This window comes from Pagrus pagrus (assembly GCF_965226575.1).
Source record: "Pagrus pagrus genome assembly, chromosome: 1".
Lineage (NCBI taxonomy): Eukaryota > Metazoa > Chordata > Actinopteri > Spariformes > Sparidae > Pagrus > Pagrus pagrus.
In genome coordinates this window covers 22,277,347-22,349,435 of record NC_140185.1, presented here as the reverse complement: position 1 = coordinate 22,349,435, position 72,089 = coordinate 22,277,347, and the positions used below count along the sequence as shown (strand labels likewise).

Sequence of the window (72,089 nt, the reverse complement as noted above, 5' to 3'; positions counted from 1 at the left end):
AGATTGTTACGTGCCAGACAGGGGCAAAATGCCTGTTGTGTATGTGTTTTTCTTCCCCTTTGCTTTTCTTTCTACTCCTGTTTTTTTCTTCAGGTGCCAACAACACTATTGGTTTCCACCCGTGCAGTCTAGTCCTGCTGCTCATTTGTTCCATTGGATGTCAAGCTGTCCTATCATCAATCGGGAACCCTCGATAAAAGGAGCACGTCTTAAGAGTTCATGCTCTCATTTTCCCTGCTCTTAGCCTGCCTGAGCTGTTGTATTGTTTGAGTAAAACTTGTTAGGACTAATAGAAAAATGTATGTGGTGGGTGGTCGAGGATGATAGGTGAGTTTTACACTCGCAATTAACTTTTGCCTGGAGACACTGGGATTATTGGTCAGTGCCACATCTGTATTCGTTTTGGTAAACGTCCTTTTTAGATGAGCGTGTTTGGTCTTTTGTTTTTGTTTTTGTTTTCAGTGGGAGGGATTAGTCAGGCCTAGTTTTGTTATATTGATTTCTAGTTGTTTGGCACAACCACATTGTCCCATCCTCCCCCACATTTTGAGAACATTTGTTATGTTTGCAAGTACAGAGATGAACTGAAGATAAATCACTTTCATTTTCACATTTTCACATTTTCAACTCCTTCGTCTCCGTTTCCCCAAATTTACAAGACAAACTTTCTGCTCATTTGTTGTAATTGCCATTTATCCATCCATTTATCCAAGTCGTCTGGTCTTAATTGTGAACAGTTGCTATTGTGGCCTTTTTAAAGATGACTGAGATATTGTATTGATATTGACACCAGACTGATATTGAGTTTGTCAAATAGACATGACGTAGAGTAATGCACTGTGTAATGATTTTCAGTAATTACCATACAGGTACTGGTCTAGTGAAAATTGTGTTACACATAATCTTAATGGAATTGTATTATAATGCATTGAATTAAAACCATGACTCCTGTCTTGTAGGCAACAGACAAATTCTAATCAAGACACCAATGACAGGTAAGGATTGGTGTGACTTTTAGAAAGCAATGAAAAAGTTAAAAGGTGATAAATAATGTGACTGTATTCATCATCGAGTTGTAAGTAAAGTAATAATTATTGACAGATTACTTTAAAGTAAATTCCTCAGCACTGCTATTTACATTAGTTTGTCTTGATAGAAATGAGCCAAAAGGTTCTGACCCAATTTGAAACAACACTACGAGAACCAGAGACTTGCCACTAGTGCAGGTCCAGTTCAAAAAACCATGTTCGTCACAGATTATCTGGTAATATGAGGTCTTAAACCACAGATTCATCAGGGCCGCCCCAGTGATACCAAATATGTTTGACATTTATGATTCTAAATATGGGTGAGTCAGTACTTTCTGAGCAAAACAACAAAAACCAGAGAGGATTCCTGGAGCAACTGAGTGCTAAACATCCTAGTTGTTGAGGCTAACGTTGGCTAGCAAACTACTGTTAACAGAAATTTAAAATTGCACCTCAAGTTCATGCTGAAGAATAGCAAACCTGTGCTGACCGCATCTCCCCACTAATCCAGACTCGTTTAACCTCCTGCTTTTGTTTATTTCTCACTGCAAGGCATTACTGCAGCAAGTTGTTGCTCCACGCTACTTTTCATTTTGTTTACGTATGCCTCCCCATGCGATTACGTGAGAGGGATCATGTGTGAGCCCAGCTTCAGTCTGCAGAGCCATGAAGCCAGAGTGCTGTGTGTCACGTGTCCACATTAAACCAAATTTGACACTGCACTTTGCTGTCCTCAGCAATAAACCTGCCAAGTGTGAGTAGATCAGATGAATGATTCTTGAGACATACAGACAGAGATTCCTAACTCTTTAGTGAGAAAATATATGTATGCCTTTTCTGAACATTTTGGTTATCATAGAGCCCCCTGTCCCACAATGCAGAGTGGTTATGTCATCAAAAATAGAATATGCCACCTAAATAACGAAAAAAATCACTAGAATCAACTACCAAAACACAACTTTTGCCAAAAGGCACACACATACACAACTTTAAAAAAAAAAACATTTTTGTGAATGTTGTTTTCACTCAGTCCACAAAGCATTTGGAAAGTGTAGATAAATTGCAGATTAAGATGATTAGATAGGGCTTGATTGCGGCTTTTGAAAAACGTAATCTGTAATAACCGAGGCTTAATTTGTCTGATTGGAAAGCAGACCACCTAAATTAGAGAAAACACAAAGGGACGGTTTCTGTGGGAATAGGTAGTGAGGCCTGTGCTGACATATCTTTAATGAATAACTTACAGGATCTGCAGTGGGTACAGCCTTGTTTACCTCAGCCCAAACCTGCACTCCAACACTGTATGCTACTTCAGTCTTCCATTAGGGTGTGTGTCGAGGCCTGTGCCCACTGTTTAGCCTGGCGCAGAGGTACTTCTAGCTGTAGGAATTTGGTCTCCCACATATTCTAAAACCCACTTTCACTTGCTTCCCAGTGGGCCAGCATACCTTATCTCTGATGCAAAAGAGCACTTTCATAAGTGCACTGCTGGAGAGGGAAAACACACAAACAAAGACATATTCAGACATAGATTGAACTTTGTTGTTCTCGACCAATTTGTTTGGTAGGTGGTAGTGGGCAAATGGGCTGTTTTTCCGAATGGAATGTTTTACACACTTGAAAAATTTACAAGGTGGGTGAGCAAAACATGTACATTGAACGTGGGATCATCATTATGGCATTAAAAATGTAAACATTTCTAGGGGCCTTTTAGAGTCCCTGAGTGAGCGCATTTCTTCTACGCTGATGCTTTCGATGTTGACCATTTAACGCTGAAGTCAAAACTGTCCTTGAGGGAGTTTTTCTTTAACAAAGAGGATAACCTAGTTCGAAAGCATCGAACAAAGGACAAAGGCAGAGCAGAAATGGTCCGTTAAGTCCATCTGATTCTAGCTCAATGCTTTTAACGTCACTGTTCCTTAGACAGACATCAACCCCCGCGTCTAAAAGTGGGCCTGAACCAGGAGAAACAGCCATTAAGGGCAATTCAACTGCATGAAAGTAGTGTCTGGCAGGTCCACTCTCAGTGACAGATGCCATTATAACCTGTAAAATGTGATACTGCCACTTTAAGGTTATATCATTTTCCCCTTCAACTCTGGCAGCCCATCTGCTCGATAATAAGGGCACGCTCCTTTGTTTTAGGTCATGTAGCCGATGTGTTCATTCAACATCCGTTACTTCACCAGTGTTTATTATAACTACAATATAAATCCCTTTTGAAGTGAGGTGTTAAGGGATATTTTTAGGCTGTGTTGGCCAGCTCAAAATGACTCACTGTGTTGTATTATTTTTTCATATACAGTATAATGTTATTATCCTCTAACAACAAAACACAATCTATTTGTCCCTGTTTCTGAGAGCAGAGTAGTTTCTAAAGCTTCGAATCAAGACTCCATTTCCTGAGCTCCAAGTCCTCCAAACAAGAAGCTGTGAAAAAAAAAATGCTCAAATTTTCATCGTCACCACAGTTCAGATGACAATTATGACAGCCCAGGTTTAATCATAGAATCGGGTAGTTCATTTTCTCAATGTCAACATGAAACCTTGTCAAAAAATGAATTCTGTCTTTCTCTCGGGAGATAAGCAGGCTCCAGTGCACCGGGCTCATTCAGAGGAAAAAAACTTGCAGGTCACAAGGCAGCGACTTGCATGTTTTCTTATTTTTTTTCACCCTCTCGCTCTATCCTCCCCCTCTCCTTTTTTCTGAAAACCACCCAAGAAGAGATTAATCATGAAGGGAAAACTCAACTTCACCCTCTAGCTGCAGGTCACAGTTCTTATTTCGTGTGGAATTGGCTTTCGGAAAGCAGAAGGCCTGCCCGGGGGGCAGGGACCTGATATGAGAGGAATTTGAGAATGAAGCAGAGGGGATTGATTAGCCCACTTCATATCCCACACTCCGTAAGCACAGTCCAGCTGCAATCTAACACACCGCTGAGCTGAATAGACAAGAGAAATTGGATTCCTTCCTAATATTTAACCTTCAAGTCAGCTCTAACAGCTGTTGATGGGCTGCTCTACCAGGTAGTTACAAGAGGACTTTTACATGTTACACAGAGAGGGAATAGCAAAGTGGGAATGTGATGACTTTTCTGTAGGTTATTCAATTACAATGGTGCAAAGAGCAGCTAGGCCATTGAAGCACATCATCTGCATGCAACTGCACTGGGGGATTTAATTTTACACCTCTACTTGTCTGAACAGGCTGTGTGAGTGTGTGTGGGCGTACATATACACCACTCACATATGTGGGCACACACACGCACAAACAAGCGTGCACACGTATAGACACGTAAAAAAGCAATTAATGCCAGGAAAGTGGAGTGTGCAGCTAATGGATGGATCATATACAGCCATAATGACTTACTTTGATGTTGGTTGTCAGAGTAGACCTATTTTAGACTCAGAGCAAAAGGCGCTTGAAAATATCCTGTAATGCCTCCATTCTTTTTATCTCTTTTCACAAGCAGATGTTAGAACAAAGAGCGATGGCATCACTTCCTCACCCTTAGATCTCAAGAGTGACTACAATTTGGATTTCTGGTTTTCTTTGTCTCTCCTCGAAATCCAGAACAGTGCACAAAAATATGTAGAGTTGACTGAGAAATGGTGCATCTCAGTGACTCTGTGACCACATTAGACGCCATTGAATATTTAGTGGTTTCATTTATCGGCCAGTTTGATCACATCCACCCACCATCTCTTGTGCCAGCCTTTGGGAAGTGTTGATAAGAGAGCAGGATGTCATCAGGCTCTTTTCTCAAGTCATTAAGCCATGCAGTTTATTCCAAGCAAAGTGTTTCCCATTTGAATGAGCACATTAGCGAATGTCTTATGATAATTAAGAGCTTGAGTTGCAGAATTGCAGAATCAAATTCATTAGTAGAGTCACACATTTTTTATTAGCACCTTATTCTGTTCCAGGGCTGCAGCAATGCCTGACGACATGCAGCTCTCCCCCCCTCGCCACAATGAGGACTAGACATTTAAGTACAGAACTTTCAAGATTAGAGAGGGCATTTTGTAAAACTTCACATAATGGGTTTGAAAGAAGGATATTTAAAGTAAATTTAGTTGGTTTTTATGTTCCCCATGAGAATTTAGGTCAATTTGCTAAAGCATATTTCAGGCGTGGGAAAGCAATCCAATAAAGTAGTCTGGTACAAATCTATAGATAAATGATGCTTCACATTCAATTACAGTGAGGATTTTATCTTTACTTTTCAATGATTTTGTCAATTAGTCAACACAGTGTTTCTTAATTCATCAAGGACTCTGGCCTAGTATTAGTCAGTGTGTAAGCATTTATTAGATTAGCAAAAGCCGAGGGAGAGAAAGAGAAAACACATTAGAAGACATGGATGTTTTTCGTTAAAATAAATCCACGAGCAAATGAACGATCCGCATTCCACTGAAGACAGTTTTCTGTTATTTAGGAATCTTCTCTGCTTCTTGAAGTGAGTTCAGAGCAGCAAACAAAACAAAGGTGGGAACCGGCGGTCCCTTATTCCTTGAATTTAGACACATTGACTATTGAGCACAGACGCAGCGCACCAAACCAATCCACTGGGGAGCCTATGCAGGGACCATGAAACTATACTCACAACACAAATTAATTGGGAGAAAAAAATAACTAATTCTGACATTCCCTGAAGAGGGTCTTTCATCTTATAAATAGTGGCTGCAAACTTGAGTATTTTTGCTTAAGTAACACAACACTGCAGATGATAGGATTCGTTTGGCTAAACCCCAGGGGCCCGGCATGACAAAGAACACTTGTTTAGCAACTGCAGAAGCAGGTCCCAACATGGGCCTGTGACTGTGCCCAACCTCACCTAGAAACCTGCTCCATTTGCATTCTGCCTCTCCAGACACCAGGCCACAGAGTCTGAGGGGATGCAGCGTCCCAGGGATGGCATTGGAAGCTCACACATAAATTAGTCTTTATTCCCCCATCTCCCCCCCTCCCCTCGTTCTGTCTTCTCCCACTGCTGCTCCTCCCCTCTCCCCCTTATTTGTCCCATGGCTTCATCACATCACAGTTCATGCAAAGGAGAGAGTGAAATCCAACTTTAAAGTTTCTCCATCTAATTACAATCTGTATTTACTTTCCTGGGGCTGCTGTGTGAGCCAGCATATCGGCTTTTTAAGTCCTGAAACCAATGTTTAATTCAGCATCGAACAAGTCCTTTGGAATAATAAGACAACAGTGCAAAATAAGGTTCACACGAATACAGACACACAAAGCCAAATCCCACACTTGATGGAGAGAAAGTATACACTGAACTATAAAATGTTTGATTGAACTTTTTTTCCAATATTTTAGATTGGACTGATTCTCACATCACATGTTGGCAGAGCTGTTGTGCACATTTCCTTACCTCACACTCTAGTTATAGCAGTTTTCCATGTAAACATTTCCCTTTTGCCATAACACATAAGTACATACATGCCATAACCATAACACATGGTCATACCAAGAAATAAAGGTAATATCTTTTGGTGGATATCAGAAGATCCACAGAAACTGCTTTGCAAAATCTGGACACATTATCCGCATTTTGCATGTAAATGCAAAGTGAAAATGCGTCATGTACAGAACGTGATTGGATCTGCCTGACCACATCTGAAGTTAGTCTAGCACTGTGTTCAGATCACCTTCCATACAACAGCTGGCATCTGTAGCCTACGTATCATAACATTGATACAGCTAAGTAAGCATAGCTAAGTAAAATATAGGTTGTTCGAAAGTGAGCAAGCAAGAATTGAAAGAAAAATAGCTCTAGTTACTGATTAAACGTCTATTCTGTGCCATGAAAGCGCAAAAAGTTGCGTTATTTAACAGAACTGTGTGAGAAATTAAAGCGATGCTGGTGGAAAATGAATGATATACAGTAAATAACTGAGTGTGCAACCTGCTGTAAACAAAGCATATAGCCTTAACGGCAGTTAACTTAATTACGTATTACATATGCCGAATTTACAACAGGGGACAAATAATTAAGAATTTGTTGCAGACATTGTTTCACAAAGTTTATAAAGTTTACCCTAACTCAAAAACACACAAAACTCTGGGGAGTCTGGGGCTGATTTGGAGCCGCATCAAATTCCCATTTAATACCAGGTGTAAATGACATGTCCCTGATGGTGACATGTTATGTTGGTTTGTCCTTTAATTTGTCGCCCCTACTCAACATGCTAAGCTGGCGTCCTTTGCAGTGGTCATATTACTACATTAGCAGCTAGTAAGGTGTTAACAATAGAGGGTCCACAGAGGAGAGAAACACTCCCTCCAATCTGTCCATCTAATGGGAAAAAGGGAAGACAGAAGACCGCTGCAGTGTTGACTCTTTCAAAATGCCACCCCCCACCCAATCCTTGCCTTTCCAGACGGTCACACTCTTCGTTGGCACATCATTTGCTATTGCCAAATGCAATCATTAATTTACCCTTCCCACTGAAACTTCATATACCCATGACACATTTTTTTTCTTTGTCTAATTAAATATAATTTTGAAGCTCTTTAAATCCAACTTCATCCAAATGCACAATCTAATTTTTCATTTGCTTTTGTACATGATATAAGACATCAAGTCAATAATTTATTAAATTACTTTTCCCATTCATTTTCTTCTATCTATAATTGATCTCTCCAGTTGAAATTCTGTTGTTCCTCTTACTCAGCCAGTCTGCGGAGAGGCTGCGTGACATCACTGTGAACAGGGCTTGCACCTCCCTATACCCTCACTGGAAAACACACACACACACACACACACACACACACACACACACACACACACACACACACACACACACACACACACACACACACGGAGCTGTTTGGGACACCTTTAGTGTGTATATAATGCAGGACTTTCTAATCTCTATGTACATTAACACTTAAAAGCTTATTTTTCTTTTTTGAGCTAAATACAGCGTATTTGTGATGTTACCCTCAGAAATATAATTATGATTTGATTTATTTACTTATTTAAAGCTGGTATTAAATTAAATTGTTAATAGATATCATGCGGTACGAAAACACATTAGCCATGATTGAAGATGCTCTCCATGCTCTGTTAAGAGCCAATAGGCTTGTTGTGTGGGCCTGTTGCACCTGTTCTTGGTTTACACTGGTCATAACATTACTCAATTAGTATTTTCACGTAATATCAAGGATTATACTTTGCTAGCCGAGACAGTTTTTTTGCAACACCACTGCTAACAAACTAATAAATAAATTGAGGATATAGACTTTGATAATAATTTGATTGCAAGCAATTACTGGAAATCATTGGTTAGTGTTCACTTGTCAGTGACCTTACCTTGACAATAACAATTGGACAAATTTTAATTAAATGGATAAATTCATCATACATTTTTAAACCCATACTGGTTATTATAATGAATCATCATCTCTTCATTCCTGTTTTGCACCACTGACAGAGTTTTTTCAAGAGTGGAGGCGATGTTATAAGCTAGCATCGTAAATGAACACGACATAATGGCTACTCGCTCCAGTTTCAGTGGGTCCCACATCAATTCAGTGTTGTAAACAAGTTTATCATGAAGAAATAAACGCTCCCCTCACTAAAGTTCACAAATTGCTGCCTGAGGAGGCTATGTCAACAGTTCCAATAGAGAACAGTGAGAGAGGACTTTTGTCTAACTATTTCCTGGTTCCCATTAAAAAGACTGCACCAGACCCATTCTGGATTTGCATCTGTTGAATGCTTGCAGAGCAAGTATGCCTCCCTGCTCACTCACACTGAAAGGGCTACTAAAGCTGGCACAGCTTGTTGGTCCACCACTATAGACTTGAAAGATGTTTATTTTTATGTTGCAGTGGTGCTCTGAGATGAAAAGTTCCTCTGTGTACTTTCTAGGGAGCGGCTTACAAATACAGCATGCTGCTTTACAGCTACTTTCTGGGTGCCAAGGTTTCTGTCGAGGTACTAAAGTCTTCTTCTACCTAAATAACCATAAGATTATTTTGGCCTGGTCTCCAGAGTCAGCTATGTTCCACACAGCGCAGTTGATTCTGCACCTTACCAGGTAAGAAAAAGAGGCAGCGCTCCCAACAGCCCATAAAGCAGGTGCTTTACTGGGGAGCAGAGGTAACTGCAAATCCAGATGCACAACAATGACAGCTTTGACTCACATGCATCTTTTAGGTTTATTGGCAGCAGCTCACTCAGTAGTTCTCTCGAGTCTCCTGCATATGAGGTGCATGCAGATATGTTTTTCAGCATCTGGGGTTGGACCCCAAATGTCACATGTATCACAGCCTGACCATTTCCCAAGCAGGCAGCCAAGTCTGGTCCACTGGGAGAGTGTCCACCTATGCATCTGTGTTCACAGACAGTATCCTGATGAAAAGGGATTGGGGTTGCATGACAGTTCTTCCATTTAGCCCAAGGACTTTGAACTCTCCAAAACCAAAGGCTATAACTTATGGTACAGATCCAGTAAAAGCTGCAGCAGCTTTGTGTTTTGATTCAGCACCAAACACCTTGGTTGGCAGGCACATACTGTGTTGCATTAGTGGATTAGGGAAAGTTGTAATAATCAAAACGTTGCTGTGGCAGAAATGTACACAGTGCCTTGCAAATATTTGAAAGTGTTCAAGTCATTAATAACTATATCATGTGCTGCCCAGTGTTTTTCCCCTTTGGTTGGTGGGCAGATGTACTTTGCTAGTTTTGGTTACCTTTGTACTGCTAAGGGTAAACAGAGCTTGGAGCTTAGTATTTAGTCTCCCCATCCTCCATCACAACAGGGGCCGGAAAGGCACCTGTTCCTATGTAATGAGTTCATGTTGATTTTATGTCATGCTGGTGTCACAGCAAGAGGTGCAAGTGTCATGTTTTACCACCTTAAGCCTACAGAGAGGCTGTTCACTGTAACTGTAGTTCTATGATGATGTACAGAGCGTTTGTCTTTCCACATTGCTGCGGCCCAATGCTGATTTGGTGAGTGTATATAGGGGACCAGCTACCTTTATAATGGGGTCAATAATATAGGTGGAAAAAACTATGCTTGTTTTGATTTAGTGAGCAATTACTATACATGCATACTTCAAGCAAAGGTCCACAAAAGAGAGGTTCTCTTACAGTTGGCGAAAATCAGGACAGGCTGCAAGTAATGTCACTGTGTTAAATGTAACATAATGGTAACATAGTATATAGTGGGCCTTTGCGGGATCACCGGTGATCATAAAACCAGGCTCACGAAACATAACCCTTTATGTGATACATGACAAGAAGCCCTGTGCTGGTACAACCCAGGATCACGCCAAAACGTAACAGAACGCTGGTCCACCATTTCGCTTTGGCCTTGCCGATCTCTGAAAACAACTCGGCCTCTTTCCGTGGTCTTGTTACCAATAGCAAACATGCCACGACCGGCTACATTTTCAAAATAAAGGCACTAAAACTACTCAATACAGTCACCACTGGCTGTTTGCCTCACACAAGATTTGAACCCTAGTCTCAAAAATTAAAATCCTACAAAACAAACCACCAGACCATTCTGAACTTGCTCCCGATACTGGCTTTCATGCTCTTTAAATTGCATTCGTCCATTGTTCCAAACATTATGGACATTATGGAGTTATCGCGTCGAAGCAAGCCGAACCATCACCCTCACATGCTCACCTCTAGTGGATCAGTGGGTCTATTTCATGCTTTGGCATGAGACCGAGGCTGAATACAACATTATCATTTGGTTTATTTCCATAAAATGTATTCATGGGTTACTTCATAAAAATTTAAATGAAAATAGCATATTGAAATCAGTGATCAGTCAAGCGTACAAGTCAAATGCAGAGTGATATTATAATTATCCTGGTTGTGTGTTTTCCACCTGAACCCTTGAATAGCTCCAGTGACAAGTAGAGAACAAGGGTCTGACAACGAGGACAGACAAGGAACAGTCTTGGAAAATTGGTCTATAATTAAATGTTTACATAATTCTGTGGTTCATTTTAGTGCTTCACTGAAACAATTTCCTCTCCCTAATTACAATTTCCTTTCAGGCTGATATTTACAATGCAATCTTCAGATCTTTGGAAATGTGCTTTTGATTAATTATTTCATCCTTCATCACAGTAGTTAGTGACAAAAATGGAGTTTATATAATGAGAGCTCAAATTTTGAAGGCCTTTGACCTGTGCTGCTGACTCATTATAGTATGTCAAAGACAAGCTGAACAGTTTTGACAACCATGTACAGAAGAAGAAGATCAGAGGAAGAAATAGGTTGTTTCAATTCTCTCAAAATGCCTTTCTGCTATTGAAATGAACTGCAGGGACATCAAACATTTGTGGCTGCGCAGCTTTCAGAGGCAAGACAGACAAAATTATTTGATGCCATCTGAGGCTCACCAGTGCTGAGGATCACAATACAGCTAGTTGACACACTGGTGATTATTCATGGCACTCACGCTTATTATGCCGGAGAGACTGAACAATGGTTTTCTGTTGTGGGAAGTGAACGGTTAGAAGTTCTAACCTCCTGCCAGAACAATCGCCCTATGCATTTCTCTCAGCAATGAAACAACGGCGGGCTGGAGGGATGCAGACATCTCTGTCTCCCTTGGGTGTAATCTGACTTAGATAAATATTTGCCATGCAGTCTGAACATCACACAAAACCATTGTGATCCTCTTGTGAAGCTTGCTGTGATTGCTTTACTCCACCGCAGAGATGGATTTTAGCCTTCAAGTGACTTTCACTCAAAACGCCCCTCTGTTGCTAAAATAACTACAACCAGGCATGATATGCAGCTCAATGTGGAATGAAAATCAATTTAAAAATCAATGAAAAATAAAAGCATACCATCTTGTATAATTTCACATACATACATACATATATAATGATGTAGACAATTATTCTGAAAATAGCTTAAAAAAGCATATGTGAAGAGGACTTTTACTTTGTATGTTAGAGATTTTTTTCCTTAAAAAAAGAAAGACAACAAACCTTGTGAGTCGAGTATTGGCAGTGACACAAATGATATTGCTTTGTCTTTGAAGAGCTCCGGTAAAACTGTTTTCTGAATTTTCTGCTTACCCGACAGCACACGCTGGCCCATGTAGCTCGTGTTTTACCATCACACACATCCATCACTGAGTCAGGAATCATATCAATACTTGCCCATTTCCCCATTTGGGGAGAGCTGAGTAGATCAATTCATTTAAAAGGAACCACAGCCAGACATCCGTTTTAGAGATTAGAGCATATATTGGCTAGTCATCTGATGGAGGGTTTAAGGTTCATTAAGTCAATGGAATCCTTAATCAATAGGCAAACTTTAAGCCCTGGCTTTTATGGCAGAATTTCTACTGCATGTCTAGTTACACTGGCAAGGCAGGAAGCACTAAACAACCATGGCCTTATTTCTATGATGTTTAAATTTGTGTATTTTGTCCTTGGTGAAAAGCTAGTATGACAAAAGGCCCAAGTTATTTGTAACAGGATACCTCAAAATTGGCGATATCATATTTAGTAAATAGTGAAATTGAGTCGAGCAGAAAAGGTTTTGCAAATCTGTTTCATAACCTTGGTGCTGTGATGAGGCTGTGGGACAATGAAACTGGGGAAATATTGGTGAGCTATAATGTCTTGTTCCATTCTCAAAGTCAAACAACTGGTATTCTTCGATAGACAAAGACAAAGGATAAGACACAGGACACACATCAAATGCATACAGTCACATCCATACAGTATTGTTCGAATGACAATGGGGCAAAACTCCACAGTCCTCAATCAGTGAGTTTATGTAAATCCGGTAACTCAAGTTTCTGTCTACAGTCCGGCATATCCCTCTCCAGCTAAATCATGGGGCATACTCTGGCCGTGATTCTTAAGTGTCACTTGTGTCCACCTGAATTATTGTTTGTGTGTAATGCAGGGGAAGAACCGGCATGCAATGAGAAGTGGTTGTGCCCTCTGATTGATTGTTAAGTGTTGTCCAGGAGCCCATTGCCAGACTCCACTTAACGGCCTGCACAGCAGAAAGCAATCAGTGGCTGTTACTAAGGGTCTCGTGGGGACGGGTCCAGTCATGATTGATCTTCAGTGGATCTCTGAAGATGTCTCCGAGAACTGGGTTTCACCACAGTCGTGTTCAGGCCAGGGAGGGTGCCCTCAGACTCGGATGTGTGGCATCACATCAAGCGAAAACTTTAGTTAGCTCAACACAAAAGAAGCTTAAATCCCACTGTTTACTGATTTAATTTTCCTTGTTTGGAGAATATGAAGTGTCATAAGTAATCATAAGTTGTGCTGCCCTATGATGCATGTTAAAGGACAGATTCACTGTCTGGTGCTGCAGCCTTGTATTACCTCCATGTGTGAAACACCCTGTTTTAAACCCCACCCCCAAAATATGAGTGCATAAGATGTTATAAACAAGGATACATTTTACAATGTTTTGGCTGAAGTGGATTTTCAGTCGTGTTTATTTCAGCCGGAGTATCGACTGAGGACATGCAGCGGATAGAGGTCGGAAATGTTGCGGAAAATTAGTCACGATTGCTGGAAAGCTAGAATGTGTGTGTGGATTTTTTTTACTAAAGATCAATGCCACCTGTCTGTGACCCTCTTCGAACTGACAAAGCTCTAATTTGTGCCAAGTTGTTCTAAATGTTGCTTTACTGTTCATTTTGTAATTTAGCCTGTTGAACTCTGTGCTAGCATGTGTCTGACTACAGTACTCCCACAATCTGGGGCGATGTTGGACTAATGCTGTAAAATTGAGGGACAGTCAAGAGAAACTATGTGAAAGTTAAGCCTCATTTGAAGCCAATTAGCTAACGAGAGAATTAGGTAACATGCCAGTAACTATTTTTTCATGTTGCTTTTTGTACTTTATAGTGCAGCACTAGTGCGGCTAGCGTTAGCTTTGTTGTAATACCAAACCTTGTTCTGCTCCTCGATGACATGTTTGTGTGAGTTGCTGCTGTGTGTACATTTATTTGATAGACATGCCCTAAAGATAACAATAGAGCTTGCTTGGCAATGTTGTGTAACTTTGATTAGCACTCAGCAGCTAGCTTGTTCAGTTGGCTTGGGCGTTAGAGTCTTGCACGCAATGCATCCTGGTACATGTCGGCACTGCCGGCACAGCTCCGCTAGTTTTCTCTCTCAATATAGCACGCACTGAGGAATTAATTTCTTCAACTGATGACATGTACCATCAACACTGATTGGACATCCACATACAATGAGGTGGATTTCCCTTTAATTGGCATGACAAAATTGTGTGTATCTGCATGCATCATTCATACGGTATGTTAACGGCAAATCACTGCATGAAGCAGTGTATTATAGCCAAACAGTAAATCCCAGTGGCTATATTGCATGTCTCACATCGCTGTTGTACCTGAGGACACACATGCGCACACACACAGCCGCCTCTTGTATCAGGCAGTAGAGCTGTCGGCTCTCCAGTGGTGTGTCAATGTGTTCAGTGACCACAACGCCTGGTGTTAGTCTCATTACAGAGGGATCAAAGGGACATGAGCTTCATAGCAGCGGGGACTCTCTTCAGCCCCCTGAGAAGCGACTCCTCCTCTAATCTCAAAGGTCACATTTAGTCATTCAAATATAAAACAGCATCACATTCATCGCACCCATGTGACCCACTGGAGTCTTCTCTAGAGAGGAGGTTCTTCAGAGGAATCAGACGAAAACTGAGCAGCTCCATGAAGAGTGTAAAACCTAGTGTATGCACGCAACATGAAGAGCAAACTGCAATTTATGCTGCAACAATAATTAGCCTCTGAGGTGGCCAAAAATTATGGTGATGGCCCTGTTGATATTTAATCTAGAGCAGTAAGTAATGTTTTTAAATATTCAATTAAAATTCTGAGGGCCTGTACCACACACAGACAATAATCCTCATTAAGAGGCCGGATGAGGGTTTGTCCTTGCACAGAGTCATAATGAATGAAAATAACAGTCATGAATTGGGCAAAAACACAGAGGCAACTTTATATTCTGCGCAATCATTGTTTCACCAAAGCTCTGATGTCAGAGGTTAAGTGAGGTAATGGAATGAAAGTTTAAGACAAATACATCCATTAGTACCTTTCTATTTCACCATTAATTTTTAATATTTGCTCATATGTTTTCTTGCACAATGTGCTGTAAGTGTGAATAAATCAATTTCACATAGGCTGTGCAGGGTGCTATAATGCAGTCAGAAGGCACAAACACTGCTACAAACACACAACGTTCACAATTAACATCACACCAGTGATTTTTGTCACGGAATTTAGTTTTCATTCTTTAAATGACACAGTGAGTGGACAATGATGGTGGCAGCTAATAACATTGCAGTGCCAACAGCAGTTCCTCGGGATCTGAGCAGCTGTTCTGCAGTCTATATTGGCCTGTTCTTCAAGTGGAGAAAAAAAAGAGCAACCTAGATGAGAATTTTGTGCTTCAGTGGCTATTGAAAGATGAGGCAATAAACTGCTAAACTTGAGTAATCACACACTCCCTGAGGAATTTCTCAAATGGGGATGGTCAAAAACCTTGAAATTTGAGCCCCTCGCATGCGGCCCAGGCTTTAACATTTGATGAGATTCATTATTGTAGGGAGCTGAATACAAGTGTCTTCTGATTACAGGGCCCGCCATTAAAAGTTCCCACCAGTGTGCATTTCCATGGTAGAACGTCAATGGGATTAAAATCTCAATTCACTCCAGTCAATTCTCCAGTAACAAGATTTCATTAAAAGCAGGCAGGGAGGAAAATGGACTCGAAAGCACTGAAACAGCTGGACTATAAATTATAAAAATGTGCTCTCTGCTAACTGAACACACCTTCAGCTTGCAGATGCATTATTATTTAATGTTCAGAGGAGCTGGTTTTATGTAAATTGGAGTCTTCTATTCTCTTCAGTCCCCTTCTCAATGCCAGGTACTTCCAAACCAAGCAAAGGGAGAGATTATGCAAACCAATTAACATATGAAAATAACGTATTAATATACTGTCTCTGAACTGTATCCAATCAGTTCCTTTTCACTGGCGTGTGTACAAAACAATTAAAATTAAATTTATACTGCTCTTCCTTAACATATTCTGCAGCAAATGGAGTCAGTGAGCAAATGCTGACAAAAGTTTTACAGGCCTGTGTTCTTCCTTAAAGGCACACTGACTTTAAGAATATTTATAAGAAGCCGTGCTAATAAATTCCAGTCTTTGTTTCTCCCTAATGATGTGTGCATCTGAGACAAAGCACTGAAATCCATAGCGGTGGCCAGGTGCTAATGAATGGCTTACATTATGCTGTCCGCTAATTACTACTGCACCATAAATAAAACACAAGACAATCAATTAGCGCTAGACGTGTGTTTGTTAGTCATGGGCAGCAAGTTCCTCCAGGCCAAGGCTTTGCACAGACCTGCCTCTTCAGGCTGTTATTTTGAAATGGATAGAATGAGTTCAGATAAATCACATTTTGAATGTTGCCGAATGCACTTGAGGCAATCTTCTTCTCCCTCACACAGATTACAAGCAAATTAATATCTATACGCCGTTTCAAGTGAGAGGTGAGTAAAGCGTTAAAATGCACATGAAGCAGAAAGTCCTTTCCACTGAATTAGACAAAAGAAATCCAACAGGCGGCTATCATCCCTCTGCCTTTTAATGGAGCTTTGCAAAAAGGCTTTTTCCTCCACTTCGTACAAAGCTCCTCCAGTTTCCCAGACACCAACTGGCTGACGTATCACACTTGATTTGAACCAGAGCAGGGGAAATCAGAGTGCATTAACACTGCATGTAGAAGGCACTAACTGAATGATCTCAGCATTATGCGGCCTCTGGACTGGCCTATCTGCGTACTTTGATGCATAATTTGAACATTAATGTAATTTACATTTTAACGCAGTCCCAAAAGTAAACTGATTAGTTGATAGTTATCTACTAATGTGCCAAGAGGACCCACATGTCTCTTGCATGCAGGCAGAGGGACGGGATTACACATGACAAGGTTGGCCTTGCAGGAACACAGACAAAGAGACAATGGCTGCCAGAAGGATAGACACCAGAGAAGCGGGCACACAAACACACACACACACACACACACACACACACACACACACACACACACACACACACACACACACACACACACACACACACAAAGTCGTGCACAGAATGTTGTGAGGTAAATGGGTGTCGTTCAGGTTTGCCAGTGTAGCATTTCTGTCTAACAGGATCTATCTTTCTCCTTTATTTTCAAGGACCTTTAAACAGATCATACCAATAAGGAGGAGAATGTAACAATAAATCTGGAGGACACAAAACAAAGTTCTCAGTTGTGTTTTCAGGCCTTACACCACTTACATCCACAAATATGAGCAAAGTTTCAAGGGAAGTTCGCTTGTCAGACATCATATGAATCAATCTAAAATTCAAATATAAAAACTTATTAAAAGTATTTCTGGGCCATCAAAGGTCTTTTATCTCTGTCCCGGCAGAGTTCCCTCTTTTTCATGGGACAAATTAGTGCCCCTGTAGATGACAGAAGCTCTTTAAAGAAAGTGCAACAGAGTTGCAGTCCCATGATGCAACGCTCCCAGTGGTTACATCTGCTCCATTCTTTCATCTTTCTCCATTGTTAGGTGGGAGCTGTCACATTAGGAGGAGAATCGTGGCTCCTTCCCACCCCCAAGTACCCCTTTTTTTCCCATTCCAGCAGTTGGCAGGGTGGCAGGCCCATACAAAGGAGCGTGCACCAGGAGCACAGAGGGGAGCACCGTTAGAGGAAAAACAGTTTGGGAATTAAGGTCATTAATTTTCCACTTTCAAGGGCTGCCACACAGACGGAGATAAAGTCAGCATAAATATTCCGCCGAAGTTTCTCCTGTTTTTCTCCTCTCCCCATTTTCATCGGCAGCCCATTTATCTCCATGCTGTCAATTAGAGGCAAAAGCAAAGAACTAATTAGGAACTGTGCAATTTTAATTAGCTGTTTTGATAATTAAACTAATTGGTTCCCTTGTGTTTCTGCAATGTGTGCTGAGAACTTTTTTGATATCTGGGCAGCAGATTTCCCATCCGCTGGTTAATTAGTCACTTTTGCATTAAAAGGGAGCCTTCCTTAATAGCCTTAATTTGCAGTTGAAAAGAGAATCTACCATCAATAATTTGTGTAATTGGTAACCGTTTGATTGTAATTTAGAGGCACGGCCGGACAGCTCTGCATGTCTAATTCCTAATGACTAGGATTAAAGTTGGATTAACTGTTTGGGAAAGGGATTCACTCTCCCCTCTTCCCTATCCACCAAATGACACCTTGTCTACATTTGATTGGTCATGAAATTCAAATTGACTAGGTGAACAGCAGGGCTTATACCATTCCTATTACTTTCTATATGCTGAGCCTGTCAAGTTACATCAAAAAGATTCCGATAATTCCTATTTTCCGCCCACCTCCTCAGAAGCGCCACGAGGAAGAGAATAAAAAGCGGTTACAATTTATTATGTGATGTGTTAAACCTCTGCTATCAGTCCCATTTGTGTACAACTCTTAGGGGAGAAAATAGCCGTGATCAGCCACTAGGAGGAGCAGAGCCTTAAATCTCAGAGTAACAAAGTAAAGTAGGTCTCACTGTTGAATGAAAAGTAGTAGGCAATGCTTTTCTCTCTGAGCATTAAATTGCATTTCAAACAAAGTGTACACCCACAAGGTCTGCCTATAAGTTACATTACTAACCTCAATGTAAACACGGCATTACTATAAATGATTTGTACAATTACTTACCAAACCTGTGTTTGCTACAGCAGCAGTAACACCAGGGGAAATCACACTGATGTTTACAGGTGCCAGCTTAATGCTAGAATGCATTTGAATATTGCTGGAAGCTGGGAAACCTGGACTAAAAGCATATCATTCAACATCTTAACTATCAGCCACCATCTCTATACTTTTACAACACAGAGCCCCGTCAGTAGTCTGATTAAAAAGCACCATTCATCCCACTTAGCCAGAATACAATTAAGGGACATGGCTTTAAAAGCCCAGCCCTGAAGCCTCTCCCCATTCCACATAAAAGGAGCACTCTCCACTGAGCCTCGCCTGTAAATATCATGTTTGATATGAGGTTTTAATCTGCTTAGCCATTCTGAACTATAGAATGGGCTCATCCTCTCTGTGAAACCCCTGTCCAATGGCTGTGTGCCTGAGGACGAATAGGAACACAACACTAGTGCGCTATCTGATTAGGTGGGGTTAATTACAGAGCACTGTTTTGTAGTGGCTGCATTTGAGAGCCGCCCATAAATAGATGGGCATGGCTAATGCATCCTCAGAAATGAATTTTAATTAACTGTGTATCAGAGAAGCCCACTCAGGGGCTTGTTTCTAGTGTGTAGTGACCCCGCCGTTGGATGTGGAGAGAGAAGGGGTCCGCACCCAAGACACCGTGAGAGGGGCTGAAGAGGACACCGTGGCCTACATGAGCCGTGTAGCAGAGAAACACAACATCTTGTGTCTTTGCCCGTCATTTATATTGATGAGAACTACCTTGATTGAGAGGAGTTGTGCAACCTGTCCATGTCTCTGCTTTAATTATTGTTAAAACAGGAAATGGACTGATGGGCCTTGTAGCTAATGAGGATCAAATACCAGAGACACTTTAATACACATGAAACTTCTTCAGCTACATGATTTTATACAACCATACACTCCAAAACCTGGTGTACTAGTGAGATAATTGTGTTAACTCCATCCATTGCCCCTCACACATCTCTCTCAACAGTCTTTGTAGTGTTTTCTTCCTCCATTCAAATGTCAAACTGCGATTTGAAGTCAAGCCCCAATGATACCGAACCGTTCTTTCCCAGTTTTCTGTGTGATTGGATTAATTATGTGTCACTCACTTTGCTAGAGGTCAGCAAACATACATTCTCGGTCATAAGTCATCAATCTATGTGACCGTGGAGATGAAAAGTCAAGCATGTCAAGCCAGGAAGCTGGACAGAGAGGGATCAGCCCATTGATTTCAGGGCCAACCCAATCTCGCCACAGCACGCTGCCCAGAGAACTGAAATTATCCCTATGGGCTATGTACAGTGAGCTTTACACCTTAGATTTGTGGCACACGATCATATTAGCAGGGCCTATAAAAAATGTATTTCAAATGCAGGGCAGGATGATTATCATACAGGGAAGCATGTGAGGAAGCAGAATAAAAACAGCACAAGGAGGTTCAACTCAAAATCATAAATGCACTTGTATGTGGATGTGATTATTTTTACTGTAGAGAGAAGCGAAGGCACGCCCCACCTGATGTGCCCCATAGGACCTTATTTCAGAAAAAGACAAATGCATTTTTGATCCCGTTTGAATTATGACAAGAATTACACGTTTGTCAAATTAAAAAAGATAACTTTGCAAGTCATGAAAGCCAGTTTGTTTTGCATCACCAACACAAACATGGCCTTCACCTCGGCACAGAAAAAGGTATTATTGGGAGCTAGCTGATATATAGGGCCGACGCTGTTTGGTGGGTAGTCTTTCATTACATATTTTGTCAAATTTCACTTGTTTGAAGGCAAACTGCAACTGTCTTGGATTTACATTTTTTTTCTGTTAAATGGTGCAGCATGTAAGAATTAGCCACCTGTCAATTCATATTCAAAACAAACAGGGGGCAGCAAATCACTACAGTCACCGCTAGCTGCTGCAAACTGTAGCTGCCATTAGCTGGTTAGCTCAGTTAGCTGTACAGCTAGTGGTCCAGACTGGGAGCTCAGAGCATCCGGGAAGTGTTGGTGTTTACATCGCTAGCACAGGAGCTTTGGACCAGGCAGTACCAGGGCTAGCTGGTTAGCATGCTAACTTCAGTAGATATCTCTGCGACACAGTACACAGATGCCCTAATGTCAGAACTGTTCATGTATATTCTGTTGATAATTTTAGTAAAAAATAAATAAATAGTGTTTTCAATTAAAATTCTTACATACTGCACCTTTAAATTGACAAAAAAAAAAAAATCATACATGTATGTGTGATTTATGGCGCAATTGAAACAGGATAAAAAAAAGAAATACTCTTTTTTCTTTTACAGTACATATTTTTGTAGCTCACAAGTTTTCCTCCAGACAGATATCATCTTTGCAGAAGAGGTTTTGCGACACAAAATGTGTTCCAATGCAGATTTCAAAGCAGCTCTTCTTTTGAGGACGAGTATTAACCACGATTATGTGTTATTGCAAGTATTTGATTAAAGAGCATGTGACGATGATGTGCTCAGACGAGGGTTATAATATCTGGTTCAAAATGTAACAGAAGGCAAGGACAGACTGAGCGAGCTCACACCACAGACAGCCTGCTGGCTGCTGACGAACCAGCATTATTGTAGCTATACTCCACTCCACTCTCCTAAATGGCTAATCTTTGTTGGATCTCACCCTTAATTGGTTAACAGTCTCCGCAGGGCAAGTGAAAGTGGTGCTATTTAAGGCTCCACCATGAAACAGCAACACTTTCATCTTGGCAGTAACAGGCAACAATTATATTACCAGATTCGAAACTGAACCTTCTATCTACCCACTAATCAAAAACGCAGCCCATCTGTTGTGCCGTCTCTTTTGAAACGACTGTTTATCTGCAGCCTGTATGATAACTGCGTCTGGACACTAATTAACTGCTAAATAGACCACAATTAGATGTTATTTCTATTAAATTCTGCAGGGGGAGAAAAGTACGGAGAAGGAAGAAAACAATAAGCGCATTTTATGTTTACTCCAACTGTACCAGGCACCGATGGAGCAGCGTCACTCTCACTCAATGTCTCTCTCTCTCTCTCTCTCTCTCTCTCTCTCTGACACACGCACACCCGCGTCCGTGCGCACGTGCATCAATACAACACCTTACGTCCATGCGCGCTCTCTCCTGCTCTCTCTATCACGCACATTCAGACTGGCAGGCAGACCAGTCACACACACACACACACACACACACGCACACACACACACTTTCCCTTAGCTGTGCTTTTGTGTTTTGTCAGAATTAATGAGAAAAGTTCCCTTGCCCTAGGGGTAATTAGTGTCCTTGGAGTTAAATAAGCTAATACTTAGACACCTCTGGCACAAGCAATTATGTTTGTGTATTGAATAATTGATTCAAAGAGGGGGGAAGGGCTGCTAATCAGATCTGAGCATAATGAATTGATTTAATTAACAGGGGAATCCGAGGGTCTCTGGAAACTGCGCGCATTTATTCAGTAGCAGCAGAGGCGAGCGCGGCACATAAACTGGGAGAGAGGCGGCGTGAGTTTGCTTTTAGCAGTTGTCACATTTGCAATTGGATTTGTTTGAATATAGTTGCTGTTTCGGAGCAAATGAGAGCGAGAAAGAGAGAATATTAAGAGCGAGGGAGAGCTCAGCCGTTCAGTCTGAGCGTCTGATCCGTCCGCGTGTGCACAGTTACAGACAGGCGACACTAGATTTATATCGCTTTTCATTGTTTTGCCCTTTTTTTTCCATTCGCATGGAATTTATCAAGAGCAACCAACGCTGTTTGATCGCGATTTATTTGCGTTACACTTCAGTCCGGATAGGGGGATCTCGCCGCGTATTGCACCGTATTCCGTGTGTGAATTTTTATTGATAGGAAGGAGATAGGGGAAGGAGAGAGAGAGGGGAGAAGAAAAAAAAAAACGTGCAGACGGCAATTCATCTTTCCAGGGTTTTGATTTATCGAGGCGTAGTCTTGTCAGCCGCGCGTTTCAAAGCCATTTCCAGGAGAAGCTGTGAGCGGAGCGAGCGGTGCAGCCTGCTGGAGCCGAGGACGGATCGCCCGGGGAAGGACTCCTCGTTCCTCAGGACGATGGTGTTGGACAAGGAAGAGGGTGAGTAACATCTCCCGGCTGTAGGATGCTATAACCTGGGGACTAACACGGCGAACTACTGACATTTTTTTCGCCCCCACGTTAAGTGTTTCCCCGTCGCCCAGGACCCCTGCGCACCCGCAGCCTCCGCACGATATCGGGCTCTTTCAGCCCCCATGTATCCGCGACAGGGTCCGTGTTTTTATTTTATTTTATTTTTTTTTTTTTTTTTGTGGAAAGCTGGACACTGTGGCTGCTTTCTGCACCGTGAAGTTGATGTGCACTCACATGCTGTAAATAACCTCGCGAACTGTAGTTTAGCGTGTTTATTTAAAGCAGCTTTTGTGTGACGCGTTTTTTTTTTTTGCTTTTTGTTTTTTTTTGAGTTTGAGGACACTCCACAGACAGACGCTGCAGTGCATGTGGCTCCTCTTTTCTTTCCCTCCTCTCTTAAGTGCTTTTTGCGTCTGTGAAGTTAGCGAGGCAGCCTTTGACATCACCACGGGATGGGAGATGACAGCAGAGTGCTTTTAACTTGATTGCAAATTATGGATAGCGCCGTGCACCGTTCACTCACTTTCCATCCAAATAGGCCTACTTGCATTACTTATCTATTTCAATGTATTTAGGTTAATGGGTGAGGCAATCTAATTAATTTTAATTTAAATCAAACTCGCCTCTAATGACGTCCCATTTTGGATTACACTGATGCAGAGATGTGCAGTGCATTTATCACTTTCAGGTCCAAATGGTGCTCAGTGTGTGTGTGTGTGTGCATTTTAATACAACGTGATAATAATATTTAAGGAGGGTGGTTTGGGTGGTTTCACATGAAGTTTTTCTCTCTTCTGACACTTCTGTCAAGAGTATTTTGAGGATTGTTTTGCTGACCACCTGCTGACATGCACAAAGACACCCTCCACTAACCTAACGCCAATTTTATGTATTATTTCTCAAAGCACAGCATAAAGCTTTTGCACATTTGAGTTTATCCTGGGTTCCTCCTCCTCCTCCTCCTCCTCCACCTCCTCCCTCTAAAAGTAATGGATGCATTTGTGACCCATTATTTATGTTTGAAAATGGATCTTTCATATCTCTTAGCGGAGCATCCTTTCACTTACGCGTCTTAAAGCCAATAAAAGGATTGCGGCAGAGACATAAATTGGTCTGTCTGGCTGAATCCATGTTGTGCTGCAAATGTACCTAAATTAACTCAACTGTAAATTGTCTCCTTTGGATGTCTGTCGAGCTAAAAGTTCCCCCATATGATTCATGATTCAGATTGCTTTTAACAGTTATTGGCTAAGCAATATGGTAAATGTACAAGGTGATGCAAATGGCATTAGTGGGAAAGGATGCACAGGAGCATGTAATGCAGTCAATACTACATTAACTACTGATGCCCAATTACAGAACCAGGGAGAGTGGCTTTTAGGAGCATTAGGACTTGCAGAAAAGCTGAGATCACCTGCTGCTCATTGCCTAAAAGCTTCACCCTTTATTTGCTGGTCCCGACCAGCAGCTCCAGCGTTTTGGCCAGGTTGTCAACAGAGCTGCTTGGATCTGGTCTCTCTCATTGTGGTGCCTCTTAGCGTTTATTGGCTCTCAAGTTATAGGCTTGTCAATTCAAACCTTCTTGTCTAATGTATCCACTTAGTGCCCGCACGAATAAGTGCGTGTTTATGCAGAGAGGGAGGTGTGGGGTCGGTGTTTTGGGTGGCCACACAGGTGTATGATTAATGTCTGTTCTTCTTGATTGATTCCCTACTATGCCTGTGTGTGTGTGTGTGTGTGTGTGTGTGTGTGTGTGTGTGTTTGGGCGTGCGTGCTGCTGAAGTGTTCATATTTCAGTCCTTATGTGGGCCTATAAAACTGATCATCAGTGTGTCTGCTCTCGTGTTCAAAGCCTGCTATCCCAGTTGGCAACGCAGTGATGCTGCTGTTTGTTTGGCAGACTGTTTTTGAACTCTGTAACAATTTGTGCAACAAAAGCAATAACCAGAAATGAATCGCTGTGCCCCCCCCCCCACCCCCGCCCGCCCTTATCTTAGCTCCATTGAGAAAATCTGCCTGCTACAAATCAGATCCCCAAGTCAAAACATAAAACACAGAATTCCTGCCGTCACTTGTAACTTTAATCGTAACTTACACGGATCAAACGTGAAATATTGCTTGTGTCAGTTTCATGTTGTATGTGGCCACCTGCCCACATCGTCTGCGTCCGCCACACGTCAGAAACTGGTCACCATGTTCTCACATGAAGCAGTCATTAACTTATACATTATCTGCTACAGCACTGAGTCTGGGAGCACGGAGGAGGACTGTTAAAGGAAAACAGGCACCGCTTTGTGAAATGACCTAATATGCAGGTCATAGTTAGTAATGAATGGCAACACATGTACCAATTCTTCAGTGTCAACATTTTATTCCACCCCGTGATATGAAGGCTCCAATTTGCGTCTAATTTGAGAGTTAAAAAAAGCAACTCAGCCATTTTCTCCTCCTTCTTCGTACCGACTGCAGGAGAAGAAAGTGAGTCCACACTGAAGGCATATTTTTGCTGAACATTAACGCAACTACAGTACACTCCAAACATCATATCTCAGCAGAAGACGAAAAAAAGAAATCCTCCAGCTACTGATAAATGTCTGGTTACCTTTGCTTGTTAATTTATGACCCTGTTATCATCCTGTCCAGTGAAATTTGTACATTCATAAAGCATGTGATTGAAAAGCAATGCTTCACATGAATACAGACTGGTGATCTGTCGGCTGCTGTAATAAAACTTGGGCTTCAGGCTCCGATTTTTATTTTGAAATAATAAGAATTGCTTCATTCTTTACCGGTGTTACCATGGTAATACTGTCTTGTAGCGATGTTATATTGATTTAGAAAGTGGACAGTAATATTTCTTTTCTGTTATTTGCTTTCTGAGGGTTGATTTCTAATTTCCAGTTGGAGATTACTTTTATATGTTCTTTAAGTCTTTTCACTTTTCCAAAGGAATGCAATTTGCTCCCCTGTATTTGCTATTTTCTCAGCTTATTGGTTTGCGCTTACTTCAAAATTAAACTTGCCCATTTCAAATATTGAAATTACGTCTGGTTTTTGTGCTCTGGGCCCTGAACAATATTACAAACACATGGCTTCGTTTGATAAGTCACCACCGTTTCTATTTTTTATTTTTTTCTAAAGAAAAGCCTTATTGCAGGCACCTGGACTCGCCTTTGCAGTACTTTTCCAATTTTGTCTTAAACATAAGATGGTCAAAGGAGACTCAGTAACCTGTGCATAAATTAATGCAGGAAAATCTCCTTTGTATTTGCATACACATAACAAAATAGCACTGAAACATTAGAGTATTGATCGTCCCTGACACAGATGTGATGATGGCTTCATCAACTGCATTGACACCTAACATGTTTTTGACCCTCATTGCTTTAATCATTCATATTAAACTAATGCTGTTTGCATTATTCAGTCTAGCAGTGAAATCCCATGTATGCTGTTTTCAGATGTGAGTGTTTAATTCCGCCTAATCTGTTCCTGATCTTACCAATGCAGAATTCCCACAGGAGATAATTTCATCTGTCACCACTAACCCTCCAGATCCCTATCAGTCCTGATTGTTTCACATCTACAAGTGCTCGAGATGTGTATCATTTTCTGTAATTTTAGTGGAATTCAAAGGGACTGAATTGAGACTTGAGAGACGCGTGTTAGCGAGCGCGCCCACCTGCCTTCGATGTAAATGGCTGCACTCATCAGTGTGCCACACAAACTCAATTATGCACTCTTGAGCTGTAAGAGCATCCCTTTTATTATTGCCAGAGGCCACATGCTAGCCATGTTATCAGGCAAATTCTCACAACAAGATCTGGCTACCACATGCATCACGGGGGAACGGACGGTCCCTGTTCTTGCAGTCCAAAGTCTGACCCTCTGTCTTTATTCACTCCAAATATTTTTTTCAGTGTCAAGAAGAATTTCCGGTATGGTGTTGAGTTGTGTGCAAGAATGGCGAAGGTTGCAGAGATGTAGGTGCCATTATAAAGTATGTACAAATAGGAAAGCCGCAAGGGCACATACACCAAGTCCAAATGTTAGAACGAAACCTTTTATAAATTCCACAAAAATGCTGACAAGTTGAGATGAATCGGTATTTTAAACCACCTCGGAGAACCTAATGTGTATACCTGCAAGCTCCGAGACAAAGGCAGAAATGCACAGAAGTAATGTTGACGTGGAAAACTATTCTCGCCTGCAGAACATAAACTACAATAACTTCATACCTAGTTGAAAAATGTCACCATATTTATCAACAACATGTAATTCACCTTTAGTTATCCACCATATAAGCATATATATTGTTATTCATCTGTCTGAACCTGTTGGATGCAGGTCTCACTGCCACTTGTCCCTGCAAAGCTGACTCTCTCAAGCTGCTGTTGACTACGCTCATGTCGATGTGGGGAAAAGAAATATTCATACGTCGACGCCTCTGCAAACACACACGTGCACACACTCTCAGTTTTTTTCCACATAAAGTTATTTATTCACCTGTTTACCTATTGTGCGCTCTGCGTTCTGACTTGTTTGGCATTCTGATGCACTCTGTAACGCTCATTCTTTGCTCTCTGGAAGATCATTTCTCCTTTCTTCTGTCATCATGGGCTTAGTAAAGAAGACAGGAGAGGTGGGGAAAGTGGCATGACACGCAGCAAAGTTCTTGAGAAGAGCAGATGTCAAGACTACAATGTCACCAAATATGGTTCTGTGGCAGCTGTGAAGTGTGAAGGTGCTCAGAAAATGCTACTGAAGAAAACCTCTAATATTCTACAGGCAGTGATAAAATAACATGTCACCTGTTACGTCGTGAGCACTTTGTGTAGTTGAGTCTCAGTGGAAATCAACACACTAACACTGCAAGGGTTTATGTCATACTTTACATATTTAAGTCACGCAATTTAATGTGACAATATTCAGCCATATGCGCTGTCACACAAAACCCTCCGGCTTCTATATTGCACGGTAAAAATGACATGAATGATGTGACATATTGACATATTTGAAATGATTATACACTCAGAAGAACACAACTGTTTATATGTTTATTTGATGAAAACAGAGGATTATTCATGTGCCATTTCAATATTCATAGTTGCACTGATGCCTCCTAATGCTTCATGTGTCTTACAGCAAAGAAGATCTTCTATTCTTCATCCAGTATTAAACAGGTCCCTTTAATGCATATAATTTTGCATGAAAAGGCAGTATACTCGTTGTGTGTATTACGGCTTAATACAATAGTGGATATTTAAAGCCAACACTGATAACGATATTTTTGGACTTCTGATCTGATACGACATATAAACAAATATTTGTTTTGTATATTTTAAAATCATTATTATCATTTTTAAAGTGTGACCAAGATACATACAAGACATGTTACAGTTGAAAAATAAACTTATCAGTGCACACACCAATATCAATATATCAGCATTAAGTTAATAAGCGATTCTCGGCCTGGATCTAGTGAGCATGTTGTTTTTGTTGTGGTGGAGAGTAGGAAGCTCCACCTCAACTGTGCAGGATTTTGGGGTATGTCCACAGGTAAAATTACAAGAAGAAAATTATAGTGCAGTTTCTTGTGGAATTTCCCATTGCAGGCAAACATGTGAAACATGTGTATGAGGGTAGCAGATGACAATTTTCACATACATCCATGTGCTTGTGAGACTTGTTATTCAAGTGCTGATTGGTTTAATTAGCGCTGGTCTATGTGAACACGGGGAAACGGACACCTACAGAAATATAATTCTGTATGGTTGTAATAATATAGTTTAAGAGGTCAGCTGTATGAACTGGCCTGCTGTATTCTCTCACAGTGTCTGCAGGAATTCTTCTTTTCATTTGTTTTAGCCCTTCCTGTGTGAGTATGAGGCTCTGAGGATGGCAGTGTGGATTGGTCAGTGAAAGACACTTTGTTCTTATGGGTGTAAGGAGCAGCACCACCTCTAGGGGCTGCTAGCGGGGCTTTGAGACTTTCAGTCTTGTTTTATTGTAAATGTCTTTCAAACACCATTCTACTCTATTACTATTGCAATATTTAGTTTTCTTTTTTGCCCTTAAAGGGGCACTATGTGGTTTTGGAGGAGGAATTAGACCTCATACTTTAAATATTTACAATATTAATGAGGTAATAATACAAACTCAGAAATATTTAGCTTTTCCATAACTGAATAAACAAGCTGTTCTCAGAGGAATATAAGGTCCCCAGAACACTGTTTGAAGCTAGAAAGTTGGCAGGGTCCGCCAAATATAAACAAAATAAAATGGTATGAATTTGTGTTGTCCCTTAAGGTCAGTTTGTTTAGTCAATGAAGAGCTTTCTCTTAAAAAACAACATAGTGCACCTTTAAGTGAGAGCTTACTGATTTTTGTTGCATTTCAGACAAAGATTTCTCATTTCTGATCCATTGTCCTTCTTCTTATCTGCATCTGAGTCAGAGGATGGAAATGATGTTCATTTTAAGTCACTGGACAACTGTTAATGTTTTAGGCCTGTATAAACTGCAGTTCCTACATTTTCATGGACATTCACATACAATATAGACAACTTAATATGACCTTTACTCGGCTATTTTCTGGCAAAAACAAACTGTCACATGCATTTATTCAGCTCAAACACGACAAAATTAAACGCCTCCTTCGAGCTGATTCTCAGTACAAGAATCCAGACAAATAGAGGAGGATTGAGCCTTCACAATTTGAGATATCACAGCTATCTTGTTGGTAAATAGAAATGCCTTGGGTGCCTTCTCTTAAATAAGAGCCGACTTGCTGAGAACTAATCTCTTATTGGATGACCTTCAGTAAATCAAATCTTAAATAGCTAATTAAAGTCTGTGATTAAGGGGGGGGTTCTTTTCCTCTTAAAGCTAGTAGATTAGGTTTTGGATATTGAAGTTTGATGATTTAATCAGCGCTCAACTATGATGTTTGCAACTGCGAATTCAGAAGCAAACGACAGCCGCCATCCACACACATTCACACTGAACTTCAACATTAACTGGAACTTGTTTCTACGACCATAGACGCCCCCCTCTTTTCCAATCACACCTCTTTCATTTCATTTTATTTCATTTCATTTGACCAGTCGTCTGTTGAATTGCCATTTGATTTTAGCCAGTAACCAGAATTACTCCCTGTAGAAAAAAGGAGCCAGTCTTTATATTATGAGGTAATATAAAAGTGTTAAAAGGAATTCATTAAAAGCAAGCAATCTTCTTAATGAAACATCAAACGCCATCTACAATATTCCTCTCTTGTGAGATTTAGGATAGGCTGCACTAATGTGAGGCAGGTTGAGTTTACCATGACATCACACCCAATCTTCGCGAAGCCCTCTTCCCTAACTGCACCCAACCAACCTCCCTCATTATTTACCCCATCAGGTGTGGGAGTTGAATGACATTAGAGGCCCGTGCTGCCAAATAAGTGCCCCCTGTGGGGAATTTGCATTATTCAAGATTAAAGAGCCTCACACAGTGCGCCACAGTATGGTGTTCCTTCTTCCCTTCCATTTTCGACACACTGAGGACCCTGAATGGCACACCTGTCTCCTGGCATATCCTTTGAAATAATAAGTGTGCAGTAATTGCTGGGGAGTGGGGAGGATTTTGTACATCACTTCCTGACCTCATGAGTGACACAAACTTTAGAGGGCTACATTTATTCCTCTCTAAATGCATTTTTAATGTAGACTAAAAGTGTTTGTGCATTATTCTGTTCCGGATGGCGGAAGGTGGCTGTGACAGGTCTAATGGCTTGGTTTTTTATTTTTATTTTTTTTCTGCCAGCAATCAGGAAGTGGCAGATGAGATTGCCTCGTCCATCAAAGTTTAAAAGTATGTAGTTTTGAGAGTAGATGGATTTTTTCCCCCCCAAGGATTGACGATGAAGATGCATGCAACATCTTGTTTATTGACATCTTGCACTTAAATGAAAATTGGTAAAAAATGGCAGGTTTGAAGAACTAAGCAGTAGACAAAGCCCAACATTTGGTTGGCTAGATGCAACATCAAATCTACCCCTTGCTTTGTCAACACTCTGACAGTCCTCCCTCTTTAAGAGCTCTCATGGGTTTATTTGGGGCACGATAAAACCATGAATGTTTGTGTCTTTTCTCCTCCTCCCCATTCATCTTATTCCCTCACTCTCATTTTCTTGCACCATCTCTCGCTCTCTTTCTGCTGTTGACAGCTTACCTTGCCGAGCTCTAATCTCACCCTACTACCGAGCAACCAAGTGTTGGAACAAGTCGCCTTCTGTAATAATTTGGAAACTCTGCCAGTTTCATGTCTTTAAAAAAAAAAGCAGCAATGAATTTAATTAGAAAGCTGTTGCATATCTCTGTGATACATTTCTTTTAATTAACCCCATGTGAATAAATTAAAAATAATAGGGGGCTGAAAAGTGTGGAAAAACACCCTAATGAAGTTTTCCGTTAATTGGGATGGAGACTGCTGCCAAACCACAGTGAGTAGTGAGCACCAGGAGCTAACAATGCCTTCTGTAAGCCTCAGAAAAGGGCCCAGGGCCTTCGTGCTGACTTCAAGTGTAAGAAATGCACCTCTGACGTGATGGAAATGACCGTGGGCTGGGAGAAAAGGCAGTCCTGTTCCAGGCTGCTCTGCTGAGACTCCCCATGCCGCGCTTGAAGCTGGGCCAGTGTTATTGCAGCCCTAATGCGGCTGACTCATTTGGAGCGGATCAGGAGTAATTATGGTAGGGAAAGTGGCTGCCGACCGTGGGGGTCAGGACACTTGTAACATGTGAAAAGAGCAATTATTCCAGGAGACAAAACCCTCCCTTATCCTGGGCAGTGCCAGGGTCAATGCAAGGGACGGCTGGGCTCCGTTTCACCGGGGCTTATTAGCCACAGCAAGCTGCAAAGTTTGAGAGAGTGCATCTTGTTAATGAACAGTCCCCTCCTCATCTGCACCAGCCCTGTCTGCTCGCTCTCCCACTTACTGTGGGTGTTAATTATGTCATAATCATAGCATGCATACAGTCCCAGAAATCACCTCACAGACCCCAGCATTCATACACAACCATCTGGAAATGTAGCACTCTGTATAGCAACATAGAAGACTCTTACAGCGAACTGTAAGAAAAAAACACAGTCAGTATGAAATGTAATATTGACTTGGGCCTTGTAAGAAAACTAGCTTATTTGAGAGAGAGAGAGAGAGAGAGAGTGAGAGAGAGTGAGAGTGAGTGAGTTTCTCTCTGTGAGCGTGTGTGTGTTCATGCATATCTTTTCTTTCACTCCTTGCATATGCTCCAGCTAAGGATAGGAACAGTGATCACACAGTGATTCAGTGGTCTTTATTTTGCTTATCATTCAGAATACACTCATCAGTCCGCTTTCATTTGGCATGTGTATTCCAGCTGATATTATTACCAGATGTCTTGTATTTTGTCTTGGCAATAGAGAATCGGCGTCTATGGGCTCAATTACAGCGATGACGGAAGCTGAATGAAAGGGGCTGATTCATGCACACAATGGCAAGACATCTGCATGAGATCCCTATTAACCTTAGTGGCAGACACCTTGGCCTGAGGACAAATTTTATTTGGGATTGCTATGGCCACGGCATTTACAGTGGTGGCTGAAATATAAAAGAGTGGTGTTTAAATCAGCCTCTGTAGGTTCTACACTGAAGACTTTTAGAGAGTTTTGGTACAGTACCAACACTGTGTTTTTGATTTTCCTCTGGTCGATATTATCTTGTCTCTTACCATCTAAAGGAAGGACATATAATATAATATAATATAATATAATATAATATAATATAATATGATATAATATAATATATACATTATAATATAATATAATATAATAAAATATTATATAATAGTAGCAGTAGCATCATCATAGGCTATCGAGTGCTTTAAATTAAGTGATGATGATGATGACAAATGCACTTGTTTCCAGCTAAATACAATCATTTGCTAGTGTAGTACCTAATTTCCCTAGGCATCGCAGTGTGTGAATTCACCACACCGATGATGGCTAACAGTCTCTCATTTGCTGCAGCTGGGAGTTGGAATTATAGGGGCCCCTGAGAGGAGGCCCACCCAGGGCCAGCTTCCACCTCCTTGAAAGCCCACCTCCCTTTCCCCCATGTGTCAGAAAGGCCGAGTGATTCTCATCAAGATCCTTTACCTCCCCGTGAACCGGCAAAGTCTGCATCACACCATGGCGTCAGTGCTTTTAATTGATCAAAAGACATTTAAAAAAAAAAAGAAACAGAATCAGATGTAACTGTTCCTGCTGCCATTAAGGCTGAGTGCCTGTGAGAGCAGCTGCTCCATTGGGACCATGTGTGTAGTGGTGTAGTGAAGCACAACGTGAATTTGTGAGTCACTTTTCTTACAATTTCATTAAATGCATTTGAGACCGGAAGTGAATTCATCAGTCAACTAATCGATTAGTCGATCAACGTTAAAATTATTTGGGAACGATTTTAATTATCAATTAATCAGTTCCATAATTCATGGAGCAAACATGCAGATTCCAGTTTCTCTAATGTTTGCATTTGCTCCTTATTCCAGTTTAACATCATTTGAAATGGAATATGTTTGGGTTTTGACTGTTGACAAGCAAGGTGGTTGATTAATCAATTAGCCGATTGACGGAAAATTAAGTTGTTGGTTTTTTTTGCTTTGGTTTTTTTAAGATTTGAAGCTTTTCTTTGTGATAAATGACAGTAAACAGAATATTTTGGGGTTTTGTTTGAATACTGTAACAACATTGTCGTCGTTGTGGCTAACTTCCTGTCCATTTTGCAGTTAGCAATCCCCTCCCTCCTCTCTACATCACCATGTAAGGTGAAGATCCACAGGAGGATCCTATCTGCATGTTCACAAGCAGACAGGACCGCCTCTTTCTAGAGTTCTCTGTCCTGATTGGATAAAGTGGACAGGGATGCCAAAAATGTCTTTTCTCTTTTACTGCATGAGTGGGAAGAGGAGAGACACGGGTTGCTGACTCTATAACACTGATTACTGTTGGAATAGAGAGCTATTTAACACTTACTTTAATAAAAATATATCACTTATAGCAACCTTAATCCAGAAGTACTTGTCAGATTAATCGATATTGAAAATAATTGCTGGTCGCAGCCCTACGTAAAACTATGTAATAGAAGAGAGAGCAGAAGAATTTAGCAAGTGAGATGAATTATTTTTACAATTATAATTTTTTCCTGATTTTACACCCAAAGCCACTGATGCTGCGGCAATAACCAATTTCTTTTGAGTCTGCATGTCATGACACAGCATGGCTGATGGCTCAGGGACTCGTAGGAAACCATTATACATTATGCAGCATAACATCCAAGCACCTGCTCACTTGTATAAAAAAGAATATTTCAGTGATAATAACAGGAAAAGGGGGTTGTAGCTTAAATCATCCGTTCACACACTCACACAGGAAATATGGGTCTGTGTGATAATTGTATTTCTCTAATATCAAACATTTCCTTGAGTGTTCCCAACAGCAGATTTTCCTTCAAAACCTTAAATATATCAAAAAAAAAAAAAAAGGTTAGCAGACTGATGTGATTTTTTTTGATAGCCGTAAAGACGGAAGTCTAAATGGGGTAACATAGAAATCGGATGCTATCTCTATAATGGAAAATACATGCTCTGACAGACTGCTTGGGCTGAGAAAAACTAACTGTACATATTCTTGAAAGATACAATCTTAAAGAAAGTAGATGGATGGAAGTAGGCAGAGATGACAGGCCTCTACACACAGTCCTAATGGCAAATTAAATTCCTTCTCAGGAGGGATATTTGGCAGGGCAAGTGCTGTCTCTCCACTTTGAGGGACAAAATGCATCCCTTGTTGGAGAATGAATCGTGATGTGGAGAGGCATGCTTTTGGTGACATCAAATGACACTGGAAGGTCAGTGGCACTTGTATCTGTTAAATGGATTGGATTAAGTGGAGGCTGCCTCCTAGTCGGCTGCGTCCTTTCATAATGCAGCTTTTTCTTTCTGGGAGGTGGCAAGCATGGGAGGTTCTGTTCTACTCCACAGTTTCACATTGCGCCGGGAGTGGTGACAGGTGCAAGAAAATGTCTCGTGGCATTAAGGGAATTGAAAAGACATTTACTTTACACGCTCATTTTTTTTTTCTCCCTGTCACTGCTCTTTGTTTAGTAGGTTTTAGGCTTGTGCTCGCTACACTACTATTAAAGATGTTTTCCAGAGGCTGCTTTGGTAGAAAACATCAAACCCATGTTTGTTCCCTGCAATGGCTTCAAGGAAGAGGCATCAGAGGCATGTGCATACTGGTTTCCAGGCATTCCTCCATTGAGACATCTCTCTTACATTAAGGACCATGCGTGAAGACATGAATGTCAGATGAACTGCAAACACAGACAGGAGAGTCTTGTCACTTAGATGATGCTGAGCAGGGTGTTTAAGTGTGCATCCAACAGCGGGGTGAGCAGCATACAGTAATTCCAGAATAGGTTAAGCTTTGGCCTTTTCAAACGTGATGTAAAACACACACGTGATGTGTTTAAGGAGTGTGTGGCGGGCGGTGGTCTCAACCAATTAGGAGTAGTTCTCTGGAGGTGGAGGAACGACCTTTTTATATAATTAGTTCTCTTATTTAAAGCAAAGATTTTGAGTAGAATAACTAATTAGGTGTCATAAAAGGCAAATTAAAGATTTTTGTGATCCCCGAGGGAATTGCAGCAACTCCTTTTTTCTTTAAACAAGTACGCACGCACACACACACGTACACACACACACAGGCATTTTCTCTCTCCTCATTAAGACTGTTTTTAGTTCTGTAGAAGTCTGTCAGGCGAGCACTGTTGGCATACCTGCAGAGAGCTCCCCTAACAAGCCATGAAATGCAGGTAGAAGAGTCCACCCTTAGCCAGTGTGGCTTGAATTTGAAGCTTTTTAGCTTCATTTACACTGAACATTGGTATTTATAGCAGGTTTTGTGATCCTAATGCGCCAGCTTCAAGGGGCCTGTTTTGGGGGAAGGGAGGGAGGTGAGGGAGCTGGAGGGCAGGCAGAACACTAATTGATGGCTCCCATCGCCTGCACTGAACCAATAAGCCTCTCCTTTCCACTTCTGATAAAGAAATAAGATGGCTCAACACCATCACAGCACTTACTGACATATAAACCAAAGCTGTAAATTCGACTAACAAGCTCTCCTATTTCTTTCACCTCTTTTTTAAAAGGGGAAATGCTAATTATATTACATTCATAGCATTATTGATGTGTGCATGGCCAAAAATTGCAGAGCAAATCTGGATCCAATAAGGTACTTTGCGAGTCTATTTAGGCGTGCAGATACAAAGTTTGTGTGTGTGCATGTGAGCGAGAGACAGAGAGAAAGAGAGAAAATATGCTTTTCTATTCCTTTGAAAAGTGGTAGAAGGTTTTTTGTGAAAGAGAATGAATTTGACAGGCTTAGCGGAGAATAACAGAGTGAAGAGTGAAGCAGTCCCTTGTTACCAACTGAGGTTGTGTTTATCACAGGGCCAACCACAGAAGTTACTGTAAAATGGCAGCTCCTACTACAGAATGACCCCCCCATTCATGCTTAACATTACACTGCAACAATTGTGCATATTCCCCCGCAAAGGAAATGAAAATAAAAACTTTATCTGGTCTGCACAAAATGTACCCGTGCACATCCTGTTAAAACGTTGACATTTATAAAACTCAGTATAACGTGTGTTTAAAATGGGCCTTTATAGATACCCACACATACAAAATGCTGGCCTAACCCCCTGTGATGCAGAGTGTCCGGTCTTTTTTTTTTAGAGAGAGAGAGAGAGAAATGTGTTTTGAAAGTGGAGTGGCAAGTGGCGTCCACTGTGTGTTCTTTTAGATGGATCAATAGCTCAGTGTGTGAGAGAGTGTCTTAAGAGCTGTTGTCTTGTGCTTTCAGCTGTGGCAGACCTGTTAGTGCTACAGAGGGGAGCTGTGCACCCCTGCCTCTGTACCACCAGTGGCCTGAGGGGGGCTTTTAGTCCAAACACAAATGTCAACCACACATAGACTATTAGTGTTTAGTGCAGTTATTAAATGGACTTTATTTGTCCTTTAGGAGGCTAAAAGGCGTGCTTAAAGGGGACCTGCGTGACAGCAGGGCAATTTGCGAGTTTGGTAACTTAGGCTCGCTCGTCGCAGACACATGAGTACAGATAAGTGTAAAAGGAGGAGAGGCTGTAATGCTCTGAGTAGGAAACACTGTGTGTGTGTCTGTGGTTGGTGTGTGTGCAAATGCGTGTGTGTGAGTCTGCATGTCCCTGTGTGTGTGTGTGTGTGTGTGTGTGTGTGTGTGTGTGTGTACGCAACACAGACAGTGAGTGTATGCTAAAAGGCACTTAGGCCATAACATATCTCACTGGGGTCTGGTAGAAACGTTTTTGTGGTCAGAGGCTTTTTAAAAGGTTAATGTTAATCTATACCAAACAAAGCCCACGAGGAGCTTTTACAGCTGTGGACAGTTGAGGGAAATGGGCTTTGATGAAATGGTAGGTAACTAACGTACTACACAGCTCGCTGTAAATACCACAGTAAGCAAAATAAACATCAGCAACACAAGAGACATGCCCCTTCCACTGGAACCTGCTGCAAGTGATCATGTAACTTTTGTATTACAGCATGCTCTTAGTGGAACAAGCAAGCCAGGGCTTTGTAGTCCAATGTGACCTGTGTGCCTATCTACATGGAAGAATGTTTTCTTTAATGCATATGAAGCAGGTAGGCAGTGTGCTGTGGCCGCGCGCGAGGCCAGGCTTAGACGCCTCGAGAAGCAGCCGGCTTATCAAAAAAGAGAACATGAAAAGTCACTCGTGTTCCCAGGCCGTAAATCACGCATGGCTGTTTGTCTCCTTATCACTACAGGTGTGCCGATGCTCTCCGTCCAGCCCAAAGGGAAACAGAAGGGGTGTGCTGGCTGCAATCGCAAGATTAAAGACCGCTACCTGCTCAAGGCCCTGGACAAATACTGGCATGAGGACTGTCTCAAATGTGCCTGCTGCGACTGCCGCCTGGGGGAGGTGGGCTCCACCCTCTATACGAAAGCCAACCTCATCCTCTGTCGCAGGGACTACCTGAGGCAAGCAAGACACACAATCACCTCTCTCCACTCACAACAAACACAAAAGCCATGCCATCCCAAGAGCTGTGGGACATGAAAGGATCACAAAGGTTTTGTTTTTTTAACCTCCTGGTACAGTTTGCTTTGGTTTCTCAGTGTGTGTTTCCTGTGGCTCCCATTCACAGAAACATGGATAAAATCAATCTAAATCATGCACGAGATTCCTCAGCGTTAGAACTTCTCTGCGGCAAAACCTAATATCTTGAGAGCTTGTTGTCATATTCTTTTACAGCTCTGTTGTTTTGTGAAGCTTCAACACACACATAGTGCACAGGCAGAAAAAAAGAACATTCAGGTATTTTAGGAGCAGTTCAACCACGTATTTTATAGCTCTAAATCTTGAATAACTACAAACAAAATGCATAGTCACAATTTGAATATAAAGTAAGCAGTGGGCTAAGCTTGGTTGCCATTTACAATAGGTTGTCTTTTAGGTTGTTGAATATGTTAAAATACAAACAATGTTATAGGAATTTGGGGGGAAAATATGCCAGGGCACCTTTGCAGCAGTACGGTACTTCATTGTGACGCAGTTTTGTTTTTTTTAACTTCATCAGAGAAATTCAACTTCTGCAATTTGGATAACATTTAGATTGAATTTGCAGCCGTAGTTGTTTTCTTAGCATACTTAACATTCTACATCCGGCTGTGTTGACATGCAAAACATTTAAAGTCGTAACCTGTTTCTAACTTTGACTGGGGATTGTTCTCTACAATCTTTTCAGATAACTATCAATTTTGTAGTATTAATTAATGGATATCTGATGTGACTGTCACAATGAGAGAAAACTTAAAAGAAGACTAAATTGCATCTCAGTTGTTGATGAATTTGGCAGCAACTGTATCAGCAGGATCAATTTAGATCATCTATGAAAATCGGCTTTGAAATTCACTACAAGTCAGATTTAATAACAATCGTGCTTTACATTAAATCGAATGATGCACAATATGAGTTTTTTCAGCCGGTACTGATAACTGATAATTACCTGCTTCTTGTGGCTGATTCCCATAAGATAACCAAAAAGTTAACATTTTTGTATTTCAAAAAGAAGTTTCTAACCTTGAGTTTATGGTAGTTAGGCTGTAGTGAGCACATTTTTGGGGATTTTTCACAGCTCTAATAAGATTCGTTGTGTTAAAACTAGTAGGCTTCTCTCGGAACCCCAGTGCAGGGCTCCAGACTGAATTTTTACACTGGTTGCACTGGTGTGTCTAATTTATCTACCTTCTGTTCTTCTCTGTTCTCATTGGCGGGTTGTAAACAACTTGTAAAGGTGCATATCTCTACCTACAGTATAGGAGTGTGTAGATGCCACGCTTGTTACGTCCATGAAAGCAATTTGGCTTTGTATCAATATCTAAACTTATCACCTATAATTACACTGATAACGATAAATAGCTGATAATAAAATATCACAATATCTTATATTATGTACTGTATCTCTATTAAAAAACCAAGGAAACGGCTACCACCACCTGATAAAGGTTTCAGTTTTCTTCTGACATCATGCATTAGGCTGCGTTAGCTTACATGTTTGTTTTCGCAGTGCTCATTTGTCATATTTTCATCGTTCTCTCTGTGTTTACATGAACACAGAGGACTTCTGTCATGGAGTAGACTGGCTCTCAGTTGCACCAGAGCTGTAGGCTGTGAGAAACCTCCAGGCAGGCTTGTTGCTTCATCAGTGTCTTTGGCTCTGTGTACCCCCCCTTCAGATGCCCCTGCCATCTGCTTGTTAAATTAAACATGACCATTTCCTGGGCGTTAAGTCACATTCCCAATGAGATCCTACCATTTATCTGAGAGGGAATCCCCCTGGGGCCAACTTAGGGATGCCAGTGCCCTAGGCCCCCCTCCTAAAACTCCCTGTCCTGTGTTGTCCTCCCCCTTTCCCTTTCTCCATTTTCCTTCTGCCTACTTGTCCCTTCACTCACTCACTGATACTTCTAGTTTATTGCTACTTGTTGTTTTGTCACTTGGTTTTGTATTAGCTCATTATTCTAGTTTGAAAAAAATACATTTTCAACAGCAGCCGTCATTTTTTATCACACAAATAAGGGAATGTTAATCAACTTGGTTTTTCTTGCCACCTCACTCATGGATCTCCATGACATCTCACTTATACGTCAGCTCTTCCTCTGACCTGGGAGACGCCCGCAGCCCACTTGAGTGGCGCTTAGGGACGTTACGTTGAGATAGGCCATTACCATCCATCAGTTTCCACCCTCAGTTAATGCTTTTAAGATGCAGTGAGAGGTCCACTAAGACCTGATGTTACCCCCAAAAGGGGCAGATGGTGCAGATGAGGTAATAATAAATGGGCAAATGACCAACAGAAGGCAAAAATGATGAAGCTCAGAGTTTCACTTGGTAAAATACATCTGCTGAAAGGACAGCAACCCCCACCCCCCCAGCCATAAGTGCCTAACTGGCACTGTGGAGAGAGAAGGAAAAGCTTTCTCGCACATTAGACCAGTAAGATGTAGAGGTCAGGGAAGGGATGAAAAGCTGAGAATGACATATGAAATCAAGAGTTAGGAATACTAAAATAAGAATAAAAAGGGAAGAGGAGGAGGGGAGAGCTTTCCGTGCTCCTCTGCTGCCCCGGATTGCCTAATGAAATCCATCCCACTCGCCTGCTCTTCAGCCTGCGACAAATGCTGAACACTTAATGGCTAGAGATGCTTGAGATGAATTCTATTATGGAACAAATTAAAAACCTTGCCTTGCGTATAGAGAGGAGGCAGTTTGAGAGTATCTGAAAGTAGGTGATGCAGTTTCCATCCGGCTTCCTTTTCATTCCTTCTTTTCTGTGTAGTAAGACGACGAAAGCTCCCCCTCACCTGCAGTAATGAAGTTAAATCTGTGCACTGAATTAGCCTCCCGCACTTCATTAAAGACAAGCGGGTGGATCAAACACACTTTGGTTATTTCCCAGGGTTTGGAACCCTGCCATGCTCACATTAATTATTATAGGAGCTCCATCTGTGATTGTCCTTCAGTGGCATTAGCAACTTATTGAATGCACTCACGCTTTCCTGAATCTTACACTTCAACACACACAGCACTAAAACCCACACATACCTTAAAACGGCGTCCTCCCGTGCCCTCTAAACCACTGCACTGACATAAAGTTCAGTTTCTAACGTCCCTGGCGTTCACTTCCTCCTATCAGGAGTGGGTTTTTTTTAGGTACATGGCCACACTCTTTCATTATTCATGAGAATAATAGATTAATTAGGCGTTTCCTTTATGTCTAGGGTGCAGGATCGTACGACTTCACCAGAGGGTTGACAATCTAGTCATGGTGTGATCATCAGGACTTGAAGCCTGAAATCATTTAATCTTCTATTTCATATATTAGAGAGGACATAATAGTCATCCACTTATCAAAATGGGGTATAATTAACTGTAAGAGGAAAAACGTTTTCAAGATAATGAACATTATAAGTTATCCACAAACCAGTGAAATAGCAGGGGGAAGATGATAGCTCCATCTGGATGTGACTGTTTTTCAAATCTGTCCTCTCTTTACTACTCCAGCAAGTAAAACAATCGCTCTCCTCCTGTAACAGTTACTCTTCCTCTCTGGGCAAGGCAGATCTGAACAGAACGGTTTAAACTTTCAAAAAGACACAAGTGTTGGGGAGGGTCAGAACACGCGATGCATGCATTAACAGCTTTCCCTTTTATGAAATCTGACAAACCCCCTGTGCGGGCTGGGAAGTCTCAAAGAGCTCAGAGAACAGGTAGAAAAACTTCAAGAGCCACAGCCCAATCTGAGGGAAGCAATACAGAGAGGCAGATGATGCACTGTAGGAGCTTTAAGGGTTTGAAGTTAGCAAAGCAGCAAGTTGAAAGAACTAAAGAAGGCCCTCTTTTCTCTAAAGACCCATTGTAATAACTCAATAACAGAGGAAGGAGAGCCGAGCTTCTTTACATTCCTGCCATCCAACGCTGCTCCCAACAACCCACAAAGTTAAAATTTTAGCTACTAAATAGGAGCTCTTTTAGAGGGTACAGAGTGTGGGAGTTGTCTTGCGTTGAAGGCTGTCAGAAGCAGGGATTAGACAGCGATATATGTTGTCATATAGTGCATGTAAGAGCTGGCATAAGAAAAATAATGATTTTTACTAATACTAAATTTGGCATGGCAATTTTATTATGAAGATTTTTTCATTTACAAAGGTATATTTAAAGTGCTTCAAATAAAGATAATATCAATAGTATTCATGCTTGTCACCATTGAGAGCAGCGCTGCCAAAAGTAGGGCGGTTTAACTTGGCCTGCCAGATGTCTTTTGTATGTATTTTCCAAAAAACATATATGTATCTCTTTATATATGTGTCTATATTTATGTTTATGCTGTTTTAAGTTTTGCTGTTCTGCTGTAAAAATCCCTTTTCAGACATAGGTTCCCTTAATTATTTACTATACATTATTTCACAATCTGAGTTAGTTAAGGGAACTTGGGAGTCAAATATTTTGCAATTTAATAATACGGCACAATAGGTGCTTGCTTTTGGCCTGTGGCCAATGGGAAAAAGTTTGGGCACCCCTGATTTAGAGGACAGACCTGAAGTCATTAGCCTACTGCTATTAAAACTCTTCAGAGCAGGAACTGTTTGTTAATTAACAAAAGGACACAAAATTAAAGGGCTGTTATTATGATGATCGAGTAATTGTTTTCAATATTCTTTAATTTTAGCTTCTCAAATAGAAGAATTTGCTGCTTTACTTTGTCATATATGATAGTAAACTGAATATGTTGGACTGTTGTGCGAAAGTATGACTGTGAAACCAACTGTTCAAAAAATAGATGATGAAATTCCTAAAAACACATACAGCAAATTCACTTCATACGGCATCAACCTGTTCAGAAATCCATGCCAGAATGTCTCACAGGTTGTGGGGAGCAAACTAAATCAGCACTTCCAACCCTCTAATCCATTTAAATAAACCAAAGAAACGTCTATTTTAAAAGAGGACTTCTTGTGCTTACAATGCTGATGATTGATCGACAAAAACTGATGGGCTGCATTGAGCAGCTCTGAACAATAATCACATTTTTTTTTTTTTTTTTACCATTCACACTCAATTTAAATCGAAATGTTGAAAACTGTGTTGATGTTGGATCCCCCCCCCCCCCACTTTCCTTTTGAGAATATTGATTTATTTAATCCAAATGACCAGGGAAATTGAAGTGCATGAGCCACTGCACTCCTACAATACAGGACATGTGTCAGAACAATACATGGGAATTCTGCAGAAAATAGTCTTTTCAAACAAAAGGTCTATTGTAAATGAAATGAATTAATATTTTTCAATGGTAATCCACAACCTATGTTCTTTGAAGGCACTGTTTCAGTGCTGTGAAGCGTATCAAGAAAAAAACTGGAGCACTTGTTTTAACATATTTTTCTCTTGTGTAGCTGTACAACATACATGAATTTACAGGACGTTTTCATTGGATACTTAATTACAGTCCTCATTAGCTACTTTGCTTTTTACCCTTGTTATGCCTTATCTATTTAAACTATGTCACACTTCTTCTTCTATGGTAGTACAGTATGTTGCATTCTCTCAACTGACATCAAATGCCATCACCTTAGCATTTGCCTATTGATCATATTTTGGTGTGAAACATTCATTGCTTACTATGCGCGGCTCCACTTCAGCTGTTACTCATGAGACTGCTGCAGAGGTGGTTCAACTCTGGTTGCTTTTAGCTTCAGAGGAGCAGGAGGAGAAGAGTGTAATGTGTTTGAACAGTTCTCTCATGCTGTAATCTCCTCTTAGCACGAGGAGCCCAATTAAGCCATATGTTGATGCCACGTTATAACCCAGACACATCAATTGTTGGCTGGAGAACGGTGCGAATGGGAGGCAGCCACATCCAATGCACTTTCTTACACTCCAACTCTTGTTATTGTGGTGAAGATGGAAGACATTTTTTTGTGTGTTTGCCAACATTTCTGTCAGTGATAGTAAATCACAGGATTTCTCTTCGTGATATGGTGAATGTAAGGGTGATAAAGAGGGACCAGTGTCAGTAAAGAACATGCCACGTGGGGTAGCTTCATTTTCACCTAAAAGATGTGAAGCGGAAAACTTGTGTTTCCTGCTAATTTCTAAAGAAAACAGCCTCAACACATATTTAGGGCCAGGTTTCCTAAGAAAATGGTGCACTGACTTGGCAACCACAATCTGTGTGTATTCAACGTCTGATTTACTAAGACAGCAGCTCATTACGCAGTCAGCTCCTGGACTGATCCTGATACTGAACCTCCACTCTGCCAGCAAAGAAGAGCTCAGCTCAGAGGTGGGATTTCTATGAGATCGCTAAGCTCAGAAAAGAAATCATAAAGTAGTGGTCTTGATTACAAACTATTTCTTTTGGCCGCAGTTGAACCTCCACCTGAAAAAAACTGTTGCTGTTATTCAAAACATTACGATTAAGTTTCTTATAATCTTCAGCACATTAGTAATTCATTAGTAGGCAATAAATACCTAATGGGGAACAAAAAGCAGATTTAGATGATGATATAATAAAACAAATCGATGACGCACAAAATATTACCAAGGTACACAACCGGAGGAAAGAGAAGAGAGCAGGTCCAGCAGGGAGGATGAGGTGGATCCTCATTTTCAGAAGCTGAGAATTGACCTGAAAATGCTTAAGCAAATATCATAAAGCCTGAAGTATATTTGTAGCAATTATTTATTATTGTTTATATTCTTATTTGTTGTATTTTAAGTTAAAGTATGGCATTCCCAGAGTAGCTGTAGTTGCACCTGTAAACAGCTCAGCAGAGGTGAGATGCTAAAAAATATTTGTTTCACAACAAAGTTGAAAAGAGGTTCAATCCACAGTTTTTTGATTATTTGTTTGTAGAGAATATGGATGTAGCTGGAAGGTGAAAAGTAGCCACAGGTGTCACACACCACTTTGACTGAACGTAGAACTTAGTGTCGGCAGCAAGCTGAGCTCCCCCGTGAAGCGTTTTCACAACCTGTATGTATCAAGTGAGCACCATGTCCACAGCCCAGCGGGGTGTAATGGAGATGGGTTAGAATAATCCCACGAGCTGTTAGAGGTGTGTGCATGTCAGACTCTGTAAGTGACCAAGGCTCTCTGGGCTCTTTCATAGTCGTGGCTCCCTGAGGGAGAGAAAAAGACATCACTGTGCGACCCTTCAGTCCAGTACAGAGCTCAGGTGTGGTGAAACTTGGACCAGGCCCTGCTGTTTGACTGTCATGATGACGCAGCAGGTGTGAGGCAATGGGTTATATCAAGTGTGAACAAAAAATAAAATCACAATCTATTTTATCTATGAAGTTTTTTTAAATACTGAATTGCTCTGAAAACTATAGCTAGACTGGTAGTCAATGGCGAGAGACAAATCATTTTTGGATCCCATTTGTGCCATAAATTGCACATAGGATGTTTGTCATTTTAAAAGATATTTTTTTTACTTGAGAAAGTCGCAGTTTGTCCTAAAAGTAATAAAATATAAGAGTGTGAAAATACATAATTAGAAAGACTACACACCCAAGTGATGCCTGTTTAAAGCTTACCAAAACCTTGTCAAGCCAGTCCCAAGTATTAGCTAGCTCACAGAACTGAGTAACTCTCCTTGCAGCTGTGATAGTCACCTTTTTCAATACTTTTTCTGTGCCGAGGCGGCTGCCATGTTGGTATTTGTGATGTTTATTGAGCAAGACGATCAGATTATCTGAGCAGTTTTACACAAAACTAAACAGATCTCTACCATTCGCCTGAAAAGAAGATTGTGGATGCCTTTAAAATTGATCATTAGATCACCCACCACTAGCCCAATGGGGACAAAAGTGAAAAGAATGAACCTTTATTTAATCATATTAGAAAACAAAGACATCAGGGTTGCCAGTATGTGCTGGATATGTGCCTATATACTGTAATGGAAACAAGGCCAATTTCTGGAGCACTGATGCGTGGTCAATTTTTGGATCAATACTGAATGTGTGAGAATTTTCTAGATGTTTGCAAAAGGGTTTTTAAAAAGGTCTCTGTGGAAAAAACTTATTTGTGTTAGAGAGTGCCCAGTGGGTGGCAGATGTCTACTGTATGAGAACATGGAGTATTTACTGAAACAGTAAGCGGTTGTAACAATGCCTCTGTTTAACACCTTGTGAATCCCTCTCATGGAACATAACAACCTTTCTCCCTCTGTTTCTGTCTCTGCTGCTCCTGTGGGGCAATGTGGCCCCTTATTAGAAACAGGCCTGCTGGATAGACATTTTCTTTAACAAGGTGAAAGCAACTGAATGGGACTAGCATAAACGAGGCAGAATATCAACAATGTGACTCCTCTGTCTAAGCCCTACAAGTTTGGAGGGAAAAGTGTTTAACATACTGTTGGATTGGCAATCTGCCGTTGCCTTATCCCCTCTTGCAAAGCTGTGAAACGGCCCTTCTCCTCCTGCAGAATATATAAATCTATCTGCACTCCAGAATCTCCAAATTAAACATAGGGGCAGGCGCTCGGAAAATGAAAATGTAAATCTGACTGGGAAAAAGCATTTGTGGTTCCTTTGCTTTGAGCAGAAAAAAAGATCTACACCAGTGCCTCCTTGCTCTGTTTGTGACCTTTATCATTTGGCTCCTATCTAATAAGCCTAAACAAGCAGCGGCAAGGTTTGAGCAGCGAGTGTGTTCGCTGTGAAACATTTAGTTAACTGTTCAAGGTTACATCTCTCATCATTGTCTCAGGCTCCTCGCTGAATGAAAGCAGAAGACGGAGAGAAAGAGAGAGAAGGGATTGAGCCTGAATCCTCGTAACAGAAATCTTTTGAACTCACGACTACATTATAGAACGTATCCTCTCATGTAAAAATCCAGCTGGCTTTGGTTGGAGATAGACTCATTAGGTATTTTAGTTATGAAAGAAGAAAACTTTCAACAATTCAAAAATGCTTTGCTTCAGATCTGTTTTCACTGCTTTTGTAATGTGCGAGGGGGAAGTTCTTTTGAAGAAGAAGATTAAAACCATGTGATCATTTTAATTAGATCATTAGCCAAGAATTAAGATCTATGTTTGTGACTCTCATTAACAAAAAATACCGAGTGGGTGCCAAGAAAGATTTGTGCATTGCATTCAATGCATTTCCATTTTACCCTCTTTCCCTTCCATTGCAGCATTTTTTTTCCTGCAATTGTTCTTGCTGTCGGTACATTTTTGTTTGCTCTTTTATTGCATCAAGGTAAAGGGAAGGTGGGTTAATCTCTGTCTGTGCTCCTCTGTCTTTCAGGCTCTTCGGTACAACGGGGAACTGTGCAGCCTGCAGTAAACTGATCCCAGCCTTTGAAATGGTGATGAGAGCCAGAGATAATGTTTACCATTTGGACTGTTTTGCCTGTCAGCTTTGTAACCAGAGGTAAGAATGGGGGGATCATAACTGCAACAACAACATCGCCTTTTAAAAAAACATGAACATGTTGAAATGGCCAATAGCTTAAATATGAGAAGCTGTTGAGGTGCAGGCAGCAGAGTTTTTTCTGTCTTATTATGTTATTACAGACCGCTGAACAAGTGTGGAGAAAAAAAGTGGATTGTCTTCACATGTTATAAAAATAAAGGTTGTCGTATTGCATTCGTAATACTTTGCTAATTAATTCTGTTGTGACACACTGCCAGCACTTTGTCCTCGTTTGTGGCAAGCTCTGTAAATATTTTAAGCCACAGCGATGTAAAATTAGAAGGTACAGGAGCTACAAAGGTAGGCATGTTGCTGCATAAGGGAGAACGGACCTACACAGGTGTGAAATGGTGTTTTCTTAATGATAGGAACTATGATGAAATTGGAGTGAGCACAAACCCTATGGTATGATCCACACAGAATATGACATACCCAAATATTGCTTTTTCCCATTAATATACTGTCAGTAATGGCACCACTCTGGGAGCAGAACGTCCTTTGCATGCTTGTCAGGGGTGCTGTGACCCTGTTCCTCCACACAGCACAAGCCCATTAACCTTCTGCAGGCCAGATTCAGTTACCATAGTGAACACCTGCTGTAAGGGAATTATGACTGCAGTCTCTCTTCTCAGCTGGCAGACATGAAGCCAGGTCTCATCTGGCACACTATTGCCATGGCTGTTTAACCAGCCTGGCTCATTACTAAAGCCAAGCTACGCTCGGTTATATTCTTATCTTCACTCCCCTTCAGTCACATTATGGAGCTGTCTCCACTGTGTCACACAAACAAACAGCAGCATTGAGAAGAACATCAGTGGGGCAGTCTGCTACGTGCTATGTTCCCTCTTCAATTGACTTTAGAGGGAAAAAAACATTCTCGAGCACTGGAACCAAACTGGTGTGTTAAAAGCTAACCCCGTAGCAGAGTTTCCTTGGAAACTCTGCCACAGTGCCAGGGCCCTTTTTTGCCAGGCCGAGGAGAGTTGACCTGCCTTTCACTGGGTGCCAGCGTTCATGTCTGCCTGCTTTGAAATGATAGGGTTTTAATCTACTTTTATTTGAAGCCACACATTCATGATGGCCATCAAAACAGGCTTTGAAACTGACGAGGCGCAGTGTCAGGTAAAACATCTCCGACCAAAATGTGGGCAATCAAACAGAATCATCATTACCTGCTGATCTTAAATGCAACATTTTCACTGCCAGAGGAGAGCAGAGTCAGCTTGTCAACACACACAGACACACACAGACGCACACAGACCACTTTGTCAGGATGCCAATACTACTCGTCTTTGTGTTTTTAACAATTTTTGTCTTTCTTTGTTTTTCTCTGCCAACAGGTTTTGCGTGGGGGACAAGTTTTTCCTAAAAAACAACATGATTTTGTGTCAAATGGACTATGAGGAGGGCCAGCTGAACGGGAGCTTTGAGACACAGGTTCAATAGTCGGAACGTCGTGGCAGCAACAGTCGGCTCCACACTTTACACACAAGATGGATGTTCTGCTGCACTTGGATAAAGACAAGCGTCTGTCTGCTTGCCTGCAATACTTTTTAAGACCCCTTTATCAGTCCCTAAGGACTCTATTGTAAATGTTCAACTTTTTGCCCCTCCCACACCCCAACACTGAGCAGTTACAAATTTTGATGTACAGTTGTGCCTGCTTAGCTGAGCACTGTATTGCTTGTATGTTTTGTGAAATTTGTTTCCGGTTTGTTTTTTTTTCCTTTTAGAAATGGTTCATTGGAGGGTATGTACAGTCTGTTTTCTCTGTATATATAAACTGGAACATTTATTTTATGAAATGTAATGCAATTTTATTACTAGTGTGAATTAAAGATTCTTAAATGTTCATAGTGAGTTTTTTTCTCTTGTACCAAAACCAAAGTTGTTGACGGGGATTGGCCCATGTGTTGATATGTAATCATGACTCCAGAAACTGCAATGCTATAAAAAGCCTTGCAAGAGGAAAAATATATTTGAAGTCTTTCTTCAAAACATGATGCAACAAAACAAGTTTTATTACGTTCTACAGAGTTCTGATGGAATTAGAAATGCTGTTTAAAATGATCTAAATAAGATTTTATTTGGAATAAAAGAATGCCTCTCCAAACTGTGTTGTTGTCAACGTGCAGGTGTCATGAAAGGGAGTGAGTTAAGCTGAGCTGCTCTCTGCGATTCATGCCTCACTAATTGCCATCTGATTAAGAGGGTGAATTGGCCTGGAAATGAAATGCAACAGCAAATAAATTAGAGAGAAAATAAAAGCTCATTGAGTTTAGGCTCATTCAAAGTCATCAGGAACAGAGGTGCAGAGCTGTATTAAAAAGTACTTTTCCCAGAAGACTCAGTTAATGGAGCTGTGTGACACTGATCTGATGCACACACCAACAGCCAACAATATACTATGTGTGGTGGAGCTATCAAATACTTAGCACATCCTTCATACGATAATTTATGTAAATGAACTTGTTACATGTAGGTGGATGAAAATAATCAATAGTTTTATTTTGACATCGACTTCTTGCTCTCTAAATGAGAAAAAAAAATAATAATAGGTAAGAGAAGTGTGAATATTATTTTCTGCAAATAACATGATGTAGGTGGTAAACCGCTACATATATTAATGAAATCCTGATTTATCAAAATAATACAAGGATCTGACTTTCATAGACTAAAAGATTTAAGAAAGGTTTGTGACTGTAGGGTGACGTTTGTATGCTGCAGTCTTTATAACACCAGTTTTTGATTTTTATCATTCTGCTGGTGAATAGTGTTGAGTCATAAGAAGCTCAATCATTTATAATAATGTGGTTAAATATAGAGCTGAAATTTAAAATTATTTTCATGATCAATAAATCAGTTTATTAAATTCTCGATTAATCTAAGTACAAAATGTCAAAGAGAAATGTCAAAAATGGCCATCACAAGAGCTCAAGCTGACGTTTTCAAATTGCATGTTTTGTCTGATTGTCCAAAACCCAAAGATATTCACTTTATAATAGTGTTAAAAATATGGAAATATCGATAAATATCAATACTCAATATTTGAAACAGTTTCGATACTCATTTTCCACAATATCGATACTGATACCATCCGTACTTTCTCACTGTCTTGTTTCCAACAGTGAATCGACACACACACTGCTCCTGTGCCTACATATTCATGCCTCTTCCAACTCTTCTGACAATGGTCAGAATTAAATTTACTTAAATGCAGTTGTGCTCAACACACAGTACACAAGCCTTGTTAGGTTTATCCTTTATTGAAAATCCCCCAAGAATTGTGTTAATTTTTCCCCGTGGTATCGAACATGGTACAGCATATTAATATTTTTCAAGGTATTGTATCAAAGTTAGAAATCCCAGTATCGCGACAACACTACTTTATAATAATGTCAAACAGAGAGAAGCAGAAAACCATTGTAATTGAAGAGCAGGAACTATTGAATGTCACTTATGCTTCAAAAACGCCTTAAATCATTAACTGATGGTCAAAATAGTTGCTGATTAATTTTCTGACAATCAACCGAATGATTATCCACCTAATCATTTCAACTCTAGTTTATTATATTTAGCATTGTAAAGCCATTTAAGTAGATTTGAATTAATTCTGCCATGTTACAATCTAAATACTCCTGTCATGTTACTTTCAGCAAAACTTTACACAGCTATGTTTTTACATGGTGAAAAAATTACTGTTATTTACAGAGAACAAACTTCCTTCTTGCAGAAAGAAAAAAAAATTCCTTACAAGAACCTAAGCAGAAAGAAATGAGAAGGGCTTAGATCAGATCATCCATTTTATTTGAGTTCAAGCTCAGTAGCAGGTAACATGCACTACATTAGCCTGAACCGCGGCCTTTAATTTCACTCTGGTATAATGACATCACATGTTACGAGACCTCATTTGACCCTGAGGACCAAAAAGGATGTGCGGTTGGTCATCTTGCGTCACTATAGCGGAGACTTAATGTGGTGTTGTAAAGGGCCTGGAAAACTGTACGATACCCTTCTCTCGCCAATGCACAGTGTGTAATGCAGGCCTTAAAGTTCAAATCGCTGGTGGAGGATTAAATAAAACTTGTGCTAGAAAAACAAATTGCACATCATGTGTAAACGCTCAATGAATCTGGCTTGCTTTGCAGTATGCAGTATGTTTGATGCAAGGGACCAAAATATAGCAGTACAGTCAAAAGAAAAAAGACAGTGTAGGGGGAGTTTTCACTGGTATCACACAAGATCATACAGACATAATTTGGAATATACAACTCGCTGATTTTGACTCTGCTTATATAATTACAGAATAGCCGTTAACATTTAATTTTTTCCAACCACAACTGCTATATCTATTATTATTTAACCTTTTTGGTGAAAGCAGGCAAACTTCAGATTTCAACCCATGCGTGACATTATGTAGACACCTTTCTACTAGCAGGACACAGAGCAGCAATATAATTTGCCAACACATAAATCAAGTGTACAAAGAGCATTAATTAGAAATTCATTAAAAATTCAGACTCACCGGCAGGTGTGCAAATAAAGGATTAGGTAGACATCAATTATACCACATAAGAGAACATTTTAATTGCAATTCCTGGATTGATTTACAGAGGGAAACAATCAGGCTCCACGCAATATGGCTGATTGCTCATTTTCTGGAGAAATAATGAGGAAAACACCTCACCAGGTAACACTGTTCCCAGCTGTAAATTCACACACACATGCAGATTCAAGGTTGTGTGTGTGTTCTGTCATGCACACAGGATTATATACATGACTGTACATGCCTGCAAACACATTTTTAATACTAACTATATAATAAAACACATGCACATAAAGAATAAGGTAACAAACAGACACATACACACTCACCCAGAATTACAAAACATGACGCACATGCAGGCATGCTTACACACATAAGTACACATGCACTGCAGCTCGGCATTCCCATCTGCTTGTGGTGGTGGAGAAGTTCTTAAGCACCAAATGTTGTGCTGTTATGACTCAAGTTTGTGAATTCTCCAACCTCCTCTGTGTTCCTGATTACTGCATTATGGCATCTGCTTAATTAGCTTGGCTTGTGTCATATGTTGCACACGGGGGGTGTTAAAAAGTGCCCTTCCCTCTTGCTCATTATCCGCCTCGATTCATGTGATGTATAATCTCTCTTGACAGACATTCATATTGACATAGGGACAGCTGTCAGCAGAGCATGGTCATAAAGGGTGCACATAGAATAAAAACCACCAGGAAGGCAGATAAGTGAAACTAGTGATTCTGTGTTTCATTCTGGATCCATCAACACCGCAACACTTCTAATTATACCGAATTTAATTTTATGGATGAGAGTTTTTTGGGAGAAAGAACTGATACTTGGCCATGCATTTTGATTACTTCAGGTAATATTCAAAGTAACCTCCTGCCAGTGTGTTTTCTAAATTGGTGCAGTGTCCAACTCTTGGCGAGGAATCAACCTCATTATTGCCATGTGTGAAATTATAATCATTATCTGCATAACAGCTCTGGACAATCATTTCCTCTCCACATTACGCTAATTTCTTGATGGGACAGAAAGTTTGTAGATTAGAAATGTCCCTTCTTTAAGAGTCAAAGGATCACATTCTGTTTGAGATCAAGCATCAGCATAAGTTAGGCAACTCTTTTGATTGAGGTCCTTGTAATAAGCATTAGTTAATAGTTAATAAGGCCCTTATAAGACTTCTATAACTCTTATTAACATTAATCTGTGTTAATAACACTATTTAAGTGTTAAAAATAGAATCATAAACATGTTTATTGTTTATCTTTTAAGATATGTATAACCACTATAAGAAATTTATTAAGTTTATTGACAGCTTATGAATGTAAAATATAAAATGAGTGTCTATTAATTGTTTGTTATAACTATAAACACATTTGTTGAGTTTAACTACGTTTACACTCACAACAGATCCAGTAGCTGCAAAAAACATAGTTAACTGTTAATAAGCACATAACAAAGTATGTTTTGGTACAAGTAAAACAACAACAAAAAAGGGTTTAACAGTGACATACAGTAAAAGGTAAGTTAGTTAAATTTGTCCAATATGAACATAATTCCTAGATACTCAGCTGCATGATACATTGAAAGACAAATTCACCAAATAAGAATCAGAAAAAATGTTTTTGTCCATCACATGAAAATTTGTCTTTGACTTTGGCTCACACAGTACACATTGAATAAGAAGACTAAGAGCCTACCACATGCTAACTTGCTTACAATGACAATGCTAGCATATTGATGTTAAGCAGGTAAATTGTTTACTGTGTTCATCGTGTTGGTTGGACGTGTTAGCTTAAAACACTAAACACAAACTACAGCTGAGGATCATTAGTTTTGCTGGCATTTGTTTATAATCCAAAGTGTTGGAACAAATACAATTTTGACAGATGAGGGTGCTAAAAAAAAAAAAGACCATGAGTCATGCAACAATTTGCACAGCAAACCAGTCCATGTTTATTGAGATATTTCAATAAAGAACCAAAAAGTCAACCTCATGCATTGGGCATTAGAGGAGAAGTGAGAGGATCACCAAAGTCAGCAAGATACATCTGAAAGGAGCCATGACTGCCTGTACCAAATGTATTACCAATCCAAGTAGTAGATGTTGATATGTAAACTGAATCTTTGTGGCGTTTTCCTCATAGCAACAGTCACGTTATGTCTGTTGCTGTTTTCAGCTGTAACCGTAACATTGTAAATATGCAGTATAGTTAAACACAGTGGTCCGACCTATCCGACCTATGTTTCTACTGTGCTTAGTTTATGAACTGTGTTGCTTTGCTAACCACTTTGATGACAAATCTCACCAACAGCGACGTTTAGACTAGACAAGTGATTTTTCAGGCCGATGCGGATGCTGATATTATGAATACATTGGCCAATATATACACATTTTTTGCAATGATTCCTCAAATGTGGTTATCAAACACTTGTGACAAAGACATGTAACACAGGAAAGATATTTCACAGTGTAACAATAAACTGTATTGTCTAAATGGCACCAGAAACAGTAAACTTACCATGAATTTAATTATTATCAATTACCCCAAGCATCTTTTTCCACATTCAAAAGTTTAGATGAGCGCATATCAGGTAACACAAATGCTGTTATCTGTGTTAGCCCAATATCACCCAATAATACTGGCCAACAAATAGGTAAACTAGGTCTCTAAATTAACGTTAGTGAAAGTGTTGTTATTATATGACAGCATCCAACATGCATTTTAGGTGAATGAGATGTATAGATTTGAAAATAACATCACAAAAAAACAAAATGTAATTGTATGAAAGCTACATGACACAGGGGTTTTCTACCCGGAAGTTATTGTAAACAAACACTGTGATTGGTTCTATATCATGGCATAAGTGAAAAATTTGACATTAGAGGAAAGGTTACATGATCACCAAAAAGAGCAGAATTTATCCTCTTGGGGCATTGACTATAAGAAAAAATCAGGGTTCACCAAAGTCAGTCACATTCAGCCTGTGGGGACCATGAATGTCGATACAAAATTTGAAAGCAACCCGTCAAATAGGACCAAAGTGGTAGATGACCAAACGGTTGATTCAGGACAATATTGAATACGTTTTCCATCATTCACAGGGTATATGTGGGATTTCACCTCATAACGCAGCAGATCATCTAAAACACAAGTGATGTTGATGCCAATAAGGTTGGTTGATGTATTCTTATCTCTGTATGCGTAATGTTTATTATATAACGATTTGAATGAATAATCTATGTTCTCTACTCATGAGCCATTATGCTGTCCTTCAAACAGACAGCTGTGACCTTACAGCCTCAGAGACAAAGCTCCGGCATTTGTTTTAAAACGTGGTGAAAACAGTTATCTTAAATAAATGAAAATATGAGCAGGGATGCCAACTGTGGTCAAGTGACTATTATTCCCCTTGAAAATAAACTGAATTTCACACCCACTCAAAAACTCCAACATATGTTCCATTGATGCCTAATGGGCCTGCTTTTGCTATTCACAAGAGACTGGAGAGGGCAATTAGTTGCATGTGGCTTTGATTAGCACTGATTCCACAACAGCGCTTGAAGGAATATAGAAAACAAAATACTAAATTACGGCTGAAGCTCTTTTTGACAGAATGCAATGAAATGGAAGAAACTATTAAACTTCATGGTAATAACAGGTAAATGTGAACACATTAACTATAGCATGGTGCCCGTGGCTAAGATTATGCATATTCTACCTACAAACAGCCTGTGCCAAGCAATGCATATAAAACTGAAATAAATGGCTACAGATGCATGAACTTGCCCTGAAAGAGGTTTGCTTACTCTGTGATCTCATTCTTAAATGAAACCAATTTGCCTAGAAATTGGTTCTAAGGCCTAATGCTGAACTCTGTACATCAGCTCCACCACACACACACACACGCACGCAGGCACGCGTGCACACACACACACGGTTCGCTTTTACAAACGCACTTTCACAGTCACACTGCTTCCACCCCTTCCCTCGCTGCAAATCATGTTTGACTTTGAAGTGCTAATTTTGGAAGTTTAGCCAATTTTTATTTGCTGCTTTGAAATGTATCCCCTAAGCTGCTGCACCAGCAATGAAATATACAGACCTTTACAATGAGGGATAAGTGACCAAAATGAGAAGCGCCTGGTTTTCTTCCTAACATTATATAACTGTGAATAATCCCCACATAGCATTTTCTCCTGTGCCATCACTGCCTCAATTTATATTCAAAAATATTATGCAGACTTTATACTTTTTGCTCATTCCTCAATCCCCACCTAAAGTTTGAGCTAATTTAAGATATCTATAGTGCAATGCTGCAGGCGAAAACCCTGAAACATTGCTCACACTATTAATGTGTATTACTAATTTCCTCAGTGTTTGCAAACAAAAACAACATGACTTAAATAATTAGGGAAAAGAGTAATGAACTATCTTGATTTTGCGAATACATGCTTCCTGTTTGATAACAGGAACATTGCATCATTAACATATTTCTCTGTACTGTAGTGATCCAATTCAGCAACGTCTAAACACAACGAACCAAGGCCCACACGGTCCCTTGGCTGTTATACAAACACAAACGCAGAAAAATAAAGGCCATGGTAATATACGTATCAGCGTTTACCACCGTGATGGATGCAAGGATGACCTCAATCACAATCCTTTCTTAACTGCTTTCCGTGGCAGCTGGAGCATTATATAGTAAAATAAGTTGATCAGATTGGCTCCTCACCAAGCAGCCCAGCTAATAACATGGAAAGCAAAGAGCTTGAGGGAGAGAAGATTTGGTATGTGGGCCCCTTCACTTTCCAGCGCCGCTCTGCTTTAACACAGTCCTGGACTTGGCAATAAATTGCTTTGGTAATCAGCTTTTTGAAAAGCTTATTTACTGCTTGTTTTGTGTTTATTGTAGTTCTCAGAATGAAATACAAAATTGGATTTTATTACATGTGCAATTTTCTCCTCTCGTAAAGAATAGAGGGGGGAGAAGGCGCATCACCTTGTTGAGTATGGATGATCCAGAGAGGATGTATACAGTATATTATTTTTGATTATCTCTCTGTTCTGATGCAGTCTCCTTGTGCTCCTAAGGATACACACTATGGGATATGGCGGAAACATTTCATGTATAAAATATCCCCCCCAAAAAAGCTGAGAGATCAGAAAGTCTAATAGCTACACTGGGGTGTACAGTATATCTGTATGTATGAGTGTGTGAATGTGAGTGACAGAGAGTGCAGAGTAGTTTGTACTGTATGTATGCCACGAAGGTTTTTGAAGCACTTTGTATTCTGTTAGCAAGTGAACAAAGTAACTGCTCGTTCACTGTACATCTGGAATATAAGATAGATGTATCCACATCTGTACTTCACAAATGCACAAACCGTATGCTCGTGTTTGAAGAATCAAAGCCCCACTAGTCCTTTTCACAGTTATATCATCATGTACAATACAGTGCAATGTTCTTCTGTAGGCCATGTCCTGTAAAGTTAACGTAGAGCTTCAGACTTACCCTCAACCAATAGGTTCTTTCAGTCTTGGTTGTCAGCAACTTGAACCCCTTTTTTGATTTTCACTTATCTTATTTAAGCATTGTGAATGCATTTAAAGGTTCAGTGTGTAGGATTCAGGGGGGTTTAGGTGGAGAAAAGGAATATAATATTCATAGCTACATTTTCATAGTGTATGATCACCTGAACCTATGAAACCCTGTGTTTTCGTTACCTTAGAATGAGTCTTTTATATCTAGAGAGAGAGCAGGTCCTCTTCCACTGGGTCTGCCATGTTGCACTGCCAGGTTTCTACAGTAGCCTAGACTGAACAAACCAAGCACTGGCTATTGGAAGACCTTTTACATTATTCACGTTTTTAACGGACAACGTAGGGAAGGGTCAGAAGATGGATGTTCAGCTGGTTGCAATCTGCAACCTCAGTGATAGGTGTGAGTAAATCCTAGTAACTAAGCTTTGTGAATGCATTTAACTACATGCTATGAAAACACAGCACTTTGATACTCAACCAACCATTGCATCATTCGCAAGAGCTTGCAAATGTATCTACTATTGTGACACTGACATCGATAGACCCTGACAACTTTTACAAAACCCCATAATACCCTTTGTGTATGAAAGGTGGAATACAGAAACATGTATACAGCTAACCAGATGTGTTTTATTTTCCTGTTTAATGCCGTTGGCCCACTGCTCTATCACAAGCTCCCAGGAAGAGCGCCAGGTTTTGAAGACAGTTTTTGTAGAGGCCAAACCATGTAATTACAACGTCACGTGATGCACTGCAGCCCAAAAAGACTTTTCCCAATAAGCTAACATTGTGAAAGAAGCGTCTGTAAAACGGTGGATAATTTTTTTTAACCTCTCAACCCCCGCAAGATGACTTGTTTCATTATCATGATTTGATAGCTTTCAGTTCAATATAATTTGGAAAGTCTAGAAGAGCTGCAAGATAAAATAATTTTATCCCCATTCAAGTTAGCCGGGCGCTAAACCGGAAGTTAGCCAGCTCGGTTGGTGAAAGACTCTAGTTGCACAACAAGGAAGATCCAAGTATTTCCAGGAAGTTGAGCTTTATTGGCTTCATACGCCACTGAGCAGCTTTCATAGGAATGAACAAGGCTCCGTCTCCACTGCTGTATACAGGTCTCATTATACGTCCATGCTCTATCACCTAAATCCTACAACTCAAGGTGAACCATTCACGCTTAATATCACATTTGCATTGACTGCTTTTAGCTTTTTTTTGTGTCATTTTGTGATCAAACTTATCCACACCTGCTACCACTTTTCATGAACGTAGCTAGAAGTCTGGCTAGCTATGTAGCTTTGTAAGTCCTGCCCACAAAGCTCTGATCGAACATTGCTTCTCGAACATAACATAAAACGTGTCAATGATATCTGCATTGTGTTACACACTACATAGTTAAAGCAGTGTCACAGACCTTACATTTCTGGCAAATTCTTCAATAATGACTGACCCTTACCCTGCTACTGTTAAGCAGTAGTAAAACGGACAAAGACAGAACAATAGTTCATATTCAGTACATTATATCCAGCATAACTTCGAAACTAGTCCTATTCATATTCAGCAATTATTCTGGTGGCACATAGTTACAATGAAATCCAAATGAGATCTCTGTAGCACTGACATACTTTCTGCTAGCAGGTACAGGATGCCTCATATATGATTAATTAATTGCGGCAGCCTGCCATCTGTGTTTTAACTGATTAAATAGCTCACAAAGTGGGATGCACCTTTTGATGTGAACCTTTGGGGAACTGGCTCTGTCTTTGTATTTCTACCTTGATTAAGCACAATACTCCAGCACTTCCTCCAGCCCTCCATTTCAAAGTCTCTTTAATTTGGGAGGAAAGGACACAAAGGCATTTGGGGTGCTTTAAAATGTTGCCCATTTCCAGTAGTCAAGGGGCTGTCTCTCCATTTCCCTCTTTTTGTTTTTTTATAAAGTGAATGTTTCACACAGGGCTGGGCCGGTGAGCAAGCATCGAGCTTTCAGATAAAAATTGATTCCAGTAAATTCTCACCTGAGATCCATCATGGTGAAAGGCTTTAAAAGGTCACACATGTAATAAGTTCCTATGGTCTCAGTCCCTCCAATAATAGGCCTTTAGTCTGCCATGGAAGGCTGGTATATAGAAATAATTGAGTAATCTGTGGACCATTCAATTCAATCGTGGGACTCAGTGACAGTGCAGGGCCTGCTGGGCTGCGAAGAGGTTGTTCTGGAGAGTCTTTCTACTGGCAGGGAAATGGTTTGTCCCCTAAAGCCATGCACCTCCATCTCTGCAACGGCACAGTGGATCACTGACATTTTGGAGGCTCTTCCAGGCTAAAATTGTATAGGATCGTGTCAGCGTTTCAACTCAGAGAGAGGAGAGGATATGACACGACAGAAATGTATGCCTGAGAGCAAAAATTTAAATAAAGATTTGTTGGAAATCTAACTCAGCATACAGCAAAACAACAACATATAGTAAAATTACAGAATCACTGAATGTTTTTGTGTCAGTAAGAAAAAATAATTTCAACTTGGGCTCTTTATATTCTATTTTTATGTTTACATTTTTGCTGGAGAAATACAGGAACAATATTAGTCATAGATATTGCAGCTTCAAGCTAATTCTAGTGTAATTAGTATTGGTAAGTATAGGGAAAAAATATATGAGTCATGTTTCATTCAGAAAAAGCTTTTAGGATAAGGACTACACTGTATACAATATATACAGTATATATAATCACATCTCAATAGTGAAGCCAGTGCAGAAGTGCTTTAAACCTGCATTCTTTTAACTGAAACAGTCAATTGTGTGCTACCATGCAAAGCCGACAGTTGTCTTGTGAAAAAGTTGAAAGACCTGGTTTAACATAAGAAGCTGTCCTTATGAATTAGGAAAGTAAGTAATTGACTATAAAGCATTGTCACTCTCAGTTCATTCTGATGCTGTCAGTCAGTTGAATAATCATTTCATATTGCAGTTTAATATGAGGCTTCTTACTCTACGGCCTTTGAGTGAACCACATCACTCAACACTCCATCTCTTTATCTGTCTTACAGCTCTGCAGTCTCTTTTTTTCTCTATCTTTATTGTATCTATCTATCTGTACACTTCTGAATCTGAAAGAAAAGGGGGACAAACCTTGTGTCTTGTGTTACATTGTGAAGTGAATTAAATGTGATGGGTGTCCTTTAATTAACCTCCCTCAGAAAGATAATTTGTTGACTATATGTAGTTGTCAATACAGGCAGCTGATGCCAGGTAATGTAAAATGGACTTCTGTCTGCTAACTGCAACAGTATTTCCATGCAAGTCACATGTCAAAAAAGTCTTTACACATCATTTTATTTTCAGCGAAAAAACTGTTCCCACCCATCAAAGAAGCGTTCTCCACACATACACATATACACAACATGACAGATTTAGAAATATGACTTAAACCAGAACAGATGGCCCTTAAAAGTAAAACACAGTAATTCAATCTGGCTAATGGGAGGAAAGCCACAAACTGCTCCATTCTCATTTCTTTGACTGAGGAACTCGGCTGAATTGCTTCTCCAGCTTTGATGCTCAACCCCTCTATCATAGTGTGTTTCTGTGTTCCCCATGCATATTATAAGACATTTAAAAGGAAAACAGTGTATATTTACTAGACATGCCTCACCGTGTGCACAGACAGGAGCTATTAGTGCCTAGACAGAGGGGGAAATGTATTGTAATTGATTGTTACAAAAGATTACCCTCTTCAAGAAGCATCAAGCCATTTCAGAACCGCATTTGACGCCTTAAAGCACTGTGCAAAGAAGGCTCTTTCGGCTCCGCACATTCACGCTGACATGCAGTTTGCAAAACAATTACCATGCACTGTTGTGTGATCTTTGTCCCCAATTTGGTTCTTTATAAGTGCGAGTACAACTCACTTGCCAGCCATGAGGGCAATCATGGCTTCTATCAAGGGATGCCAGTTATAGACGAATGGAATGCATATTCCCTACGCGTGTGCAAAAACTGCAAAAAGGAGTTGCTTTCACCGCTAAAATTATGTACTTAAAATGATAATGAATAATTGGATAGTTGTGTGCATACGTTCCTGTGGTTATTTAAATCTCACAATGAGTCTCCGCAATTTTGGTCTGTTTGAAATATTCTAAATGTATCTGAAGTGCTCCAAAACATCCATTAGGTTTGTTGTGGAAAAGGATTCAAAGAACCCAACTTAATCAACAATAAAGCACCCAACTGCAGGATACAAAGTCTTTTTCAGGGAGTCTATTTGGTTGAGTGAACCATAGTCCTTGGCTTATGAAGACAAAACATTTCTATGTCTGGAATCAATTTAATTTCACTCACTTTCTGTATGCTTATAAAAAAAATCTCTAGTTACAAAGGCTGTTTTCCCTCATGTGGTTTACCTAATTGACCAGTGAATCTGACAGTAGATTTCAGCATTAAAGACATCAGCTGTACATTCTGGTCCACGTATGAAATAGCTGATTTGTTGGAAACACATCTCTGTCGATTAAGGATAGGTAATGTGTGTAAAGGGGGATAAGTATTGAATCTGAATTCCAAACTAGCAGAAATTTGTTTCCTGTATGGCAGCAATATAGCGAGGAAACTTCTAGTCAGTCTTTGGAGGAAATATATTAACCTGCTGGGCCATGGGCACAAACTTTCCAACCTTTTTGTTGACAGGTTTTATGAGCCTAATGCACTTTGTGATGTATAGCATAATAACCCAGCCTATGACTGTAGGGCCTTACTCTTAATATCGGCTGCCGAGTGGATCAGGCAAAATTATTGTAATGAGACAAAATTTCCATACAACAGCAAAATGAGTTCATTACTCCAAGTTATATCAGTGAAGTAACCAAAAGAAATTGATGGTTTTATTAAGCTGGAATTGAATTTCAGCCATAAACAGAATTACGCAAACATGCGGACAGCGAAATGCAATAATAATTACATTAGTGTTATCAAAAAGGTTATCAGAATGGCCCCTGCTGCTTCTTATTCATTGCTTTCAAACAGAGATACTGTTTTCAGCTCTAGGAAAGCTTTAGTCTCCTGGTCCTAGCAGGTTGATTTGGATTTTCTCCGTTGCCTGTCCAAACTGATCATAACCAAGTGCACCACTGAAAAATGCAGGTGGAAATCTAACATCCGCAACTGGTTCCTGCCTTAACAAGAGAGTTATGACAATGTTTGGATCAGGAGCAAGTATTATCTCACATGCCCTTTTCCTCGCAGCTTGCTGTTGCTCTACCTGGTGGATTCCCTGGCATTCCAGGATAGCTGGGACATGTAGTCGCTCCAGCACATGCTGGGTTTTTCCTGGGGTCTCTCCCAATTTGATAATTTCCTGCAACTCATCTGAAGATTAGCAATTTTGTCTTCAAAGCATTTAAACTGGCAATAGGCATTTTTGCATAGAAAAATGACACCATCCACATATAGATTGGTTCCCTATAAGCCTGGCTTTCACTATGCTATTTGGCCTTTTCACTGAATAAAGGTCGAATTACGGCACGATTGAATTGTATCTGCCACTGCGCAAGCAAAACAGGAAGAGGCATTGTTTTCCCTGGTCACTATCCCCAGGTTACGGTGGAACAACTGGAATAGCTGTAGAAACTGCACACTGCAAAAGAAAAAGACCCCACTGATGCAGGACGCAAAGAAGGCGAAGAGGAAGAGTGATAGAAACCAAGGGAAAACAAGAGATAACAGACGGGCATTCACTCGATGGAGATTCAGATTTCTGGGTCAAATTGGGATTCTTATGGTTGTTTTTTGCTTTGGACAGTAGCCAGGCTGCTAGCGGTAGCCATGTTGCTAATGTTGTCTTTGTGACAGCAGTAATACCACAGGGAAACACTAGGAGGGGGGAAAGTTGAAAAGCTGTCTGTTTCCACTTTAAAGGGTCCAATTTGTTAGGCAGTTGTTTGTTAAGTCACATTGGGTTTGTCAGTTGGGCCAGCCACCGACCCAAAGCGTCAGTATTTGACGAGCTGGGAATGAGACTAACTGACTCTCACAAATTGGACCTTTAAGGAACTTTTTTATGGAAATAGTCAGGTTTAGAAATTAAAACTGACCTTGGATAGAATGATTACAGTGTGTTACATATTACAGCATGGGTACACGATTTTAATTACAATCGCACAATTAAGAGCGCAATCTACTTAGGTGGATCCTGAAGCTGCTGTTGTCCATATCTTATGTATCCATTAAACAAAGTATCAGTAGTCATTCCTCCCAAGGTTACCATCTCTCTCAGTAGCTGGCTGTACTCTCCAGCTGTCCACTGAGGACTGCTTCAGTGCATCTTCTACATCAGCTGATTATGCTATCTATCAAGCCCAGCTGTCACTGCCCATTTAAACCTTTGTCAAGTCCTCCATGCAATGCAGCCTGCAGTAAACCAAGTAATTGCACTTTTGTAATCCAACACCTTAACATCCCTTGCCCTGTATATATCTAAAATAGATAAGCAAGAGGGTGCATTTAAAGAATAATATTTTGGGACTTGTGTTGCGCTGATGGATGCACGGAGGAGTAGTCTTGATGACAAAAACACTGGTATCGAAAAGAACATTTCTCTGTTTTTTTGTTGTAGTTACAGCAAGCTAATAGAAGGAAAAACAGATGCCAGCTGCTTTTTTCTTGTTGCCAAGGCACAAACAGGATGCTGGCAGCTACAAAGATTCAATTATAAAAAGTACAGAAAATAATTAGAAAAAATAATAGCACTTGAAAAAAAATTGCCCCTCCAGAAATTGCGCATAACAATAAATCCGTTAATTAGCTCATTAATATTCAATTGGGGTCAGTGGACTTAATGGAACCTTTTTCATGGGCCAAGGAAATGTTTAACACTCACTTTTCCTCTGCCTGTTCTCATTATCAACTATGCACAGGCAGGCCTTATCAGCCCTCCAGATGGTGAGGAACAATGCAGCACCATTATCGTCTTACAGCAGCGTGTGTGCCTTGTAACCGGTGTGTGCCTGGGACAGTGAAGTATAGATACTGAGGCATTTAGTGTAATTGATATGTGGTATATATCGTATTGTTTAGGCCTGTTTGTTTGCTCTGCTGGTATTCAAGGCGAGAGGAGAGGCGAAGATTGATTTTCACCGCAGCCATTCCCGCTCTCACCACAGGTCACAGATAACTTGTCAACGCAGGTTTTTGGGCTGGTGTAAAATGCATCAAGGCTAAACTCTCTCGGGCACAGTGGAGGATAGGGAGTTTCATCTCTGCAAACACAAGCCTCTCTCATTGCCGTTACCTTGTGCATGAGACGGATGTTTTATTCAACAAGTACACGGGATGGAGAGATGTCCGAGCAGAAGCCGTTTTGCATCTCTGCTCTGGAAGGTTGCCATTTCCCAAGTCATTTTTCTGCTTCAGAAATACAAACAAATATAATTTACCTTACTGATAAATGATTGTAAAATGTCTCAGTATTTCCATTCCAAAAAAAAAAAGATAATTTAAGGAATCCTTACTAAGAATGATTCTTATGCATTAAGAAAAGGAAGATACACTATCAGATTATAGATACTGATATCAACCACAAAAATCTAGACTATCAAATTGTTTTCAAGTTAATGCACTATATGACAGAATAGGTACATGCAAGTCCTGATATGCCCTTTTTGTGACTGCGCTTACATTTTGTTTGATGAATACATAAAAGCATTTCTGCTTTTAAAGCAGGCTTCATCATTCAATTTATCAGTGCATCTTATAACCCGTCAATCTGACATTCTTTACTTCATTGACACACTTTGTCTGGACACATAGAGGAACTGTAAACCTGCTTGGCCCCTGCCTCCGCACTCTCTCTTTATAAGCTCCTCAAAGATTCAGATGACTTCGAGCTATTTTCACCAACGTACGGCATCGGCCTATCATCAGAAAGCAGACCAAGACAGAACCACTCATGCATACACAATTGGCCAGGAAATGACTGTGTCAAAGTCTATGGTAAAGCCGAGTTTAATTAATGTAGGTATGATGAAAGCTAAGTTGTCACTATGGGGCATTTTAAACCAATGACATTTACATTGCCTTTGTTGGGATCGCTCCCAGAAATCAAGAACACCAAGTAATATGCTTGCAAGGATTTTACACTTCTGTGATTTTCTGAGCAGAGTAAATAATACAATCAGCTCAGAAATCTTCATTCACTGACAGTCAAAAGGGAAATTGATGCCACTTGTTACAAATTTTCAGTACGTTTATTTTTTATCAGCGTTTTCCATAACACTGCGGATTAATGTGCCTCAATTCAGAAGATGAACCGTGACATCGTCATTTTCCATTAACGTGCTCCATCTCTTGTATCCATCATTATATCTACACTGGTTAAATGTCAACCTTTTGAAAGCCAACGTTTTCAGTCTCATCCAGGGTTATCCCCCTTTAAAAAATAAGGCAAAACATGAAAGCAAAGAGTTTGTTTTTGTCTCTGTTTGAAGACAAGGCTGTGGATTTTTACAGAGATAAAGGCTGCGGCGCTTGTTCTTAACGTGTCAGTTTATTGACACCGTTCTCACAGCAAAAGAAGATTATTAGAAATGATAGATTATCGCTTGAAAAAAGAACATTTTTGTATCAATTCAGTGGTGCGGAAAAACACAGGGTTGGACTGAATGACTAAAAGGAGATTTTCCCACATCTCCTTGTCACCTAAGTGAAACTAAAGAAGGTACAAAATCAAATTGAATTCACCTGGCTGAAACAATGTAGGAACAAGGATTTAACAATGAGAGCGTTTCTAAACAAACAACTGACAATGTCTTTCGGCTCTGGGAGCTAACAGAGCACAATGGCTTGGATTGAATGTGCTGAATCTGCTACGGCTATCCCACAAATAGAGGTGATCCTAAATCATGTGCTTAAAGGTTGCAGCTTGAGAGCCCAGGTGTCATGGATAATTCCTACTCAGATATCTATAGCCCTCACTATCTCACCTCCATTCTCTCTCTCCTAGCTTAACTTCACCTCTGTCAAACAGGCAAGCTGCCATCCTATTGATCCCCACCCCCCCACACCCAACCTCCGAACACCAACCCCCCTCCTCAGACTGCCTGAGGCCCAGGCGTAAGGGCAGGCACTAAACCTGTGGGCAAAAGGGAAAAGAGGACACTCCCCACTGAGTGCAATTGGGATTTGAGAAAGTTAAACACTTCTCAAGCACAAAATTTCAGCCTGGGCAGCAGAGAGGGGATTCTGTCCTCAGGCCCCCCTCACGCTCACCTGATCAGAAGGTCAGTCCCATCACCATCGTCCTTCTTGCCCATCTTGCACTCTCACCGCCTTTCAGTAGCTCTAGAGGGGCTCAGCTTTCTCATTAACTTCAAACACTGCTGTCAACAGTTTTTTGCTGCTGTCCTTGACTCTGAAATGGTACCGGACTCATATTTTTGAGAATGACACACTGCGGGGGTGAAGGGCAAAAGCGCAAAAGGGATGAAGGGGGATAGCAGACGAGGTCTTGAACTTTGATGGACAACACAAACCAAAATACCGGGAATAAAACATTTCTCAAAGACCAGATAGCACTTGACGAGACAAATAAATCCAATAAAACAATCCTGATTTATTTTATTTTCTTCTCATTAAAGTCTGCAATTTTGCAGCACTGCTCCTCAACACAAGTAACAGGCTCTTTTATCATTACATGTAGCATAAAAACACAGAGGGATGTGTGGGATATGCTTATGGAAACATACCTTATGTGTAGTTGATTAAATAAAGCTGTCATATGAGCATGTACGTACATCTGTGCTAGTTGTTGTTTGTTGTTCCTAATCAGATACAAGGCAATTCAAGAGAGGGTTACAATACTGCGTGATCCCCTGTGTGCTGTTGTACTACACTTTACCCTCATCAGTGCGTAATGTGTTTTCTGTGCCATTGTGTAGCAGCCCTCTTGTAAAACCTTTGTTTTTGTTTCCATACATGAACAAATGTTTCAGTGGCTCAATATTCCGGGTTGTACAACATATTCCCAGCTTGTAAATGTAACAGGACACAGATGACAGAACATTACAAAAGGCAGTACAAAGTAAAGTGTGCAGGACCAGATACGGGATTTAGGAAAGCAGGATAGTATAACTGCAGTTTGTGAAATTGTCATGAAATACCGTATAGTCAATGGGATGTTCATTTGTTTTCATGCCTGCACCATGTTTCTTTAACTGAATGAAACCACTGCACTGGAGTTGCAGGGATTTGCATCCAGTCTGTGGTTAAGTTTAGGCATCAAAGAACTTTGGTTAAGGTTAAAAAACAGATATTTTCAGTTTGTGAAACACTCAAATTTACTCTATAGGTCAAATTAATCTTTGGTCAAGGTTGGGAGAAGATGGTGATGTACATTATATGTAAATAAAAGTCAGTTTTATAAATAATGACAAAATTTCATCTTTAGGATTCATGTACAAGAACATACATTTTCCTTGTTAAACTTTGTTTTTAAAAAAGAATGCACAATTCGTGCCCATGTACACAAACCATATAGAAAAGGGGGGACAGAAGGGGACAAAGGAGGTACACTCATATACTACAGATGGCTGAGTAAATTGATCAAATGCTTCTTCTTGTGTGAAATATAAAATGATATATACGTTTTTTGAGAAAAAATCATGGGAGGGATTTGAACAGACTACATTTAGTTCATTATTTAATTAATACATTCTAATACATGAAATTGTTTAAGGTGATTAACACAAAATTATGGTATTTCCGAAGTTGTTCTGTCATTTCATCACAATATAAAAACGACAACAAAGCCATCGTTAGATAGCTTTGTTCACAACCCAGGACAAATCACAAATAGGAGTTTGAGATAATTTGTTCTCATGGATTTCCAAATGTGAAAATACTGTAATATCAATTTCACAGAAGTTGAAGATTGATCCTTACTAAAGATGTACAGTAGCACTACTAATACTGATGACAGAAGGTGCCTTACAGGTCACACAAACTAGACACAATGCGGAGACAGATGACAGGAGAGGGCAAAGCAGCCATTCAATGTAACAAGACTTCCTTTGTACAGGATAACACTCTAGACAACCCAGGACAAAGTAGAGGACAGGACACAAATTGGTCAAACCATCTACTAGCCAAGCCAGTGGAGAAGTCTATCCAAATGTACTTTCCTCCTGTTCTTGTAACACAACAGTTAAACAGATCAGACCAGACGGGGAAAAAACAGCAGGCTCCTTGGATGTCTACACTAACTGACTACAAGTGGTTTCTTGGTCCCCTCAAATACTCCTGAACCCACAGTTTTCACTGGACTGACTCTTTTTTGTTGCAGCTGACACCTATGTTACCCCAGTGTCCTTTATCTATTCAGACCTGTGGGTCTCCTGTAACACAACCTGCAAGAGTGAAAGAGGCGTATTTAAGGCCCTATCACCACTACAAAAAGAGCTGCATGTTAACAAGAACGAGACAAGCACATTACGTTCAAACAATGCGGCACTGCCTCCAATCCTGTGCTCTCTTTCACTCACTACATCCCACCCCCTCGGGGTAAGCAGACCTTCCTTCATGTTCAAAGATTATCAGTTAATCCAAAATGTGCAGGAGCATGAGACGGCAGGAAAGGGCCCAATACTCAGGGGGGAGGGAGGGATGCATGGCTTTATTTGTTTGTTGGCTTTCATATTAATCCATTGGAACACAGTGCATTTTCCCCCTCTTTTCTGGGCATGTGTAAATGTTTTAGAGCCATTAAATGGAAGACGGAATTTTCAATGGATAGCATGTAAAAGTATTAATTGTAAAGACCATTATTTGGTGTCCATGAGGCTGAATCAGCTTAGCCACTCCATTCCCCCATTTGCATACAAAATGCTTTATTTTGGCAATCAATGAAAGTGCTCCACTGTATGTGTGGCTTATCACATGCTTGCAGGAAATGGATTCCTTAGCCATCTCGTTAAATTCTGTTGATGCAGAACAATTTGAAACATGGCACAGGCAGCAATGACATTTAAAGATGCCTCGGCTTAATTATATTTTGCAAACATTTGGGCTGTTTGTCCTCGGGGATAAAGTGCCTCCACTACAAAGTTAACTTGTTAATAATTCAAAATGAATCTCTCTTTTTTGTTGCGCACCAATCATTATCTCCTATTAGTGCTGGTTAAGGGCATTCAAGGTGCCTCAAACACACAGGGGAGACATGCTGCTATTAAACACTTAAAATGAAGCACACACATGCAGCACAATAAACTTTCAGCAGAAAATCCAACTACTAAAGTTCCTGAGATTTTTTCAACATTTAAGACAGAGTAGAGGTGCTGAACTGCATAAAAATGACTGATTGAAGAAATAATTTAAACAAATCCACACAAACATACAAAGAACAGAGAGGGGTGAGATGTGATAAATCGTTCAAATGGGAACAACAATGCAGGGCTCACGGTAACAGTTGGCAGGTTGCCATTGGCAACCATTTTGAGAAACTGGCAACCAAGTCTTGGCCTTTGGCTGCCATCTGTGGCAACCACTTCTTAACATATCAAAACAGGGACAGCAAACAGCAAAACGTGCACGTGCAGAATTTTAGTTCAAGTGATTCAAAAATTAACTACAGTTATCAACAGAATGTGAATAAATAGCAGTTTTCACATTATAATGTCTATGTATTGAGTTTCAGAGATATCTAATGAAGTTAGCATGCTAATCAGTTACCCACCCCCCCACCCCCACCCAATCAAGGTCCAAAGCTCCTGTGCTAGCAATGTAAACACTATTACTCCACTAGTCCCTGAGCTCCCAGTCTAAACCACTAGCTGCATAGCTAACCGAGCTAACTAGTAAAGCGTAACTAGAGTTACATATGGCCCTAAATGTATACTCTTTGTGTTTGAAAAAAAAAGTATACATGGAACACAACGATGTGCTTTCAATTTAAAAAAGCATGCACAAGAAACTAAGAATACTGTAGATGCTTCAACTAAGACAACTAAAGGATAAGATAACAGAGAGATGTACTGCAAAGGTTTGTTGAGCTGCCTGTCCACTCAGAGAAAATCCTGTTTCTACTTATACATGTATGCAGTATATGTGCAATCAGGACGAAGAGCTCATATTCAAGCTCTCCACAGCATGGTGTGTGCATGTTTTGTTCATGATAGCCCATAGAAGCAACACAAATTTAAATTGCATCCCTTGGAGATAGTGTCTGTCCTTCTGATACTAATAAATTAAAGTGTGCAGACTGCCAACCATACGACTAAAAGACAGTCAAGGTCTGGCCTATATTGTAAAGCATGTTTCGACTCCATTAATCCACCTCATTCCCTTTTCACGACTGTCTTTCTTCTATGAATATACAGGATTCAAATTTGTGACAGTGTGTCCTTCATGACACTCAAAGCCAGGTGCATCCCCATCAATATCAGCAAAAAGAGAAAAAAAATTAAACCTTCTCAAAATACATACTGTGGGAGTGCATTGATTTAATATACTGCCATAAGCCCTTGCTCCTACACTCGACATGCAATTTGGAAATAAATTGACTGATTTAGATAGAGGCACGGGAGGAGTGGAAAAAAAACCTGATGTAAACCTGGTCTGCTGCTATTCAGTAAGGTGACATTGCGCAACAAATCACTTGCATGAATAGAGAAAGAAAACGATTTCTATTTCTAAAAAGTAATTTTGTTTGGGGAAGGTGCGTTGATTGCCATGTATGTGAATCTATTCCTCTCTCGACTCCGGGAGCATGAACATTTTATAAAAGTCAATGTTATATTTTGCTGTTAGCATAATAATCAGAAAGGCCAGACTTTCATCCAAAGAATAACAGAATCTCATTTATTCCAAGTACATAATAGAAGGCCAACTGCAACAGCCCATCTCTCCCGTGCTTTGTATACTGCTGAGCAGGAGCTGAAATAGTTGACTTTTGCAGCAGCAGAGTCCATTGTGTTTTAATTGAGCCCAATGAAGAATAATTAAGTAATTAAAGGCTTGATAAGAGAGAGGCGCAGTAAACAGATAAAAGACAAGTGCTGGTATTAACAATATGGTGCACTGTAGAGTGAATTGGACATACCTCCAGTATGGCATCACTAAAAGAAGACAAAGCCTCAAAGGAGCGACCTTAAAAGGGCCAACAGTCTGTATGTCATTTCTTAAAAGAGCTGTGGCTGTGAATATGCACGTGGTCAGATTCAAAATGTAATACTTCCCAGCTGGATTTTTGGAATGGGAGTGCACTGTGATATTTTCACCACTCTGACATTAGCGGGTTTTATTTTTTGAGTAATTGCACAGCTTGATGTGTACTCAGGGGTTTCCATGAGAACGATGAAAGTCTTATTTCAACAATGCTGCAATTATGGGGAAATATGGGAATACATTTTGAGCCAGTTCACAGTTGAGTTGACTGGAATAATAGGAATAGAAAACAG

The 72,089-nt window shown here is 40.3% G+C and overlaps 1 protein-coding gene across 1 annotated transcript; it reads left to right on the top strand.

The window, feature by feature from the left end:
- Positions 1–21,993: 21,993 nt before the first annotated feature.
- lmo1 (LIM domain only 1) lies at positions 21,994–49,409 on the top strand. The gene is made up of 4 exons (XM_084352264.1): positions 21,994–22,901; positions 37,842–38,055; positions 47,390–47,515; positions 48,898–49,409. The coding sequence occupies exons 1-4, from the start codon at positions 22,880–22,882 to the stop codon at positions 49,001–49,003; spliced, it is 468 nt and encodes a 155-aa protein (XP_084208390.1). The 5' UTR covers positions 21,994–22,879; the 3' UTR covers positions 49,004–49,409.
- Positions 49,410–72,089: the final 22,680 nt, after the last annotated feature.

Bases quoted from the DNA above. Each gene is read 5' to 3' on its own strand.
- lmo1 (XM_084352264.1), top strand. From the start codon at position 22,880: ATGGTGTTGGACAAGGAAGAGG. The intron at 38,056-47,389 runs GCAAGCAAGACA...TCTGTCTTTCAG, and splicing joins TGTCGCAGGGACTACCTGAG to GCTCTTCGGTACAACGGGGA. The intron at 47,516-48,897 runs GTAAGAATGGGG...CTCTGCCAACAG, and splicing joins TGTCAGCTTTGTAACCAGAG to GTTTTGCGTGGGGGACAAGT.